Raw genomic sequence first — 70731 nt, 5'->3', positions numbered from 1 at the left:
GATTTCTACATGTGTTTCAAGAAAGCCATTTTGAGGGCTCTGACTTGAGGGGTTTCAAAAGGGTGTGATAGGTTTTGCCCCGGCAACCAATCTGTAATTCCTGTGACAGATGATTAGCTGCTGGCCAGCTTTACAAATGGTTTCAAACACAACAGCAGCTTTTTTTAAAAGATTTCAACAGTTCAGAACATGTACGTAGGTAGTCCTGAGGATTCCATTGGTGCCATCTGCTTCTTGTATTTCAGAGGGATGGGGGGTCATCTGGGGGTTTTTATGGTTTTTCCAGCCATTTGGCTGGTACTGCTCATGCAAGAACCTCGACATTGCATGCAAGTCCCTCCAGGACCCAGGAAACCCCCTGTAAATGACTGTAACGAAAATGTATGAATTTTTTGGCAAAACCCAAAATGGTAGGCACAAAAATGGTATGAATGGGCTTTTTTGGCCTCAATGGTAAGCACTTCAAGTGTATGAAATTTTTCCTGGGTACAAGAGGGTAGTAAATAAGATGTATGAAATTCTTGAGAGTGCACCAGAAAAACCCGTAGCCCTCCCCCCCTCAGCAGCACAGCTTGGCTTATTTTTGGTACCCCAGTGCCCCACCTTGGCAGCGCACCCCAGGTTTTTTTTTTTGCACCCCCCCCCCCCCCCCCCTCGGCAGGAATGGTAGGCATGGAAAATGTATGAAAATTTGGGAAATCCTCAAAGCATACGCACAAAACGTGTATGAATGAGGTCAAAAAATGTATGAATTTTGTCGAAATTCTGGATTTTAGGTTACGGTCATTTATAAGGGGTTTCCTGGGTCCTGTCCCTCCCTGGTGGGAGGCTAGCTTAACACAATCCCCTCGCTCCAGGGGCCGGGGGACCGGCGCGCCGGGGGCGCCTTGCAAAGCGAGCCTCTGGAAGAGGGGCTTGCAACTTAGGTGCCCGTCCTGGGGTGAGAGATTTCCCATTTTTGCTGTATTTTGGGTAATATTCACTTCAACGGTGGATAGTGTCTTCATATGGGCTCCCCCTTGGATGAGATGCACATTGCCCAGTAGGCGAGCATCTTGCCTTCCTGCTGGTATTTTTTTTTTTATTAAACATTCTTCATAAAAACCTCACTTTCCTGAGACTTGAAAGCTGGAGCTGAGCAAGCAGGAAGGAATGGGAATCCACATGGAGCTGAAAGAAGATGCAGCCCGTCAGGTTTTTTTTTAGATCATTGACGGCCGCAATTCATTGCAGCCGACTGGCGGGCTTGATACAGTGCAAGCCCTGAACAATCTGCCGGTCACTCGTCTCAAAAATGTAAAACTTCAAAGGGCCATGGCCACCGGATGGTTTGCTGAGTTTTATCCATGCTTGGGCATGGGAAGGGCCGGATGTAGGCCTTTCAATTGGTGTAACAGGCCTCCGAAAATTCCCTCTGCAAGATAGGGAAAAAGTGGAAGCAAATTCCTCCCACCTAAATTTCAAAACCGCTCACGCCAAGTCAGGGATACCCCACAAGCCCCTCTTTCAGAGGCTCGCTCCGCGAGAGGCGCCCGGCGGTGTTTCACCTAGGGATGACAATCGGGCTGCCCGGCTTCACCCTGGCAAGGCTATTGAGACATAATTTGAGCGGGCCCCTTGGTGAGGCCAATCCTCTGACCACCCGGGGCTTTACTTAACTGGTCTCTGTCCTGAAATCTTAATTGGCGCAAAAGTGGCCCGTAGGTGGCCCATGGTCAAACCCGCCCAATTAGCATCCCTAACTTTCACCCGCCGCCCTCTGAAACGAGGGGCTTGTGTTAAGCTAGGGCGGGAGGGTGCTCGCACCCCGCGAGCAAGGGAGGGACTTGTGTTAAGTTCGTGGTGTACCATTTCACTAGACAGGATCCTGCGATTGTGTGGCTCATCATCTGTTGGAGTCTGTTGGAGTGAAACTGATCTTGATTTCCGTACTGCACGGAGACACCAGGCGTGTGTTCCCCGACCCAACCCTGGTCCCTACAACAACCACAAAGTTCAATAACCGAAGCGCGGCGCGGTGGCCCTGTGCCGAGCAGACCTCCCCCTGCTTCGAACATGTAGTGGACGTGACAAGTCGGCGCTTTCATGTTTGTTTGGTACAAATGTTATTTATAGCTTGAAACTAGTGGATACTAGGACTCACTGCCTAAGGCTTGAGGAAGTAATATACACCCAGTCAGCTTGCTCCGAAAGAAAACACGGCCTTCGGCATGAGCAGGAAAGCCTCTTCACCTAACATCAGCCACCATTAAACCTCATTCAACCAATTCATCGCTTCTCCTCACCATTTAACCCTACACAATGCAATTCCCCACATTTAGTGCCCTGTTTCTCTCGATTTTCAGCTGCCAACTAGTATTAGATGTCACTCAAGCGATGGAGATTTTCAAGGATGGCGATGCTGCCATTGCGGCGGGAAGCTCCTCGGAATACGGAATGGCTTCCCCCACAGTCGCTACAGCGCATCAACTTCGGCATTGGATGCCCCTTGCACAAGCTCCCTATGTCAGGCAAGCTGTCGAAGAGTTCCAGGAACATTTTGACCGTCTTTTTCAAGGTGTGTATAATACCCCTACTCTCATTCCATAGTTAACTCCCCCATATTCTTCTCTCTTGTTTCTCTTTGCATCATGTCCAGCACAACAACACAACAAGAACTGAGAATCATTTTCTTCATTTGAATCTCTAGGACGTTCTCCAGGTAGGCCTCGGGATTATTCAGCACCGCACTCTAATCCAGCAATTGAATCATGGTTTGCCAAGAAATTTACTGATTGCCATTGTATCCCGCTATGCCTCTCTGCCTAGCATTACAAACTCCAGAGGACGCAGACGAGGCGACGCGTGAGTACTGATCCATAGCTTTATGGGGCAACTGCGAGCAGGAAAAAAAATTGCTAAGATTTTTCTGCTGCGCTGGTGTTGGCCGTTTGGCTCGTGTTCCCGGCAGTTGCTAAGCGCTACGCCACCAGTAAGTGAAATTTTCCACCAAACATATCTCAGAACTACCAAATTTAATCCTACATAGTTCCAATCATTCCTGAAAGTGATGCTAATAATCAAAAATTGGTTCAGTCAACATCAAGTGGGAAACGTTGGATGAAGATGACCCACTCAGGCTGTTCTTTATACAAACACAAGATAAAGATTATCCACGTGAATATCCATCTTGCTTAATACAACTTGGGTTCAAAAAAATTCTGGACACCCAGGATACCCCAGATGTACTAGTCAAGGAATGGCTTGCAGTTCTTGCTCATACTGTAAATCGAGGTGTAGTTGCGACATTAAATGTGCGCTGCTCTGCCTTGTATGGCCTCTACAGCCTATGGTTGAGGTATACAAAACTTGACAGGCTTCTCCCTCACATCAATGGAATGATTAGCTATGTTGTTGGCATTCACAAACAATATGCTTTTGATAGCAGACTATATTTAATATGGGACGAGGGTTTGTTGTCTCATCAATTATCTCTCCCTGGTATATTGTCACACTAACGATACCACTGAAACCTCTTTACCAAATCAGCAATCACGAATCCATTCTTTGGATTTGGAAAAGATCTAAGTTAGTAGAATGAGCTATCTAAAACGCTATCTCACACCTAAATCTATTGATCTTAACTTCCTGCCAAAATTGAAATCTTACTGCTCAGTGAACCAATCTGTATTTGTGGGAATCATCGAGGGCGATCCCCAGCTTGAACGTGCAATGTATTCATCCGCGCGCAATGGTTGGACGTCTCTCAACACTCTCTATGATCGATTTGACTCTTCATCGGCTCATAAAAGAGTGGCGACCCTGGCCATATTGTATCATCTGATCAATGCAGATCGGACGGAACCAGTGCTCATGGATATGCTCAAGAAGTTTGATGGCCGCAGCGATCTTTTAAGGCATGAGCCGCTTCTCATTCAGTTCATTATACAAGAATTCAATCTTGCAGATCTTCTAAAGCATCGGCCAGTGCTCGTTTAGTACATTGTAGACAAATTTTTTGGAATTTCACATCTCTTTCTCCTTTCTTTCCCTTTCCCTCACCTGTCACTCACTTCATTACCTCAAGATGAATATTCATTTCAACTTCTGTCCCACATATTGTCCCTCAGTTTTAAGAGATTAAATATCTTGATAGATTAGAATTGAAAATCATCTGTTCTCTGGAACCAATCCCTGAGACCATCTTCCAGTCTCTTGTAGTGAGTTGCCTTTTTCCTTCTCAAAAGCTAGCAGTCTTAGCCCTCTTTGAAGGGCTTCTTTGTTCTGTTCTCAGCCTTGATCTTTTTTTGTCAAGGCTTGTTCATCCCTCCTCCCTCCAACTCGGGGCCATTTATAATCAAGATTAGTGCAACCTTTGTGAACTAGCCAAGATCCTTGAAGATAATCCTTGGATGAAGATGGCTGAGGTCAAGGACCAGCTCGCGACCTCAATCTCAGCATGCACCACTCGCCGCCAAGCTCATGAATTAGGTTTCAAGAACCAATTTGCAGCAAAAAACGCTTCCTTCGTGAACTCCACTGTTGACGCCGGCTCCAATTTTCCAAACGCCACAAAGATTGGACCCCGAGCGACTGGAGAAAGATCCTGTGGACGGACAAATCATCATTTGAGGTTGGAAAGAACTCCAAACAAGTCGTGGTTCGGATGAAAAAGGATGCTAAATATGATCAACAGAACCTAGCCCCAACCTTCAATAACGGCAGAACCTCAACTGTGGTCTGGGGAGGATTTTTCAGCAAAACCAGGGCTCCTCTCACAGTTTTTCCCCCTGGAAGCACCAGTGCAACAAATACTATACATGTATTTGTATATGGCATGTATTGTATTGTTTTGTGTAGCATATACATTGTATTTGTATTTTATTTTTTATCCAATACAATACAATGTATTTTTTGCATAATGTATTGCCCTCCCCAAACATAATTGTGTGGATTGGCACGGTTAATACATTTTTTTTTTGAAATGTATTGTATTGTATTGGGTGACCAATGCAATACAAATACGCCAAGACATTTTGTATTCAAAAATTAATACAATACAATGTATATGCCTATACAATACAAGTATTGCATTTGTTGCACCGTTGCTGGAAGACGCAACGCTGAAGAATCCATCAAAAACATCTATGAAAAAGCTCTTCTGCCTTTCTTTGAGGATGCTGACCCAAACCATGAACTCAGCTTGATGGAAGACAACACTCCGGTTCATAAGGCCCTTGCCAGTCAAGAATTTTGTGACAACTACTCCATCAGCAAGATTGACTGGCCAGCTCAATCTCCAGACCTTAATCCAATTGAGAATGTTTGGTTTGTCCTCAAGAGTCCAGGAACTCTACCAGCCCCAATCAGTCCCGGAGATGCATGAAGCACTCAAACAGGCTTGGGACGCATTTCACACCAATACCCTCAACAAACTCAGTGATTCAACGCCCAAAAGGATGTCAGAATTTATTAAGGCCAACAGTGGGTCAGTCCCCTGGTGATTTATTCTTAGGTTTTTCAAAAACAAAAAAAAGCTAGGATCACTATATAAATATTTCAAGTATTAAAGTTAAAAAAAAAAAAAAAAAAAGAGACTTGGAAAAACAACTCCCAAAAATTGAGAACCCAACACCCATATGTTGTTGCAACCAGTGTTGGGAGTTGTTTTCCCAAATCCATTTTTTTTGGGGAGTTGTCAAAGACATTTTTTTTTCCCTTGACAAATGGGAGTCGTCTGCCCAAAAGGCCCTGCGCAGAGGGTCTCTTTGGGAGTTGTCCATGTGCGCGCACCGCAACCCCCCTATATTACACAGCATGTAACCCAGGCACCGCGACACCCATATAACATTGTTATGTGACATGTAACCTGGGCACCGCAACCCCCATATAAAATTGTTACACAACATGTAATATTTCTGCAACATATAAACACCATGTAGATATTTCAGCAACAAGTAACCCTATGAAAAATTTAAACCAAGTAACCCATGTATCAAGCTTGTGCAACAGGTAACATGTTCCTGCAGCACACAATCCCCATGTAACATGTTTCTGCAACACACAACCCCCACGTAAGATGTTCCCACAACATGTGACCCCCAAGTATAAATGTCCCGCACCATGTAACCCCCATTCAAGAATTTTACAAACAGTGTAAAACAGGTATAACATGTAAAATGTACACACAACCCGTTATATGCACAAACACCCACCAGGGAAGCTTGGGGGGCACTCCCCAGGGAGTGCCTTACCCTGAATTTTCTTAATAACTTGGCGCAATGTCTACTAAATCATATGTATAATCAAACATGATATGATATACAACTACACCACGGGGCGCCTTTTTGGAAAAGGCTGACATCCTGCGGATGCTTTGGGCTGAAAAGCGTCTGCATGATGTCCGGGGAGCATCCAGCAGATGCCAGGTGCACTGAGCATCACTTGGACGCTTTTGGATGCGTCCAAGTGATGTTCAGCCCTCAAAGACATCATTTGGACATCCTGAGGGTCAACATCCATCGGACACTCTGGCTGGAGTGTCCTCTGGACATCCTGAGAGTCAACATCCATCGGACACTCTGGCTGGAGTGTCCAATGGATGTCAACCCAGTGTGCACTCGATATAAACCGCGTGCGCTGCTGTCAATCACACATGCCCCCTGCCGTAGTGGGGAAGGGCTGCCTCTGCCCGGGACCTCTGATGCTGCAGGTTGGGTGTTCAACACCCAGTCTTGTCAACCACTGCAGCACCCGGGCCCGATCGCCCCCAACACCCAATTGCATTGCCTCTGCCCCCTGCTTGTTAGCGCACGCAACCCAGGGCCTGGTGCTCATTGTAGGAGTTTGCAGGCCAGTGCACCTGGACAATTATTTTTCCCATCTGCGGATGGTTTGTGATATCCGGCGGATGATTGGGTTACATCCAGCAGATGCTCCAAGACCATCCGGTGGATATTCAGCTGGGATACATCTGTATCCATCATGAAGAGTAACATCCCGCGGATGCTTCCTGCCCTGCAAGAGCCGGATGTCCAGGGACATCTCCAAAAGGGTTTCCCATGGACATCCGGCACGACCCGTGGTGTACTCACACACTGTTTGTACCAGAGAGTGATGTCAATCTGAATGGTGTTGGGACCATTTCACCCTCATTTACCTGTTGCTGTGGCCTAAACAGAATGTGATTGGTGTGGGATTTGTCACCCTATTGTACGCGCAAGCAGTAGGGTGACAAATCATAGTCCATCAGGGAAGTTACAGATAAATCTTCCTCAATTTTACCCTCATTTACTCGTCACAAATTACCCTCTGGGATAAAAAGTTCCTGATTTGTCACCCTATTGTACGCGCGTACAATAGGGTGACAAATCACACAGTTTTCAGAGCAGATGTTAATTTTTCCCAAGTAAATGAGGGTGTGACAGTTTGGAAATAATTCAGCTGGAAATTACCCTCTGGTCTGGAAAGTTTGTAACTTGTGTGTGATTTTTGACTCTATTGTACTAGGGTGAAAAATCACACACTTTTCAGATCAGAGGGACATGTCCAGCTGAATTGTTTCCAAACTGTGTCACCTTGATTTACTTTGCAGAAATTCCCCTCTGGTCTGAAAAGTGTGTGATTTGTCACCCCATCCAAGTATATTAAAGTCAGTGAAACATAGAATTAAAGATCAAGGGTTCCCCCTAGAAATATACAAAATCACAAAAAAAAAGATCAAGGGTTTCCCCTTTAAAAAAGCTGAAGTAAAAAAAAACACTCTGGTATAATTACAAGACACTCAGACAAACACACACACACACACTCAGCCCGCTAGCATCAGAAAGCTGACACACCCGGGCCCACCTTCCATCCCTGTCTAGCAGGGTTAAAAAAAGGTGGGTGGATGACCCCCAGCGCGCGCAGTAAAGGCATTATGCAAAGGGGGGCCAACAAATATTGCCCCTCAGACTGCGCAAGCGCAACAGCAGAGGGGTTTGAGACTGACCGCCGGCTGGAATTACAGCACAAGAGACAGCCTGGGGATTAAAAGCTTCAAGAGTGCCGGCATTTTATAGACAACCTATACAGTGTATACACACGCCAACTTCCACCGACCCCTCCTTGCGCTTTCAACTGGGCCAGGTCAACCATTGTCCAGACATCCACTCAGCCCCGAACACAGCAAGTTTGAAAAACCGGTGCCGCCCAGTATGGAGACAGACACCAAACTGAGGTCGTTGCTACAAGCAAATACAGCCTGAGCTGGGAAAGCAACACGCCCGCCCTCAAGACCTCACCCACCGTGTCCTACTCCACCACACCCTCCCAGGGCTGCCAACGGCATCTGGGCCTGCTGTTCCAGCAGACACAACAGAGCTGGGCCGCCAACCCGTGCTGAGCAACTCACGCTCCTTGTCCACCAGTCGCTAACGCACCTTGCTGTAGGAATTGATTGTGGTGACCCGTGAGTGATTCATTCTTGGCCTAAATAGTGATTGCCTCTTGTGCTCAATTTGTTGCTTTTCTTTATCCAGAACCCAAAAAGATATCCAACGTTGGTCCAACAGAGTTAAGCCGGTTTGCTCAGGTAGGATTTAGGAGAGCGATGAGATACTTTCTCCAGGTAGGAGCTGACAAATATTCACCTGGAAAATGAAGTTCACCAGTCTCATCAAAATTTGTCGACCTCAGTCTTCCCCAGTCAAACCAGATGGATTCCGGTCAATGAAGACACTCCACCATCCTCGGCCCGCGCAAAACCGTCGGCGGCGGGCTGCGGAGGAGAGACTAGACCAAGGAGTGCTTCCAACGCAGCCTCGATTCCGTCGATGCCTTGCGTGCCCACAACAGTGGAGGTTCTCAATCGCTAGCGACCGCTCCACTCTAGACAAGCCCAAACTGCCACCCGACTTCCAAGAAGCGAGCCTCAATGTTCTCCCGGTCAATGTTGAACAAGAAACCGTTGAGGCCGCCGTCGGCCTCTTAGGGCTTGGCCACACCCGCCCCGTCAAACTCGTCAGCCAGCCCAAAGATCATCATAAACCACAACCTATCAAGCCATTAGAAGACCAGACCCGGGCATTAATCACCAAGACCCTTGGCGCCGACGCCCAGCTGAGCTCTTCCCGCTCCAACCTGCCTGCTAAGCCCCCCGCGCCGACTTTCTCGCAGTCTCTCCTTACCCATGCACTTCCAAACCCACCGGTCCAGAAGACTACTTCGCGGAGTATCTCGGCGGCGCTTGCAGCACATCTCGACCACTCTCACTCGCCAAACCATGCGGCTATCAGTGTGATCCAGCTGCCCCTGCCCACCGCATCCTCTTCCTCAGACCCCAACAGACCTGGGACGGGGCCGAGTTCATCCAGAACCCGCCCCCTTGACTGCCTGGACTCTGCCCTTCCCTCTCGCAAAAAACAGAAAGTTGGTGATCCCCCGGCTCGTGCCGCCGTCCCTCGTCCTCATCTCCTTGACCCTAACAGTGCCATTAGGACTTCCTTTGTTGGCAAAGCGTGCGTCATCACTCTGGCCCCCCTTACCCCCCCCCCCCCCCCCCCCCCCTAAAAGAAAAAACACACACACACACACATACTTTATGCTGCGGCTTGGCGGCCCGTCCGGCGTACACGCCAACCCGCCGCTCGTAAGTGCGCCCCAATGAGATGCCCGTCGTCGGCGGGATGAGTATTGCCCAATCAACCCTTGGCATTTCTGAAGACATCCGCGTTGTCCCGCTTATAACAGCCTTCCTTGTCTCCTCTCTGATGCCTCCATATCATCCTTGCTAAACACTCACATACATGCCCCCAAATCCAACCAAAAAGTACCAAAAAACACATGGGTATCTACCCTCTTACCATTCTCTTGTATCTGTTTGTGTATTTATATAGATATCTTGCCTTCACCCAATTGTTCAAACCAAAATAAATGCAGATAGTATATTTCAAGAGTGGAGGGGAGGGGTTACAAATGATCTCAGACAGATCATTACTCTCCATGAATATGTATGTCTCTGAGGAAGGCAATCCTGGAGGTGAAGAGTATTGTCTGCAATTAGGTCTCATCAGTTCAAATTGATGTAAGTTGTTTACTGATGCTAAATTGTTGACTCATGCTACATGTGGATGATATTTCCTTTTCAGCTTGATACACAACAGGTTACTTATCACAACAATGGGAGGTTACGCTACCTGTAACGGTAGCGTAACAAAAACGTAACGGAATCCTTGCCGTTATTGTTACCATGACGGCGGCAATGCTTCTGTTACGTTTTCTTTAATTTTTTTTCTCTCTTCCTAGCCTCGTTACGTTATCCCTTGCAATTATAGGAGGATAACCTGCGCAAAAAAGGGGGGTTTTCCCCCTTTTATGGCATTTTTGCCTCTGGTAACGCGGTTAACGCGTTATCTCCGTTATTTTTCCGGGTATTGAGGGTGAAAACACCCTCTGTTACGTTACCCACCGGCCCAAGGAGCCATGTTGCCAGATAACGGTAACACGTTATCTGGTAACGGTGGGAAGTTACGTTACGAAAATCCCTCTGGATATCGTAACGTATGTAACTTCCCATCGTTGCTTATCAGGTCCAGGCCATAACTATTCCCCCTTTCCTGGTCAGTGACTGTGTACTATTTTTCACATGGTCACTTGGCATCCAACTCATTTCTACAAAATCAAAGTTTCCTGGTTTTTAGTTTGTGTGATTGAAATAGGGTCAGGCTTTAGGCACGCCAAAGAAATGCCGGATGCACGCCAAAAAAGGTGAGAACTCTGGACCACTCCAAGATTTTTGGAGTGGAGGATTGTTCACTCCAAAACCAGCCCCCATTTGGAGTGCCCAACCCGGCACTCCAGGCTGGTATGGAGTGAACACCCTGCCACGCCAAAACCAGCCCCCCCTCAATGGCCGGTCATGTACACTCGATGACCGGCACAGGCCGGTCATCAAGGGCAGTACACTCAATGACGGGCACAGGCCGGTCATCAAGCGGACACACCCCTCTCAATGACCGGCAAGACCGGTCATCGAGAGACACACTCCTCTTGATGACCGGCATAGACCGGTCATCAAGAGGATTTATCCCTCTCAATGGGACACACCCCTCTCGATGACCGGTCGATGCCGGTCATCAAGAGGGGTGTGTCCTCTTGATGACCAGTACAAACCGGTCATCAAGAGGGATGGATCCTCTCGATGACCGGTTGATGCCGGTCATCAAGAGGGGTGTGTCCTCTTGATGACCGGTACAAACCGGTCATTGAGAGGGATGGATCCTCTTGATGACCGGTACAAACCAGTCATCGAGAGGGATGAATCCTCTTGATGACCGGTACAAACCGGTCATTGAGAGGGATGGATCCTCTCAATGACCGGTCTATGCCGGTCATCAAGAGGGGTGTGTCCTCTTGATGACTGGTACAAACCGGTCATTGAGAGGGGTGTGTCCTCTTGATGACCGGTACAAACCGGTCATCGAGAGGGGTGTGTCCCATCAAGAGGGATAAATCCTCTCGATGACCGGTCTATGCCGGTCATCAAGAGGAGTGTGTCTCTCAATGACCGGTCTTGCCGGTCATCAAGAGGGGTTTGTCCGCTTGATGACCGGCCTGTGCCCGTCATCGAGTGTACTGCCCTTGATGACCGGCCTGTCCCGGTCATCAAGTGTACATGACCGGCCATCGAGGGGGGGCTGGTTTTGGCGTGGCAGGGTGTTCACTCAATACCAGCCTGGAGTGCCGGGTTGCGCACTCCAAATGGGGGCTGGTTTTGGAGTGAACAATCCTCCACTCCAAAAATCTTGGAGTGGTCCGCAGTTCACGCCTTTTTTGGTGTGCATCCGGCATTTCTTTGGCGTGCCTAAAGCCTGACCCTTGAAATATCCACAGCCAGCTCAGCTGAGCAGTGCATGCTTGTTTGTAATGAAGAGCTTTGCTTTGTACTTGGGATTACTGAAATTGAGATTGATGCAATTTACAAACTGACTCAATCTGAGACTGTGTTATCCATTTTCAAGGTGTCACTGTTAGTCAAAGAATAAAAAAATGCAACTTCTCTGCTTGACAACCCATTAAAAAGCCACATATTTATTAGGGCCTGCACCATAGGGCATGAAAATTCAATTTTTCCAATTTCATATCCCAATACTTCCTCAAACTAAACCTGAACATCACCAGAAGACCGTATTGGGACCAAAAGTGAAGAATTTTAGCAATTAAAACCTCTTCTTATTCCTGATTTTTGTGTAGAGGACAAGATAAGTGGCAATTTTGAAAAATTGAAGCCTATGGTACAGGCTGGCCTGCTGTTGTCTTTTTGAGGAAACATTTTTTTGAATGCTGGAGATTGAACCCCTGATGCTCTGCAGCGGCGCAGCCGCCTTGGCCTCTAGTTGTATTAAATTTTTCTTAAATTTTACCCTCATTTACTTGGCAGAAATTCCCCTCTGGTCTGAAAAGTGTGTGATTTGTCACCCCATTGTACGCGCGTACAATAGGGTGACAAATCACCGCGCGTACAATAGGGTGACAAATCACGCACTTTTCAGACCAGAGGGGAATTTCTGCCAAGTAAATGAGGGTAAAATTTAAGAAAAATTTAGCTGTAACTGCCCTGAATGGACTAAGATTTGTCACCCTATTGTACGCGCGTACAATAGGGTGACAAATCAGACACATATCACACATTCTTCAGACCAGAGGAGTATTTGCGTCTGAGTGATTTATGAACTGTGTCACCCTCATGTACCCAGACGGCATAAATTTCTCCTGCACTTGTGCAAATAATTTAGAAAATTTTGCACTTCTGATATTTTCTTTATCCAAATCTAGGCAATTGTGTTTCAGGCATGATATATATTTGATGAAGGCAGTTTGCCCCAATGTAAAAAAATGGAGGTGCAAGAGCTACCTGGTTTTCAAATGTAGAACTCAAGTTGTGATTGACATGAACTTTACTTCAAGATAAATTCAACATATTTGAATGATAGTGCATGTTGAACAGTTACATATCACTCCAAATTAGATTGGTCTATAGTTCTTACCCATTAATTAAACAATTTAACATCACATTGTAAGCAATTCCGCCCCAGTTCAGACAAAAACTAACACCAAATTAAGCTGTGGCACTCCCTGGGGAGTGCCCCCAAAGCTTCCCTGGTGACCATGTAAACTGTAAGCAACATGCACACATACACATTCACTATTCAACATGTAAAATGTACACACCATGTAACATGTACATGAGATGTAAAATGTACACACCATGTTCCAATTTGTTATGGGCAGGTTTAGCCGGGGGTGCGTGCACTGCCATTGGAGCAACAGGCTGGACAGGAAGTGTGAAGACCCCCGCAACATTGGGTCTGCACACGAGGGGTTACGGGATCACCTAACCCTAAACCCCCTGCGAGACTCATACTTAGACTCAACCCCACTCTTCCCTAGTCGAGCAGAGATCTGATCTCTCTCGACTAGGTGAGCACCCTTTTCTTTCTTCTCTGTTTTTCCTTCTGTTTTGTCTGTGTATCTAGCCAGAGAGATCTGATCTCTCTCGACTAGCCTTTTGAAATACTAGCTACACCGTTTGGAACTAGAACTCAAACGGCTCTTGTCTCGTCTTCTGCGCCCGTACTTCGTCGTCTTCAGTGAGGGTTCACAGAACCCTTACAGGAAGCGCTGTGAAAATGTGAACGCCAGCGGAAACATGTAAAAGGTGCTTTGTTGGAAAGGGGAGATTGAGGTGGCTGTTTTGAGCTCATAAAACTGATATAAAGCTCCGCGGAACCGGGTCTACATGGGGTTCAAAGTTGGTAATGCATGGTGGCTAACGTGCAGCCCTCATGCAATGTTCTGATGACACAATATTTCCACAATTTTCATACCACAGAGGATATAAAACATATAAATATCAATGAACTTTTCAGACTGTTTGGTTGTGTAAAAAAACAGTTATACAGTTAACATTAATTTCCTACTGAGCCAATCACGCCCCCCTTATTTCTCATGTTATGATGACACACTCTTGCTAATAATTTAATAGCACAGATAATATGTATCATTAGAATATTACTGGAAGGTTCAGACTGTTTGGGTCTGTAAAAAAAAAATTGTACAGTTAGCAGTCATTTTCTTACGCTGTCTACGCACCCCTCATATCTCATGTTCTGATGGCACAATCACCAGGGGAGACTTTGGCGCACTCTCTGGAGAGTGCCAGAGTCTAATTTTATGTTTTTCTGGGTCTGATGTGAGTCAGATGTGGATTAGTAAATGATTGATCAATTCTTCAGAAGTCAATGGGAAGTGTGTCAGAAGTGATGCGGAATTATCACACGACCTTGTGCAATGTTGTATAGAACCATCCAATTTTCTAAGGATAAATTAATTACCATCTGTCATGAAATAGTCACCAGGGGAGATATGTTCCCACTCCCCAGGGAGTGCCTTACCGTAACTTTTTTCCATAACTTTGCTGGAGGCCTTTGGTAAAGAAATATTGAATAGGTATGAACAAGTCTGGAATTCAGCTTGAAATCAGTTGGAAATCATCCTGAAATAAACCATAACTTGCCAAGGAATAATCCAGAAATCATCTGGAATTCATCCAGAACTCATCCAAAATATAGGCCTTTCTTGGCTCCATGACCAGTGTGTCCTTTTCATGGGGATATGAAAGGCGCAGTATGTCATATTTTCCCCCTCATGTACTCACGTACATCAGGGGGATAATTGGTGTCTCGACACAAAGTTTTGACTTTTCATGTGGCTGTGAAAGGCCCATCCTGTGATATTTCCACCTCAATGTACGCGCGTACATTAGGGTGACTGTAAGGAGTTGGAATCTCCTTCACTGTTGAGTGGCTCAAGAGGAGCACAAAGGCACAGATTCTAGAACCAGGGACTGTGATTTCAATGATGAGCGGGAACTAGCTCAGAGAGATGTGTCAGTCTACAGGGATCTCTGAGTATCTACAACTGGTGATAAGAAGGAAAGAGAGTAAGGAGGATATAAAGTGAAAGGGTGAGTGGCTTACCTAGCTCAGAGAGATGTGTCAGTCTACAGGGATCTCTGCTGAACTAGGGAAGGAACGGGATGAGACTAAGTACCAGGTGGATTATGTAATCTAGTGATGGCTATGTAACATCCTTGTGAGACCCCAAAGGAGGGGGCTTACAGTGACTATTAGCAAAGTGCAAAAAAGTTCACTTGCATGTGCACATGTGGGTTTTGAAAAGCAAAAAAAAAAAAAAAAAAAAAAATCACAAAATCATTTTTGTGAAGAGGCCAGTATATGTGGCCAAACTGGTGTGGCACTGCAATCCAATCTTGACTTACCTCAGACTTTCACCCCAATAAAATAGTTTATCACCATTTTTTTAGCCAAATTCAAATTAATTACAGCATTTCCAAGAAAATGGGTTTCACTAATTTTACTGTAACATTACCACATTTCAAAATTCTAAACCCAATAATACCAAGTTGACTTTTACTTTAATTTTGTACATGAGGGCATATAATGTGAATTACAAGAAACTCATTTTTTTTACAGGAATTACATTCAAGAATGGCAATTTTGCTTTCCTATCCTTTGACATCATAAAACAGGAGCAATTGATGAGTTGGACTTGGATGAAATATCATTTCATCTTATTTTTTACTCTAGTTGTACCTAGAAAACAAAAAAATTCTACACAACATTGTGTTGACTCCCAAATCAATTCTGACTGACTTTTGACTCACTTCTGCATCCACTTCAATTCATTTAGGGATGAGTTACTGATGCACATCAGGCTCACATCCGACCAAAACTCACATCAAATTCAGCTCTGGCACTCCCTGGGGAGTGGGAACATATCTCCCCTGGTGAGTAGTTAATCAATGCCCAATTATTACTTATTTATGGTGAATTTCTGTTGATCAATTTTCTATGTCAAAGGGGTTCCAAACAAAGTAAATGTGACTTGTGGGGGCTTTCATGGCTTTCTGACCAGTTTTTACTTGTAATGGAGCTGTGAAAGGCGCCTCCAGTGATCTGTCAGCCTAATGTACGCGCACACACAAAGGTGACATTGGCAAAGTGGAGAAAAGCTCACATGGATGTGCATGGAGACATTGGAAAACAAACAAACACAAAAACAACTTGCAAGCTTATGTATGTTAAGAAGCCAGGATTTCTATCTGAAATCTGGGACCACACACCTCCAAGCTTGACTTGACTCATATTCTCACCCTACTTTCATCCTTTGTTGGCTCAATTCTAGATGATACCGGCCTTCTTTAGGGAAATATGTAGGAATGGCACTTTGTACCTGGGTACCCGCTGCGGGTGTGGGTAGTAGGTACTACCCTAAAATTCCACTCAAATCGGATACCCGCACCCGCTAAAGCAGGTAAAAGCAGGTACCCGGGTGCATGTAGCGGGTATCCGTGGGTGTCCACACAAAAAGTTTGATCCCCGGACCTGGCTCTGCTAGATCATGATACACGCCGCCCGGTCTATGCTGGACATCAAGGGGAACACACCCTCCCCTTGATGGCTGGCACACACCGGTCATCAAGAGGTTCAAGGGTCTCTTGATGAATGGCACAACAGGCGGGTAATCGAGAGGGTCTCTTGATGAGCGGCACAATACACCGGTCATGGAGAGGACATCTCCTCTCAATGACCAGCACAATCTCTTCTCGATGACCCGCACAACACACCAGTCATCGAGAGGACATCTCGTCTTGGTGACCGGCACAACCACTCAGCCATCAAGAGGACATCTCCTCTGAATGACCGGCAGAGACCAAAACTTGAGGGGAATACCACCTCCCCTCAATGACCGGTGTTGGACGGAGTGGCTTGAAACTGCCCTTAACGAACGGCAGACCGGCTGATGAGGGGAGTTGTCAATCCCCTCAAACACTGGCAGGCGGGTTGTTGAGGAGAGTGTTTACTCCCCTCGATGTCCGGCACACACCGGTCACCCAGGGGAAGTAGTATTCCGCGATGAGCTGTCTGCGCCGGCCATTGAGAGGTGGCCGGTCATTGAGGGGAGTTGGTATCCCCCCCAATGCCCAGTCTGCAGCCATTGAGGGGAGGGGGTATTCCCCCGCGGTGACCAGCCTGCGCCGGCCATCAAGAGGTCTCCTCTCCTCTCAATGCCCGGTGTATGCCGGTTGTCCAGGGGGGGTGGTGTTATCCTTGATGACCGGTGGGTGATCAAGAGGCGATTCCCTCCCAACAACCGGCACCGGTCATTGAAGGAATTGAGGGAGGGGACCCTGGGTGGGTACCCGCCCTTTTTTTTTTCTGCACATCCAGACACCCCCACCCGCACCCGGCACCCGCCAAAGGGTACTAGGAAACAACCACAGGTGTTGGGTACCAGAGGCCGTCCCCAGAAACATGCCAATCCAGATTGGCCTATCACATTGTCCTAACAGGGATGTACATGTTGCTGATCTGCGGGAGGCCCAACCTGCAATTTTTAACAAACTTACACACGTGCACATGCCAGTGACATTAGCAAAGTGAAAACAATGACCATCTCCATGTGCACGTAAATAATATGAATTGAGCCCCAATAATCCATCTCAATTACCACACAGTCCAAAGTGAATTATGCTTTGATTGCGGCTATTGTGTCTTAGTGGTTCCGACGGCTTTCCAGTTTACTTCCAGCTGACTTCTGCATGACTTCTGGATGGTTCATGGATGAATCCAGGATCAGTTTCAGATCATTTGTGTATTAGTTCCAGATTTTTTCATCAATTCTTGCACTACCTTCATCAAAGGCATCCAGAACAGTTACAGAAAAAGGGTACAGTATCACACTCTCTGGACAGTGCACCAATACCTCCCCTGGTGAATATCGCTCAAACTTCCAGGGGTTCCATCACATACATATTTATCTGTGATCTGCAATTTCTGTACATGGTGGTGCAAAAGGTATGAACACGGCAGCTCAGAAAATGTGCACCGCTCATGTTGTGACAGCACACAATTGCCAAAACGTGACGGGGTCCAATGGAGGACTTCCCGTCGGTTTTAGAAGACCGGCAAAATGTGATTTTCCATTTCTATTTTCTATTCTCAAGCAGTTTCTCTGCTGAAAAATAGAAAATAGAAATAGAAAAAACTGAAAAGCCAGCTTTCTAAATCGGCGGGAAGTCCTTCAATACTTGTGCACAGTTCTCTGTGGTACCGAAGTTCCCCGCATGTCGTGCATGGCAAAAAAAGGTATTGGTGGATACCGAAAAATAGCTGCAGGTCCCTGCGGCCGGCGCACTGGGAGGAGGGTATTAGGACAGCAGGGGCACCAGCTTAGCCAAGTGCCTCTCTATGTGGACAGGGGCCGGCGTCCCGCAGGGACTCTGCAAAGGAGGACGAGCGTGGCTCGGCCGAGAAGGGCGTGAGCGAAGTGAGCCCCGAGGGAGGGAGCTGGGCCAGGGCGGGAAGCCTGCGCGCGCGCCAGGCACACCGGCGACGCACCCTCTGCGTCGGCCCCCGCACCCATCCCATAAGACCCACACGGCCGTCCACCCGCTCACTCAAAGCAGGAAGCCCAAAGCCGGGCGGGCCGGGGCAGTCCCCGCGCGCGCGGTTCCATGCCCGCCTGAGACCCGCGGGCCCGGCGTGACAGAGGGCTTAGCAGAGCGCGCGCTTCGCACGCACGCATACATTCGACCCAACGAAAAGAGAGAAAAACAAGCGAGGGCAGTTCCGGCAGCCGGAGCGCGAGGGGGGGGGGGGGGGGGGGGGATCTAGAACCCGCCGACGCGTTTCTTCTTGCGCGGGTGGCCGGGCGTAGTGGCGGGGCCTCTAGCGGCATGAGGCCCGGGGACGATCTGAGATGCGGAGCCGGACGTCCCTGGGCCCCCAAGCGAGGGGGAGGGCGATCTGCGGGGGAGGGGCTGGCTTGCGACGGGGCGGTTTCCGGAAGCCCGGGGCACGGAAGCCCGGGGCACGGAAGCCCGGGGCACGGAGCCGGGCTGAAGGATAGGAGGGGGGCGCGGGGTGGGCGTGGTGGGCTGGGAGAGGAGCGGGCCGGGGTCGCCGGGGAACGACGGGGCGGGGGGCGGGGGGGCGCAGAGGTCGGGCCAAGGGTATCGGGCGACGGCGGCGCCGAGGGGCCATTCCTGGAGGACCCTTGCGACGGCCGGCCGGGCTTCCGCGCTCCATGCCTGCTCTTCCTCGACAGGGTCGGGGCCGGGGTGGGGAGATCGGAGCGCGGCGGCGTGGGCGGCGGACAGCTGGGCCTGGAGTCGGCGCGCAAGCCCCTGCTGCGGGTCTTCATCGGCCGCGGGGGCTTCCGGAGGGACCGGCTCGGGAAGGCCGGCCGGCGCGGGGAGGACGCGGGCCAGGACGGCGGCGAGCGCCGGCCCGCCGGGGTCTTCGGCCGGGGCGAGCGGGGACGCGGGCTGGCCGAGGCCGGTTTGGGAGAGCTCTGGACACGGTAGGAGAGCGTCAGATGAAGGTTCTGTGTGCAAGGAAAGAGGGGCGCGACTGACGGAGGCAGATCTGGGCCAGCGAGAGCGCGGCGGCGGGGGCGGGCCCGGCGTCATCAGGGTCGGAGTCGGAGCCGTCGAGGGCGGGGGCGGGCTCGGGATGGGCGTCGCCGGGTGGGTCCCGAAGCCGACTCCAGTCGATGTTAGTGTCGGCGGGGAAGATGCCGAGCTGGTGGTGGGAGAGCTGGCCGTCGGGTGTGGCCTCGACGACGGACAGTCTCTCGGGGAGGTCGTCCGTGCCGGGGCGTCTGAAGAAGACGAGCCCGGCGCGGGGGTTGTGGCGGGGCGCAGAGGGTGCGAGACGGACGGCGGCGGGGAAGCCAGCGATGCGGGGCGGGAGGGCGGGGGCGGAGATGTAGCTGTGGAGACAGGCGAGGTCGTTAGCGGGGGACCAGAGGAGGAGACGGTCGAACCTGGTAGCGGCGCGGGCGAGGTCGAAGGCGGGGCCGGGGGCCCACTCGGGCTCGGCGGCGAACGCGAGGCTGAGGGCGGGGTCGGGCGCGCGCATGTGGCGCTCGGCCAGCACGGGGCGGCCGGGCCGACGGTCGTCGATCCAGGCCAGCTGGGTGGTCGTGCTCAGCAGCCGCAGATGCGGGGTGCGGTTGCTGATGTAGCGTTGGACATCGGTGATCTGGTGGCCGGGGTCGGGGACGTAGAGGGTGCTGGAGGGCGCGTCGATCTGTGTGCTGGGGTGTCAGCGGTGGTGCTAGAGAGAGAGAGGGGGGGGGGGGGGGGGGGGCTTACGCGGGGGTCGACGATGGACAAGGCGTTTCTGAGGCCGACGACGACGCAGTCGTTCGAGGGATATATCGCGCACCGGGCCCACTCGAGTCTCCCGGGGGTGGGGAGGTGGCCGAGGGCTCTGAGGGTGGTGCCGGCGAGCCTGTGGAGATGGCCGCGGACGTCGAGGGCGATGAGCTGGTGGCGCTGGTCGTCGCGGGCGTGGCCGAGACAGCTGTCGAGGTGGGTCTCGTGGCCGGTGGCTGCGGTGGTGAGGCGGTGGAGCGTGTGGAGTGTGCCGGCGGCGTAGGTGAAGAGGGTGGTTGCGTCGTGTGTGCGAGCTAGGATGAGGGCTGTGTGTTTTTTGTTTTTTGTGTGTGTGTGGGGTGTTAGTTTGTGTTTTTGTTTTTTGTTTGTGTGTGATTGCGTACCGTTGCCGTCCTGGCTGAGTGCTGGCCCGGTGCTGAGTTGGAGGATGGGTGTGGGGAGTGTTGCGGCGGGGGCATGGCTGTGTGTGAGGGTGTGTGAGTTGTGGTGGAGGAGGGAGCAGTCTGTGTGTGTGTGTGTGTGTGTGTAAAATGTGTTAGTGTTGAGTGTGTGTGTGTGTGTTGGGTAGTGTACTGACGCAGTTCGTTGGTGAGTTTTCCGCTGCTGCTGATGATGAGGTCGTGTGTGTTTGTGAGGGTTGTTCCGGTGATGGCTTGTTGTTGTGGTGGTTGTGTGTTGTTTGTGGTGAGGATGTGTTTGAGGAGGAGTGTTTTGGGGAGGTCGATGTGTGGGTGGTGTGCTCTGAGGAATCGGTTCTGTCAGGGTTTGGTTTGATTGAGTTTTAGTTTGTTGGTTTGTTCGTTTTAGTTTGTGCGTTTGTGAGTTTTTGAGTTCGTTTGTCAGTTCGTTCGTTTTATGTAGTTTTAGTTTGAGTCAGTTTGAATTTTGAGTCTGAGTCTGAGTTTGAGGCTGAGTCACAGTGCTACATACTTACGCTGTGCTGGAGTAGCTGGTATGCCTTCCTCGGAGTCGCCGGGCGGCTGCTCGTGTGCGGGGCCAGGGGGCGTGGATGGCGGATGGGCAGGACGGACTCTGGGGTACATACGAAGTCAGGACCACCAACAGGAAGAGAAAGAAAGACAGAACACACCTCGGTCGGCCGCCCGGGCGCCCTCGAAGCCCAGCAGGCCGCTGCCCCATCCCAGCCGCACCCCGCCCACAGGCTCGTGTCCGACGCTCATCTCGCCCGGCCAGCACCCCTCGAGGACCATGTTCGACTATCTCCAGCTCGGCACCGGGCTCGTCGACGCCATCCTCGCCCAGTTAAGCACCCCCCCTCCCAACCCTGTCACACACACACACACACACACACACACACACTGACTGCCCCTCAACAGCCGCCTCGCAGCCGCCGCAGCCGACCTCCTCCAGCTCGACCCCGCCCCAGTCTACGCCCCCTGCTGGGCCTCCCCCACACACGACTATGCACGCACGCCCCGGCCCGCCCTCGTCCCCGCCAAGGGCGCCTTCGTCGCCGCCATCCTCGCCGCCAATGTCCATCCCTACCTCGCCTTCCGCCTCCTCCACCGCTTCTTCCTGCGCCTCCAGGACTCGCTCGTCGAGATGCCGGGGTCCAAGCACGACCTCTTCCGCGCCCGCTTCCTGCCGCTCAAGGACAAGCGCCTCCTCATGCGCTTCCTCGCCTCCGACCGTGTCCCCCGCCCCGGCCAGTCCCTCGCCGCCTTCCTCGCCGACCACGCCATCTCCTCGCCCGCCCTCCACGCCCTCCTCGCCGGCCTCTCCCTCGCCCCCTCCGTCGCCCCGCAAGCCGCCCCCGCCCTCCACAGACTCCGCACCCTCCTGGCCGCCCTCGGCCTCCACGCCCCCGCCGGCCTCTCCGCCCTCCCTGCCGCCCTGCTCGTCGCCGAGCACGCCGGGGCCAGCGACTGGGCCGAGGCCTTCGTCCGCGCCGCCGCTCTCACCGGCCGGGCCACCCAGGTCCTCGGCCGCCCCGTGCTCGCGCTCGCCCCCACATCCGACGGATGGGCCGTCCGGCTCGGCCCCCATCCCGCCCATCCCCACGACCCCCACGAGCTCGTCTTCGCCGCCCGCCACCTGCTCCTTGCACAGCCCCTCCTGCCCCTCCTGCTGCCCGACTACGTCCCCACTCTGGCCTACACCCTGCTCCGCGCAACCGTCATCCTCGACACCCCAAACCCCGTCCCCGCACCCCTCGCCCACGACACCCTCTTCGTCCTCCCCCACGACCCTCTCCCGCCCACACACGCCCTCGTCCGCGGCCCAGACACCAACGCCTGTCCCCCCGGTCACCGCGTCCTCTATCTCTGCACCCTCCAGGAAGGGCACTCTGAAGACCCGGAGACCCGGCTCAGGCCCGTCCTCGACGCCCTGCTCGCCCTCGTCTGCGGGCCCGGAGAAGGAGCAGGAGAAGGGAAACGAGAAGGAGAAGGAGAAAGAGAAGGAGAAGGACAACGAGAAGGAGAAGCAGCAGGAGAAGGAGAAGGAAAAACAGCAGGAGAAGGAGCCGGAGAAGGAGAAGGAGAAAGAGAAGGACAAAGAGCAGCACCAATCACCATCCACGAAGCCGTCTTCTTCGCCCAACAAGTCCACCACCCCCCCAGCCCCGGCCTCCTCCCGCCCAACGCCACCGTCGTCCCCGACTGGCCCGCCGACCCCGAGCACGCCGGGTTCGCCGCCGTCGTCGAGTGGGCCGCACGCACCGCCGCCGACGTCGCCGAGAGCCTCATTGCGGCCCGTCCCCCTTCCACGCCGGCGCCTCCGGAGTGAGCCCGCTACGCCCTCTCTCTCTCGCGAGCCCGCTTTGTGCTCAACTTCCACATCCCAACAAATCCCTGTGTTTTTTTCTCTCTCTCTATTGCAAACACGTCCCCACGTGGGTGTTCCACCGCCCCGTCGGGCCCGCGCCCAGCCGGCCAATCGCGTGCATCGACGGGAGGGGCGCGCCGCGCCGCGTGTGTCGCCGGCTCCAAAGCGCCCAGCCAGCAGCCCCAGCCCAGGCCACAAGGACGCTGTTCTGGTCTAGACCTAACTTAACACAAGTCCCACCTGGTGGGAGGCTCACTGTGCTGGCCGCGAAGCGGCCCCTCCCGCAGGGAGGGACTTGCGGATTATCTCAGATTTCATGCGGGAGCAGAAAGTCCAATCTGGCTGTAAGGTTTTTTTAGCTTTTTAATAGCTCTGTCCCCAGCCCCTCTGTAGTTCTGAGCCACAGCTTCCGGAGCCTTGAGCATCTCCTCTACAATCCTGCCAGCTCAGAATTTGTCTATCGCCATCGATGTATTTTGGACCATTTTTCAAACAATGGCCTTTCAAAAACTGGACCTGCACCAGGATTCACAAGCCTGCATTGCTTGTAGATCCTGCGGATCCACCAATTTGCAGGCTTTCCGGGTTGTAAATCTTTGACATTTAGTATCCTGAGATCACCCTGCTCTACCCTGGCCAGCGCTGGCCGGACATCGAAGCACCAGTTTGAATCGTTGCCAAGATCCAAAAGCTTCTGGTTAGGTCTGAGTCAGGGAAAGAAGCATTCCATCAACCCCTCTCTTGTCACAACTCCGTGGTAATCTGTGTACACCTTGTGGGCGGATCAAACACAGTTGGCAATGGCCAGAAAGTCCGTGTCAGCAAATGCGCATCCACAGATGGATCTTCGGAACCCAATACACGGTTTTGAATTTTGTTGTGCTACCTCAAGCTAGAGCCCAGGATACTTTTGCCACTAGGGATTGGAGTTTTCTGTTTGAGAGGTTGGCATAGACGTCAAAATGTGCGCAAACAGAAAGGCTAAACGACTGTCTACTCAGTTTTTTTTTATGCTTTTGTTTATTACACTTGATAGGATTGTTTTTTTTTTTTTTGCACCAAATATCAATTCTGCTCCCGCCAAGATTGAGGGGATAGCCAGTAAGCCTCTCCTGCGGAGAGCCCTCCGGGCGGGGTCCGCTGGACCTCCGTTCAAGAGGCTTAGTTAAGCTAGGGTCTAGACTGGTCCACGAACGGGGAGCGGGGGCTGGCGGGGTGGCCCTTGTGAGGGCGCCCCGGCGTCTGGGGCGGGAGACAGCCGCGGTGATCGCGTGGAGACTCTGTACGCGTGCCCGTGGGATGGCGCGGCCTTGAAACACGTGCGGGCGTGCAGCGTTTGGCTGGCCGGCCGGGCGGAGGGCTAACCTGACGGAGTTCCTCTCTGTGTGGAGGGGGGACACCGCGTCCCGCAGGGAGCCTCCGAAGGAGGGACTTATGCGCGCAATGTCGCCCTCGTGGCCAGAGAGAATTTCGAAAATGCAGCTTTTTGGTGTTGTGTAGCTGCTCCAATTCGCATGGGGTGATCAGCTGTTGGGGGAACAAAAGATGCTGAAGACCATGGAGAATCTTCCTGCTTGTAGGCCGTTCAAAGTTGACTTGCATAAGATCATAACACCATAAAATCACCAAATTCTGAGGTGAAAAAAATATGTACACCCAAACACTCAAGTTAGAGCAACATTTAGGGTGTTCAAAGTTGAAATCATATTTTTTTCAAATCATAAAATCATAAAATCATAACACTTTTGAGTGATCATTTTTTATGTACCATTTTAGAATTGTTGCTCTTTTTTGACTGATAAAGAATGGATGATCCCCAGAATTTGTTATTCAGTGTATCTCATTTTGTATGCATATTGTCATCACATGACTGTAAGAAATCAACACCATGTGACAACCCCAACATATCTGGGGTGCCAATGGCAACACCTCTTTCACAGGCTGTACTTTTTTTACAGAGACTGGGGTGCAGGGCATATGTACCCCAGGTTGTTGGGGTGCCGCCGCTGTGCACTCCATACATTTTGGTTGCTTTGGGGTATCCTACCCCGCACCCCAATATCAATGGGGGATTGTTGCTTTCACTCCAGGTGACTTGGGGTGCAACCGGAAGTACCCCAGCTTGTGTGGGGTGCATTTGTACTTAACCCCATTAAGTGAAGTTTTCAGGTGCATTGAGGCCAACCCTTCAGGAATGTGGGGTGTTTCCTGATTCAGGAAGGCTCTTTCTGCATCCACTCCTTGTGAAAGAAATTGGCTTTGCAGGAAGGAATTCATTGAAACCCCCCATTGTAAGGGGGAACCCTTGATCTTATTTTTTTTTAATTTTGGCAAAACTATAAGACTGAACAGAACAGTCTTTGATGGGAGTGGGCACCTTAGGACACAATCTCCTACGGCTACAAGCGGCGGACTAAGGGACACACAACAGACCTTTGATGGGAGTGGGCACGTTAGGACACAAGCTACTACAAGCGGCAGACTAAGAGCATCTCCACCCAGGGAGGTAGAACCGGGTTGCTAAAACCCCGGGATGGCAACTCAACTTTTGCGTATAGCAACCTACAAGACTCTGGCACCCACCCGTGTGTGCTATAATAAACATACGCACCAGAAGCACCCCCCAACAACCAAGTCATCAAAGGGAGCTACAGCGCTCCATGACCATACAGCCAGTCATTGATGACTCACATATCACACTAGCGTATGAATAAAGCTCTTGATGGCCGGTGTAGCCGGTCATTGATAGCTTGAAAACCTCCCTTAGACCAACATAGCCAGTCATCAAGAGCTCTCAATGATTGGTACATGACTGCAGCCAGTCATTCAGAGAGCTCTTGATGACCGGTATAGCCAGTCATTGAGAGAGCTCTTGATGACCGGTAAAGCCAGTCATTGAGAGAGCTCTTGATGACTGGTACAGCCATTCATCAAGAGAGCTCTTGATGACCGGTACAGCCAGTCATTGAGAGAGCTATTGATGACCGGTACAGCCAGTCATCAAGAGAGCTCTTGATGGCCATCTCAATGACTGGTGAGCCAGTCATTGAGAGAGCTCTTGATGACTGGTATAGCTGGTCATTGATGTTCTTGATGGTTTGTATATGTAAACAGTCATTGGTAGCTTTTGATGCTCTTGATGAACAGAAAGCCAGTCATCAATAGCTTGCATTGCTCTTGATGACTTTTTTGATGGCGGGTTGTAGCTGTTCTAGGATTGTTGTATTATTCAAGTTGGTGAGTTTGGAGGGAGGATGAGCTGGGACGAGTTGCTAGCATGTCGCCAGATTTAGCAACCCAATGTTGATTTTTACCTTGGGAGGCAAAATTGAAACTTATTTGCCACCCCGGGTGGGTGGTGTTTTGTGGGTTTGGGTTGGTAAACACGGGATAGCAAGCCGGTTTAAATCCCCGGGTGGAGATGCTCTAAGGGACACACAACAGACATAGATTAGAGAGTCGGACAAGCACAGTGAGTTGGATGAACAAAAGTTGAGGAGTTGATTACTTGTGCACACCTTTGATGGGAGTGGGCACATTAGGACACAAGCTACTACAAGCGGCGGACTAAGGGACACATGACAGACCTAAAAGATGGACAGAGATAATAGAGGAGACTACAGGACAGTGAGAAGCGAGAAACAGACCTAGATCAGAGAGTCAGACAAGCACAGTGAGTATGATGAACAAAAGGTGAGGAGTTAAAGAATTGAGACAAGTGAAACAGAAAACAATATTTAACTGGACAACTTAGGTTACAATAGAACATGTGCTTCAGAGGAAGTGTGAGTATCACTACAAGATAATCTGACTAAACTACCCATTCAATAAAAAATGTGTCTTGAATAAACTTACATATTTTTACGGACTTACTTCGCGCACTGCAGAAAACTCTTCGCGCACTGTGGGAGTCGTCGTCTCAACGTCCAGCCCCCAGTGCGCGCTTCTGCCACGGCTCTTTGCGCACTGCATTTTCCGCCAAAAAAACGGCTTGCATTTCTTGAGATATTTTTTGATGAATCAATAGAATGACTTTTTATGATCCCCCTAAAAAATAATCAAGTCATTTGGGGGTCTCCTTGAGCCTAGAGAAAATTGACATGAAAAAATCATATTTTAACGCGGCAGGGACCTGTAATATCGCTTCCTGTGCCCCAGTAGCCCCAAACATTTCACAGTATCATGGCACATGTGCAAATTTATGACCTGATAATTTTCAGAATTTTTTCCCAGAGATATAAGGGGTGCGCGGCAGGCTTAGTAGGAAAATTACTGCTAACTGTATAGCTTTTTTGTTAGACACCCAAACAGTCCCAAAATTTCAGAAATGTTTTCATTGTGGATATCCTCCGCGCCATAAATTTCTTGGCAATAGTGTGTCATGATAACATGAGATGTAGTGCGGCGGGCTTAGTTGGAAAATGACTGCTAACTTATCTCATGTTTTAATGACACACTATTGCTAAGAGCTTTATGGCGGGGATAATATGCAAAATTGAAACATTCCTGAAAATTTCAGACTGTTTCAGCGTGTAACAAAAAATCTATACATGTAGCCGCCATTTTCCTACTAAGCCCGCCGCGCACCCCTGATATCTCATGTTATCATGACACAATATTGCCAAGAAATTTATGGCGCGGAGAATATCCACAATGAAAACATTTCTGAAATTTTGGGACTGTTTGGGTGTGTAACAAAAAAGCTATACATTTAGCAGTAATTTTCCTACTAAGCCTGCTGCGCACCCCTTATATCTCATTTTATAATGACACACTATTGCTAGGAATTTCAAGGAAGTAATTTGAAGCATATTTCTCTGTGCACTCAAAATTTTGTACCTTTGTTGTGTGTAACAAAAAAGTTATACATATACGCAAAATAATAAACGCAATACCTATTTGGGCTAAAGGAAAGCTGGTGAAAAATCTGAAAATTATCAGGTCATGAATTTGCACATGTACCATGATACTGTGAAATTTTTGGGGCTACTGGGGCACAGGAAGCGGTATTACAGGTCCCTGCCGCGTTAAAATATGATTTTTTCATGTCAATTTTCTCTAGGCTCAAGGAGACCCCTAAATGACTTGATTATTTTTTAGGGGGATCATAAAAAGTCATTCTATTGATTCATCAAAAAATATCTCAAGAAATGCAAGCCGTTTTTTGGGGGGAATGCACAGTGCGCGAAGAGCCGTGGCGAAAGCGCGCACTGGGAGCGGGACGTCGAGACGACGACCCCCACAGTGCGCGAAGAGTTTCTCGCAGTGCGCGAAGTAAGTCCGTATTTTTATATCTACTGGGGATGCTTGTTTTCTAAATGCTTTGGGTTAGCTGAGGAACATGTCTTTCATACAGATTGCCTCTTGCACACGGGTACCTGCCTGAAAATTTGCAAATTCTTGACACCTGCACCCGTGCCCACACCTGCAGTGACAAGTACCCAGGTGCCAAGAGGCAGGTACCCGCTCTGATTGAGAAATCCATCCCTGTCAGCAATACATACAATTGCTGACCAGGAGGGATTCCCAAAGTCAGCAAGCTCATCAATGAGCAGGGGATCCTCCCAGTAGATCAATGACCGGGAGGGGATCCTTGCAGCCACCAAGTATATTGATGACTGGGAGGTAATCCTCCCAGCAACACCGTAAGAGCTACGCTTTGCTACAAAAAGCGGCACTTTTGTGTAGCGAAGCGGGGGTACCGCTTTTTCAAATGACAATTAGCAATAGCGCGAGCGGAAGGCCGCTACTTAAAGCGGTAGCGAAGCGCCAGTACCACCACTTTAAATATGATTAGCGCGTAGCGCAGCAAATCTTTTTCCGCTTTTGCTAAAGCTGAGCGTAGCGGCGAAATTGGCGCTTTTTGGCGCTATTAGCGCCTTGTAGCGCCAAAAGTGTAGCAAATGGGGCAGCTTTTCTTGAAAAAGCGTAGCGGGCCAGTCCGCCTTTCTGTGGAAACTGCCTTAGATGAAAATTAATCATCAATCCTCCATCAATTATGATGCTGGGGATTGATATTGGAATGTTGCTACAGTAGCGCAGCAAAATTGCTAGAGCAGCGTTTTTTCCGCTACTATAGCAATAAGCGTAGCGGAATTCTGCTATTCACCGCTGAAAATAGCTCGCTATTTTTGCGGATCTCTTCTGCTTGAAAAAAAAAGCGAAAAGCGTAGCGCTCAGCCCGCTACTAAAAGTGCAGCGAAGTGGGACCCAAATCACTACGCTTTTGCTACGCTTACCGCTTTGCGTAGCGTAGCTCTTGCGATGTTGCTCCCAGCCACCAAGTATATTGATGACTGGGAGGTAATCCTCCCAGCCACCAAGTATATTGATGACTGGGAGGTAATCCTCCCAGCCACCAAGTATATTGATGACTGGGAGGTAATCCTCCCAGCCACCAAGTATATTGATGACTGGGAGGTAATCCTCCCAGCCACCAAGTATATTGATGACTGGGAGGTAATCCTCCCAGCCACCAAGTATATTGATGACTGGGAGGTAATCCTCCCAGCCATTGAGTAGAGGAATCCTCCCATTCATAAATATACTTTCTGGCCCGGGGATTCCTCCCAGCCCTCCAATCAAAGAGGTGCACATACCTCTTCAACTGGAGAAATTCCTCTAAGGAGGGGTGTACACCTCTCTGACCGGAGGAATCTTTCCAGCCAAGGAGATCCCTCCAAGGCTCCAATCCATCTGGTCCACCAGGATGGGTACCCGGTTTTTTCCTGCCCTAAAATTGAACACCTGCACCTGCCGGCGGGTGCTGAGTGGTTTTTCCAGGTACCTGCAAACTGGTACATAAGTGCCATCTCTAGTCTTTCAGACAGAAAGTGAATGCAAGATGACCATTCCACCAAATCTAGATTTTGACAACATAGAACTCATCTCAACCCCATTCAGCAATTTTAAATTAAATTTTCTGAAAATTTGGACCGCAAGTGGAACTCCCTTATTAGAAGCATGTGTCAGAAAAATATACGGTGAGGCTCTTGTACCATATTATTCAGTTAGGGTTTGGTGTAAGCCCACATCCCTGGAGTCTTACAAGAACCTTTCACAAGAGTTGTCACAGTAGTACATAAGCTAAAAGAGTACTTAGTCTTTTCCTGCTCCTTTCCTACTCCCAACTAGGTAAGCTACTTTCCGCTCTTCTCATTCTCTTAGTTGTTCTAGTTATACTTACTAGAGAGATACTCACTCTCTCCCAACTAGTTACCAGAAATACAGCCCCCGTGTTGGTACTAAATTTTGAGGGACACCAGGGACTGAAACTGAGAGGGCTACCAATACTCACAAAGGGGGCTTGGCAGTAAAGATATGGATTAGATTCAGTGAGGAAGAAGAAACTGAGTGAGGAGCCGGTAGGCAGTAGTGATGAGCTACTTGGTAGAAGCATATCTAAATACAAGCATACAAGGACTACTAAACAGGATTCACCATCTCAACACTAGAAGGTGCTTGGGCTTTTGCCTTGTCTCTAGTGCCCCCTCAACAACGCTCAGTGAAGGACTCAAATGGAGTCCTTAAATTAGGTGTTTTTATCAGCTCTAATTTATAATTCTCTCTTCTCTTACTGGCTGTAGAATAAGGGGTATAAATCCCTATTGAGATACCAAACCCCTGGCGGAAGAAAGCAGTCGGAAAAATCATCTGCAACATGCCTTTAATGCTATATGCCAGCAACACATCTGGAAACTTGTCAAAGCATTTCAATAAGCACATTGGATGTTATTTCACACTCTTGGGGATACCACCAAAAATTTCAAATCAAGAATATAAAAAGAGGCCATTTTGCTCAGTGATACAGAATCCTTTATAGTGAGACTGATTATTCTGTTCAGCTCAAGCTCAAGCATTCCAGGAGACCCACTTGCCGCCAAATTACAGAGACCTGGATCTTGACTAGAGATGTCCCCGGCAAACCCGTTGCGGGTACCGGCTATCCACTGGTGGTGGCTACCTGCCAGCTGGTGCGGGTGTGGATGTGGATGCCTAGCTCATGGAGCAGCTCTGTAGAATACTTGGAGCAGCACTGGAGCTCAGGATGTAAACGGGCTGGGTTCGGGTCGGAAAACAGTGCCCAAACCCAACCCAAGGTAAATGTTGGGTCGGGGCGGGTTGGGTCAAAATCTCAAACAGGCTGCCCAAACCCGAACCCAATTAAGGATGCAGCGGGTTGGGTCGGGTCAGGGTCGGGTCAGGGGTGACCTGAGCGTTTTGAGCCGTTGAATGAGAAAGGAAATAAAATTGTGCCAATTTCTAGCTATCTGGTCCTGGTGCATTCGTGTATATACAACAGGGGAGCCTATGAAGATAAAATCAAAGAAAAGATACTCAGATGAGCCAGAAACAATGAGAGATACATTATCAAAGTCATCATCTTTGTTCATTATGATCCCCTCTTCAGCGCGGATCCAGTTTTGCGCGCATGCAAGTGCTTCAAGAGTGTTTGGTTGCATTCGGGTTTGATTACTGTCAAGGACTCTTCCACCTGTGGAGAATGCTGATTCTGATGCAATCGAAGTCATTGGAGTCATTAGAATAGATTTTGCAAGTATGGCGAGTGTTGGGAATTGATTGGCATGGGCACTCCACCAGGTGAGGACCGAAAAATTAGCCGATTCAATGAGAATGGGTGGCTCTTGGAGATACAAGTCAAGCTCAGCCGTAGTAGATACCGATTGGGCCACCTTCTTCCTCTTGAGGTATTGCTCAAAGCACTGATCATCTTCATCAGCAGTAGCGTGGTTTTGAATGGTTAAGTTGTTTTCATTGCAATTGAGGCTCAAGTGACTTTTGGAGAAAGACTTGTTTTTGTTGCCAATCACGTCATTGAACCAGCGGGCAAGGGTTTTTCTGATTCTGTTGATGGTGAGTGTAGCTTGATCTTCGCCAACCTCTTCAGATAGAATAAATTCTATGCGCTGGAACTTGCAACGGGGATTGAAAACCTGGTTGATTGCCGTGAAGTCTTCCATTGGAAGCCAGTACTTGTCAAATTTTTCTTGCATTGGCTGGATCATTTTGATTATTTTGGGCAAGCCATTTTCTTGGGATTCTTTGAGCTGTTTGTCAATCTTCTTCATTGTTTTATAGGCAAGATGTGCAGTAGGGTATTGTGTCATTCCAAGTTTTAAAGTAGCTAAATCAAACAAGCAGTGAATGAAATGTCAGCTAATTGATCTGTGGGAATTCAATGATCACAAAGAAGAAATGACGTACCCGAGTGGAAAACAGACAAGAAATCCTTCATAGTTGAAATCTCCTCCCACTTGGTTGAGGTAGGACAATGAGTGTAGTTAGCGTCTTGAATGGCGAGCTGATCAAACGCTTCCTTATACGGGAGGGCCAAATTGATCATGAGGAAAGTGGAGTTCCAGCGGGTGGGAACATCGACCGATGGGAGAGCTTGCTGGTCCATTCCAACGAGATCGATTGCCTCCTTGAAGGACTGTTTACGCAAAGGGGTGCTCTTGGTGTAACAAACGCTGTCCCAAATCTTGTTGATAGCTTCCGAGAAGATCTTCAGGCCATCCTTCACAACCAAGTTAATAACATGCGCAAGACATCGGACATGGAAATAAATTCCTTTCATTTCAAGGGGAAGAATTCTCCGGGCTGAAATAGACGAGATTACGTGAGTGATTGCAGAGTCGTTGCTTGCGGCATTATCAATGGTGATAGATGCCACCTTATCCAATATTTTCCATTTGTTCATCACGTTGACGAGTTTTTCAGCAATAGCAAAACCAGTGTGAGGAGTGAGAAGCTCCTTAAAGGAGATGATGTGAGTCTTCAGCGTCCAGTCCAACAAAATAAAATGAGCCAAAATTACCATATAAGGTGACTGGTTAGACGAGGTCCAGAGATCAGTTGTTAAGGCAACTTGATCTACACCGGAAACCTCAACAGCTAGCTTTTCTTTCATAGAGTTGTATAAAGCCATGACTTCGGTCTTGAGGGTCGTTTGAGTAAAGAATTTGAACTTTGGTTGTAGTGATGCGACAACGGCGCGGAATAGCGGCTGTTTGACAAAGACAAATGGCTGTTTGTGAGCAATAACCATCTTGACAAGATGCTTGCGCGAGGTCGTCTGAGAGAATATCCAGTTGGTTGGTTTTGATCCATCCGTGGGTGCCAAGAGTTTCAACATGGTTTGCTTGCTGGAGGTGAGGTAGGAGCTGCAACGTTCAAGGTGACGCCATAGGTGCTTGGTGCCGTTGGAGCTCTTACCCTCGAGTTGGTCTCGGCAGTAATGACAGTGTGCCTTGGTACCCTGACCTGTTAAAAAAAGAAAATTATCAGAAAGCTTCAAAAGTGGCCCCCACAGACACAAAAACAAGGAGACTTACCGGATTCTTTTTTGGTGAAGTGCTCCCAAATGTCGCTTGTTGTCTTTTGTTTTTTCAAATTTCGACTGGTAGATTGAGATTCTTGCGCACTCAATGGTTCAGGATCCTTTTTGGTGGTTTTTGCAACCTCTTGAGTGCTTGGCGGCTGTGACTGACCCTTGGTGGTGACTTGGGATTGGGAAACCTTGATTGGAGACTCTTCATCAGACGAACTGGAATTCACCGCGGCCGGTTGTTTCCTCTTGGACCGTCGCATGGTTGGGACTTGGGGCAGGATGGGTGATTGTGTGACTGTGGGTCGAGGGGATATCAGATATCTTGGAATTAAGTCACCAATCAGCAATTACAGATGACTTAATCAGGTCATAGTTGGGTCATCGGGCCAACCCGAAATGGAATTGGCCTGCCCAGACCCGAACCCGATTGACAATCAGGTCTCGCCGGGTCGGGTCGGAAATTGGTTTTTCAGCTGTCAGGCTACCCAAACCCAACCCAAGACCCGCCGGGTCTTGGGTCGCCTCCGGGTCAACCCGACCCATTTGCATCCTGAACCGGAGCACAAACCAGAGCTGCATCATGTCACTTGCCATCAAGTGACTATATTTTTTCCTGGTGCACTTGTTGGCGGTCAGGGTGTAAATGGTTTGGGCCGACCCAAAACCAACCCGAGACCTGTCAGGTTTTGGGTTGGGTTCAGGCACAATCTCAAAGAAAATGACAGGACCCAAAACCAACCCAACCCAACTTGTAAAATTGCTGGGTTGGTTTTGGGCAGCCTCTTTTCTAATTGGGTCAGCCTTCAACCCAACTAGATTTGGGAGAAAGCCAGCGGGTACCCGGGTAATTCAATCCACACCCACCCACCACTTCAACTGGAAGGCCTGATCCCTTCCGGTTGTCAAGGTTTTACAGCCTTGGCAGCCAGAAAAACCCACCTGGTTGCCAAGTACACACAACCTCATTGACCAAGAGGGATTTCTTCTGGTCTTGGGGGCTTTATCTTGGCAACCAAAAGGAAAAAAATGCTCCAGTTTGCAGAGGTTGAAAATCCTTGTCAACCAGGAGGAGATTATCCTGGTCACAAAGGTAATAAAACCTTGGAGACCAAGATGAAATCATCCTGGTTGAAGAGGTAAATAACCTCAGCACGCAAACAGCTGGTAACCTCCAGGTTGCAGAGGTTACCTTGGTGTGTTACCTTGGCAACCAGAATTAAACCTTCTGGTCGCCAAAGGAACCTTGGCAACCAGGAGACAACCTTCTGTTCGCCAAAGGAACCTTGGCAACCAGAAGAAAATCTCCTAGTTGCCGAAGTTACCTCAGCGACCAGAAGGAAACCTCCTGGTTGCCAAAGTTACCTCAGCGACCAGAAGGAAACCTCCTGGTTGCCAAAGTTACCTCAGCGACCAGAAGGAAAACTCCTGGTCGCAGATGTCCTATTGCAACCAGAAGGGCTTCCTTCTGGTCGCCAATTCGCCAAGGTGAGTTTCAAGGAGTGGGATCCGCGGGTACCCGCTCAGGCCAGCAGGTACCCGCCAACTCAGGGTGTAAACGGGTTGTGTTTGGGTTGCAAATCAGCGCCCAAACCCAACCCTACATCTAGCATGGGTTGGGGCAGACTTTAAAATATGCTGCCTGAACCCAACCGAAAGTCATATTATTTTGGTTTGGGTCTTGGGTTGACCCAACCTACTAGGCGCCAAAAACCCCCAGCTTGAATGTTGGAGGCATCTTGGTTGGGTTTCAGGCTGACCCAATTGGAAATAGGCTGCCTGAACCCAACCCAATGATTTTACAAGTTGAGTTGGGTTGGGTTTGGGTCTTGTCATTTTCTTTGAGAACATGCCCGAACCCAACCCAAAAGCCCAAACTATTTACACCTGAACCGCCAACAAGTTCACCAGGAAAAAAATATAGTCACTTGGTGGAAAGTTACATGATGCAGCTCTGGTTTCTGCTCCAGAGCTGCTCCATGAGCTTGCAGGACTGCACCAGAGCACTCAATGTGGCAAAGTCAGCTGATCCTAAATTTTTCCCAGGAAGAGCTGATGCTCATAAAAAGCTGAGCAGTAGGCATTTACTGAGCCTGGGCCAAAGGTGAGCATTGGCTGAGCCTGGGCCACAACTGAGCATTGGCTATTCCAAGCCTGATAAAAATCCAAGTGTCAGCTGGACCAAAAATATTCCAAATCTGAGCATCAGCTCAGCCAACAATGGTCCAAAGCTGAGATCAGCTGGTACAATACTTTCCAAAAGATTAAAACCAGCTGGGCCAAGAATATTCAAAAGCTGAGGCCCCGTTTGGCACTGATATAAATATAGGTGATATCACTGCAAGAAAAACTCTAGAAACTGCTTGCAGTTGAGATGCAGCAAGCTTGAATCAAGCCTCAGCTCATGCTGGAGTCAAGCACCCCAATTCCATTCTGGTACACCTTCATTGTGTACCTTGTTCAGCATCCCAATGCTTAACATGCTGGAGTGCTCATGCAGCAGGCTGAGACAAATTTTCAAACTTGCACATGCGCATCCCCCTGAGCACCTTTTTATTTTCTTTCATAAAACACTCCATGTGCCATTGAATCCAGCCAGAATAACATAAAAAGGGCATGTACACATGAAAGGGATATGTACATATGAGAGGAATATGTACGCATGAAAGGGGAATTTGAGAAGGTGTATTAACACATAGAAGGGCTATGTACACATGATGAAAGGGGTATGCATGCATGAAAGGGGTATGTATTCATGAAAGGGGTGTGTATGTATGAAAGGGGTATGTATGAATGAAAGGGGTATGTGCAGTCAGGGGTATTTGCACATGAAAGGGATATGTAAACATCAAAGGGGTATGTAAACCTGAATGATGAAAGGGTTGAAAAGGATGTAAAAAAGTCAAAGGGGACATGTAAACATGAAAGGGTCATGAAAGCCTGATGAAAGGGGTATGTACATATTTTGAAAGGGATACATGCACATGAAAGGGATACACGCACATGAAAGGGATACACGCACATGAAAGGGATACACGCACATGAAAGGGGTATGTGCATATAAAGGGGTATGTACACATTATGAAAGGGCTGAATATATACAAAAGGAATATGTGCATATGAAAGCGGTATGTGCACATGAAAGGGGTATGTGCAAATGAAAGGGGTATGTGCACATGAAAGGGGAATTTTCACATGAAAGGGGAATTTGCACAGGTATCAACTCAGTATTTTGGAGCCTCTACTCAGTTTTTTGTACCTTAGAATCACTCTTGCATAAATTATGCAATGTGCATGGAAATTGAATCAACCAGTGCTTGATTCTTGCATGAGGCACAGCTTGCCTTGAGCTCTTGCATCTCAACTGCAAGCAGTTTCTAGAGTTTTTCTTACAGTGTATAATCACCGGTTAATTCAATAAAAAATAAAAAAAATTCAACATAAAGCCTCCAAATTATTTTGTAGGCAACCTACAGTGCTGGTCTCTTCAACTGTGAACCCAGAATCAACTTATCCAGCCATATTCAGCACCATACTACCATTATATCACTTCATATTGGTCAAAGGTGATATAATGGTATTATGGTGCTGAAGATGGCTGAATCAGTTGAATCTGATTTCAAAGTTGAAGATACCAGCACTGTAGGTTGCCTACAAAAAAAGATTTGGAGGCTTTATGTTGAATTTTCTATTTTTTATTGAATTAATCAGTGATTATATCACCTATAATCATATTGGTGCCAAACAGGGCCTGAGTATCAGCTGAGCCAATGCTGGTCCAAAGCTGAGCATTGGCTGAGCCAAGGCTTTTCCAAATCTGAGAATCAGGTGTTTTAAAACTATTCAAAATATGAGTATCACCGGAGCCAAGGCTGTTCTGCAGCTGAGCATCAGCTGAGCCAAGACTGGTCCGCAGCTGAGAATTTTCTGAGCCAAGGATGGTCCACAGCAAGAATCAGATGAGCCTAGGTTGGTCCACAGCTGAGCCAAGGCTGGTCAACAGATGAGAATCAGCTTTTACAGGAGTGATCAGAAGCTGAGCGTTGGCTGGGCCAAGATTGATCCAAAGCTGAAAATCAGGTGAGCAAATACTGGTCCATAGCTGAGCATTGGTGTTGAGGGAAACCAGGGACTGAACTCAAACTAGGCTGTTGAGACTCAAGGGATTGCCTTGAGGAGTGAATACTGAGTAGTATTTCAGTGAGGAACAGGGAAAGGAAGAGAACCGGTAGAGTCGTGGATATGATAGGCTTAGTATAAGCATCACTACATACAAGCATATGGTACCCAAAATAAGGGTAATCTAACAATTGGCTGGGCCAATGATAGTCCTAATCTGAGTCTAAGCTGAGCCATGACTGTACTAAAGCTGAGAATCAGCTGGGCCAGGATTGGTTCAAAGCTGAGCATGAGCTGGACAGCAAAGCTGAGCATGAGCTGGGTACCAAAGCTGAGCATGAGCTGGGAGCCAAAGCTGAGTATCAGCTGACCAGACATGAGGATTAGTGGTGCCCAGCCAAAATTGAGGACCTCCTGTGCAAATTCCAAAAGGTAAGTAGATGGCGGGGGAAGATGTGGTTAGATGTTGGGTAGATGGTGGGTAGCCCTTTGGAGATGGAATGATGTCACTTTTCATCAAGTGACTATTTTTTTTTTCCTGGTGGTGCGGATGTCAGGATTCAGTCAGAACAGGCTGCGGGTACCAGGGTGCAACGGAGCCATCTCTTATTTCTGTGTATGTAAACCACGGCAGTCCACCAATTTCACGTTAACAATTGTTTTTGCAGGCAGTCTGACCCTTCCCAACCCCGCCAAACTTTGTTGTTTGCCACTGTTGTGCTGCCAAGGTTTGCAGCCACCCTGTCAGCCAGTTGACAAACACTGTTGCATGTCTGACCCCCAGCAGGGGCAGGCCGTCGTCGTCCTGACCCTTGTGAGATACCTCTTACCTATTCCTGAGACATCGCAAGACAGCGTCCTGCGGTCGGGCTGCCGTGGTGTGGCAATTTATATAGGCTAGCAGTGTAGAATTTCTGCTCACTGCAGCACAAGCAGGAATGCAGTGGGGCAGCTGAGCAAATTCTCAGTCTACATATCCAAACAAGAGGATAAGCATGCATGCTTATGTGTCTCATATGTAGGCTGGGTGGAACCTTGAATGTACTGCTTAGAAAGCACACGGAAATTCAGCAAATGGGGAAGCTGGGGGACCAAGGACAAGGGAACTAGGGTTCAAGACACACTTCAAACACACAGAATTAGCCAAACGGTTGGAGTAGGACTTTGGCGGGGCTCACAAACGGATTGGCAGCAGAAGTGGATGACATTGGGGCGGATGCGCCAGGTAGAGACTGGGGTCAGTGGCAAACTAATGACTGTGGCAGGGGGACTAATAACTGTGACAAAGGGACTAATAACTGTGTTGGAGGCACTATTCAATTTGGCGGAGGGACTAATAACTGTGGCATAGGGACAAATTACTGTGGCAGAGGGACCAATAACTGTGGCAGAGGGACTAATAACTATGGCGGAGGCAATTAGCAGTAGATATGACCAAAAGCCCCAGCTGACTCAAAATTATTTCTGTTGGTGGGCTACTGCCTTGCAGCTAAATTATTTAGTACAGATTATTTAACTTGATGATCCAAAATTTGTTGCACTTTGCAGCACAGTAGCTGGTTCTGGCGGATATCCTTAGTAGGAAATCTGCCAAATTAGACCCCCAGTGGCACGTGACTTTCCTAGGGTGTGCTACTGCCAAGAAGCTCAAGAGGTGCTTTTCAGCGGTATTTCTGCCCACTGTAAAGCTTTGGGAGGCTTTGGGGCACCATAGCTAATGCTTTGGCGGATTTCCTTAGTAGGAAATCCCCAAAATTAGACCCACAGTAGCACACCCATTTCATGGGATGTGATACTGCTGTGCAGCTTACCATGTGCTCTTAAGAGCACTTTCTGACTGCTGTAAAAGTTTGGGGGGCTTTGGGCCCCCCAGTGAGGAGGTATAAATTTTTCTTTATTTTTTGGCATTTTTTGTGAAATTAAAATTCCGACTCCCATTCTGGATAGCGGAATTAATTTTACGACTACCAAAATCCGCGCGGGTCAAACTTTGGTCCCGCGGACCCGGGGTGGACGTCGTGAGACGGTCCCCGCGACGTAAACACGTTTTGGGAGTCAATAAATTAATTTATGGGAGTCAATTTTTCAACTCCCTTTTTTTATTAAACATTCTTCATAAAAACCTCACTTTCCTGAGAATTGAAAGCTGGAGCTGAGCTTGGAGCAGGAAGGAATGGGAATCCACATGGAGCTGTAAGAAGATACAGCCCGTCAGGTTTTTTTTTAGATCATTGACGGCCGCAATTCATTGCATCCGACTGGCGGGCTTGATACAGTGTAAGCCCTGAACAATCTGCCGGTCACTCGTCTCAAAAATGTAAAAATTCAAAGGGCCATGGCCACCGGATGGACTGCTGAGTTTTATCCATGTTTGGGCATGGGAAGGGCTGGTTGTAGGCCTTTCAATTGGTGTAACAGGCCTCCGAAAATTCCCTCTGCAAGATAGGGAACAAGTGGAAGCAAATTCCTCCCACCTAAATTTCAAAACCGCTCACGCCAAGTCAGGGATTGATGGGGATCGAGCGGGAACCGGCGAGTTCCCTCCGGTCCATGCAGGCTGAGAGTGGGGACTCAGGGATCAGGACAAAGAGCCGAGTCATGCGCAAGTCAGAAGCTGCGCATGACGGACGCCTGGTATATAATCACCAGCGTCACGAAGCGAGACAGCGCAGTGTGTGCTCCATCTCTTCCTCCTGATCGCAAAAGACAGTCCCCATCTCGGGCGTTCTTCTTTTTTAGACACCTCCCACCCGCCCCTTTTTCTCTTCTAGATGAGAGGGTTTTCGCCTGAAACCCAACTCCTCCATTGAGAGCACACATTCCTACTCTTCCCTCTGGTCAGGGCGTCGTGGGTAAGACAAGTCACTCTTCCCTCACGCGCCTCTCCTCCCGCACTCGTCGCGGGAAACTGACTGCGGCGCTACCCGCAATCCAGTAGCCCGCGGCGAGTACCAGAGAGAACGCAAGCCGGAATGGATACCCCACAAGCCCCTCTTTCAGAGGCTCGCTCCGCGAGAGGCGCCCAGCGGTGTTTCACCCGCCGCCCTCTGAAACGAGGGGCTTGTGTTAAGCTAGGGCGGGAGGGACTTGTGTTAAGTTCGTGGTGTACATACAACAACCACAAAGTTCAATAACCGAAGCGCGGCGCGGTGGCCCTGTGCCGAGCAGACCTCCCCCTGCTTCGAACATGTAGTGGACGTGACAAGTCGGCGCTTTCATGTTTGTTTGGTACAAATGTTATTTATAGCTTGAAACTAGTGGATACTAGGACTCACTGCCTAAGGCTTGAGGAAGTAATATACACCCAGTCAGCTTGCTCCGAAAGAAAACACGGCCTTCGGCATGAGCAGGAAAGCCTCTTCACCTAACATCAGCCACCATTAAACCTCATTCAACCAATTCATCGCTTCTCCTCACCATTTAACCCTACACAATGCAATTCCCCACATTTAGTGCCCTGTTTCTCTCGATTTTCAGCTGCCAACTAGTATTAGATGTCACTCAAGCGATGGAGATTTTCAAGGATGGCGATGCTGCCATTGCGGCGGGAAGCTCCTCGGAATACGGAATGGCTTCCCCCACAGTCGCTACAGCGCATCAACTTCGGCATTGGATGCCCCTTGCACAAGCTCCCTATGTCAGGCAAGCTGTCGAAGAGTTCCAGGAACATTTTGACCGTCTTTTTCAAGGTGTGTATAATACCCCTACTCTCATTCCATAGTTAACTCCCCCATATTCTTCTCTCTTGTTTCTCTTTGCATCATGTCCTGCACAACAACACAACAAGAACTGAGAATCATTTTCTTCATTTGAATCTCTAGGACGTTCTCCAGGTAGGCCTCGGGATTATTCAGCACCGCACTCTAATCCAGCAATTGAATCATGGTTTGCCAAGAAATTTACTGATTGCCATTGTATCCCGCTATGCCTCTCTGCCTAGCATTACAAACTCCAGAGGACGCAGACGAGGCGACGCGTGAGTACTGATCCATAGCTTTATGGGGCAACTGCGAGCAGGAAAAAAAATTGCTAAGATTTTTCTGCTGCGCTGGTGTTGGCCGTTTGGCTCGTGTTCCCGGCAGTTGCTAAGCGCTACGCCACCAGTAAGTGAAATTTTCCACCAAACATATCTCAGAACTACCAAATTTAATCCTACATAGTTCCAATCATTCCTGAAAGTGATGCTAATAATCAAAAATTGGTTCAGTCAACATCAAGTGGGAAACGTTGGATGAAGATGACCCACTCAGGCTGTTCTTTATACAAACACAAGATAAAGATTATCCACGTGAATATCCATCTTGCTTAATACAACTTGGGTTCAAAAAAATTCTGGACACCCAGGATACCCCAGATGTACTAGTCAAGGAATGGCTTGCAGTTCTTGCCCATACTGTAAATCGAGGTGTAGTTGCGACATTGAATGTGCGCTGCTCTGCCTTGTATGGCCTCTACAGCCTATGGTTGAGGTATACAAAACTTAACAGGCTTCTCCCTCACATCAATGGAATGATTAGCTATGTTGTTGGCATTCACAAACAATGTGCTTTTGATAGCGTACTATATTTAATATGGGACGAGGGTTTGTTGTCTCATCAATTATCTCTCCCTGGTATATTGTCACACTAACGATACCACTGAAACCTCTTTACCAAATCAGCAATCACGAATCCATTCTTTGGATTTGGAAAAGATCTAAGTTACTAGAATGAGCTATCTAAAACGCTATCTCACACCTAAATCTATTGATCTTAACTTTCCGCCAAAATTGAAATCTTACTGCTCAGTGAACCGATCTATATTTGTGGGAATCATCGAGGGCGATCCCCAGCTTAAACGTGCAATGTATTCATCCGCGCGCAATGGTTGGACGTCTCTCAACACCCTCTATGATCGATTTGACTCTTCATCGGCTCATAAAAGAGTGGCGACCCTGGCTATATTGTATCATCTGATCAATGTAGATCAGACGGAACCAGTGCTCATGGATATGCTCAAGAAGTTTGGTGGCCGCAGCGATCTTTTAAGGCATGAGCCACTTCTCATTCAGTTCATTATAAAAGAATTCAATCTTGCAGATCTTCTAAAGCATCGGCCAGTGCTCGTTTAGTACATTGTAGACCAATGTTTTGGAATTTCACATTTCTTTCTCCTTTCTTTCCCTTTCCCTCACCTGTCACTCACTTCATTACCTCGAGATGAATATTCATTTCAACTTCTGTCCCACATATTGTCCCTCAGTTTTAAGAGATTAAATATCTTGATTGATTAGAATTGAAAATCATCTGTTCTCTTGAACCGATCCCTGAGACCATCTTCCAGTCTCTTGTAGTGAGTTGCCTTTTTCCTTCTCACAAGCTAGCAGTCTTAGCCCTCTTTGAAGGGCTTCTTTGTTCTGTTCTCAGCCTTGAGCTTTTTTCATCAAGGCTTGTTCATCCCTCCTCCCTCCAACTCGGAGCCATTTATAATCAAGATTAGTGCAACCTTTGTGAACTAGCAAAGATCCTTGAAGATAATCCTTGGATGAAGATGGCTGAGGTCAAGGACCAGCTTGCGACCTCAATCTCAGCATGCACCACTCGCCGCCGAGCTCATGAATTAGGTTTCAAGAACCAATTTGCCACAAAAAATGCTTGCTTTGTGAACTCCACTGTCGACGCTGGCTCCAATTTTCCAAACGCCACAAAGATTGGACCCCAAGCGACTGGAGGAAGATCTTGAGGACAGATAATTAATCATCATTTGAGGTTGGAAAGAACTCCAAACAAGTCGGGGTCTGGATGAAAAAGGATGCTAAATATGATCAACAGAACCTAGTCCCAACCTTCAAATAATGCCTCCGCCACAGTTAATAGTGCCTCTGCCACTGTTAATAGTGCCTCCGCCACAGTTATGTTGCAGAAGCATTATTAACTGTGGCAGACGCACTATTGATTGTGCCGGGCACAAACTTTGAAAGAGGCACTATTAACTGTGGCAGATGCACTATTAACTATGGAGGAGGCACTATTAACTGTGGCGGAGGCACTATGGCAGAGGCACTATTAACTGTGGCGGAGGCACTATTAAATGTGGCGAGGCACTATTAACTCTTGCAGAGGGGCTATCAACTGTTGCGGAGACACTATTATCTGTTGTGGAGGCAATTAGTAGCAGATATAACCAAAAGCCCCTGCTGCCTCAAAATTATTTTATGCTGGTGTGTTACTGTCTTGCAGCTAACCATTTGGTTACAGAGTATTTTATTTCATGATCCAAAAGTTTGGTGCGCTTTGGGGCACTGTGGCAAAGGCTTTGGCAGATTTCCTTAGTAGGAAATCCGCCAAATTAGACCCGCAGTAGCACACCCCTTTCCTGGGGTTTGATACTGCCAAGAATTTCACCATGTGCCATTCAGAGGCTATTATGCCCACTGTAAAATTTTGGGGGGCTTTGGGGCACTGTAGCTAAGGCTTTGGCGGATTTCCTACTAAGGAAATCTGCCAAATTAGACCCACAGTAGCATACCCCTTTCCTGGGGTGCGCAAATGCCGTGAGGCTCATCAGGTGTTATTCAGAGTGCTTTATGGCCGCTGTAAATTTTTTGGGGGATTTAGATGCCCCAGTGCGGAGGTATGAGTTTTTCTTTATTTTTTGTCATTTTTTGTGAAATTAAAATTCCGACTCCCATTCTGGAGAGTAGAATTAATTTTCCAACTCCCAAAATGCGCGCGGGTCGAAATTTAGTCCCGCGGACCGGGGACAGACGTCCAGAGGCGGTCCGCGCGACATAAACAACTTTTGGAAGTCAATTAATTAATTCATGGGAGTTGATTTTTCAACTCCCAATTTATATCTCCCATGTAAACAATAATAACACTCTTATCAGCTGATTGTCGGTCAATAATTACTATTCAGCTGGGCTCAATCTTCATCCACACCAACAATTTTTCTTTTTGACTTCTTGGAAGTCTTGCTGGAATCAATCATTTCTTCTTTCCATGAGGCCAGGATCCCTTCTTTGATCATATTATTCTTAGAGTAGAATCATTCCTCTACTGATTGAGCGGGCTCCTAGTCAATGCTGCTTTGAATAAACGTAATTGCACCCAAAGCTGAATGCTCTCCCAACACCGACGGATGTTGCTAAAAACAAAAGAGAATTCAGAAGGAAGATCTGCAAAGAAAACAGAACATCTTGAACTCACATGGACAGTTTAATACGTCCAGCGCCATATCAATAAGGCCACCATGCATGTTCCCAGATCTCTTCTGGTGAAGCCACCACCTGATTGGGTTCACCGGTTTGATTCTGTCAAGGATAAGTCCTCCTGCTAGCCAGACATCTAATGCATTGGTTGGGAAGTTTCCTCCTTGGGTGGAAGCAGCATTGCCCAGGCCTGCAAGCATACTTGTCCTGGGCTGTGATGAGATACAAAAAAAACTCCAAAAAAGCAAGCAGGTCGTTCATGGAGATCTCAGATGATTGTGACCTACCTTGGAAGCCCGAGCTGGGACAGTCTTGGGATTGGTTGGTTGTTTGGGCTTGTAAATGGAAACCCACATTTCCCGCGCTAGCCGTATGGCTTCAGCAATCCATGTGGGTTCCCATTTTGCCAATTTGAAGTACTCATCCTTGAAAGACGGGTACATCAATTAAAGAGAATATTAAATGTTAGAATTCAAATGACAAGGGAAAAAGAGAATTTTACTTACAAATAGAAATTTTGTGCAGAGGGGATGAGTTGGTTGAGCTGTAGTACTTGTTTGTAATTTTCAATCCATGTTGACAGGCATTTCTCAGCACTGGAGGATAATTTTTATGTGCGCAAAGCACCAAATCCAGTTTGGCTCACCCCTAAACCTTGGCATTTGAGCTTCTTGAGCTGCTTCACCAAAACCTTGTTGTTTTTTTGTGTTGTTGCTCACAAGACCTCAAATCTAAACAATAACGTTTTTTTGTATCAGCATTGATCATTAGAAATGGAAAGTGTAAATATAGAATAAATCTTGGCTCACCCAATCCTGAATGCCAAACTTATCTGAAACTAAAGCTACTGCCTTGGCCAAGTACTCACCCATTTCAAGATGGGCATCAGGTACCCACGGCGGGTACCTGGCACCCGTCAGGCGGGTACCCGCCAGGCACCCGCCAGGCAGTGTCAAGTACGGGTCTGGGTGCCTGATTTTCTAGAAAAAAGGGGTTGGACCCGGGTACCTGCCTTCTGTACCCGCGGCCTTGGGTGGCCCCTGGCCCAAGAATGCCCCAGTGGACCCGGGTACCTGAACTTAACGCAAGTCCCTCCAAAGGAGGAACTTGTGCCCAATGTCCCAGATTTGGCTTGAGGCTTCCCAGCCAATTTTCCAAATTTCTTTTTGAACCCATGTATCACCTGGTACAACTCTGATTTCCTCACAGCCTCTAGTACCATTAGAATCAGAATTTGTTTCTACATATTATTGTGTTTTACAAATGACAGCTACCCATATCCCTTGGAAAAGAATTGGATGTGAAAAATACACCTGAGAGCCTATATCCGGCCCAATGTTCCCCGGATAGCCTGCCCGGCCTATACACATGAAAATACAATTTGACATCATATGTCATTAACTTTCTTGGGAATTCTGTATTCAACAAGACCTGTCACTGTTAAGTCCATACTGAACAAACCCGTGTCTGACGTTGACCTTTGGATGATCCAATGGCTTCATTGCATTCCTCAAGACAGCCCCTCACAGGAATGGCCGCTGAGAAGCGAGCTTGTGACAAATTTACTTGAACAAAATGTGTATAAGAAAGCTGAGAACCAGGGCTACAATATGGTATGGAAGGCTTTGGATTTTAAGCTGAGGAAAATCTGTAAAAGAGATGTAAACACAAAAATCCTGATTTTCTGTGGAAATGTCTCTCAGCCTCAGGCAGAGATTGGAACTTGGGTCCTAAGCCTCTCCTGCGGAGACGCTTCGCGCCTCCTTGGAGAGGCTTATTTAGTTAAGCTCGCCCACTTTCCTTTTCTGATCATTCCAAGCGGAATGATCTACTCAGAAAAATCCATTGAACTTCCTGGATGTCCAGGAAGCTCATTGGATATGTAGCTTCATCTGCAGGGCTGTTTCAGCCCTGTCAAAACGTGTATCCGTCTCCGTTTGAATTTTGTGCAAAAATAGAACGGAGTGGATGCCTTTCTTGCCTGTCCTTGAAAGGACGGGCAGATACAGCCTTGTTGATTGTTCCATGCGGAACAATCTGCTTATGATAATCCATTGAGCTTCCTGGACATCCAGGAAGCTCATTGGATATGTAGCTTTGTTGGCATGGCTGTTCCAGCCCTGCCAAAACGTGTATCCGTCTCCGTTTGGATTTCATGCGAAATTTGGGGAGGAGGAAAGGGGCCCTGGTTGGAGCTGGGAATCCACTGACAACACTGCCAGGGGACACCCAGCTCCACAACACCGCCTTGACCTACATACCGGGGTGAGGCACCAGGTACCAATGCAGGAAGAAAAGGGTCAGTGGGAAAACAGTGGATATTGGGAAGGAGTTGCTTGGCTTGGGAGGGCTCCAAGTACCCGCCCGCGGGTTGTGAGCCCGCCTCCCACGAACTCACAAGGACAATCACGGGAATGTCACAGATCCTGTCCCGGCAGGACTCTTAGACCTCGACCACCCGCACCCTCCTAGCTCAGCAGGGAAGAACTAACCACTTCCCCTGAGCTACGTAAGCCTTGGCCATTTCCCTTCCATATCATCCTTGTTTCCTCATTTTCTTCTTCAGTTGTACATAGGAGGGAAGAACTAACCACTTCCCCTGAGCTAGCTCCCCTTTGCAAATTCAGAGATACTGTGGTTCTAGAATCCCTCCAAGGCATAGTTGCCTTGTCCCTGCCCAGCCCCAAACCAGCCCTTGCCCCGGATCCAGAAAGATTCACCCCAGACCCAGACCAGTGAAGAGGACCATCACGGCCTCTTACATGGGTGCTGGGTACCTTTATTATTTATATATATTTATGCTAGCAATCAACTCTAAGGCCCCGTTTGGCACCAATATAAACATAGGTGATATAATTGCCGATTAATTGAATAAAAAATACAAAATTCAACATAAAGCCTCCAAATTCTTTTTGTAGGACTCCACTGCTGTTTGGCCAAGCATCATTGTACATACAGCGGACCATAAATACATATTTCCACCCTACTGTTTGGCCAAACATTACGGTGGACTTGTCACGCAAGTGACAGGGAAGTGATGCCTCTTCACCAAGCAAACCCAGGCACCCCCAGAACTTCTCCCCAGTGACAAGTGGACTGAGACTAGTGCCCAATGAGCCCAGGGATGACCTGGATCATCAGTCAAGATTTGGGATCAGATATAGCACCCGTGTGAGCCTGTCACAAAGGGGCTGGTCAGAGAGCAAGGACAAGAGATGGCCATTTGGCACCCATTGGCAGCTAGTCTACCCACAACCCTTCAGAAGGTTCCTGTGAGCCCTTGCAGGTACCCATGGCCAGTGCAGAGCTACTTACTTGAATTTTGACTAAATTGGAACAAACTGAACCCCCCATATGTACCTGCAAGGGCACACAGGTACCTGCTGAAGGGTTACAGGTACTTGCCAATGAGAGCCAAATGGCCATCTCTAGCAAGCACTGAATAGAGAATATTACTTAAACATGCTCCACAACTGCAATCTTCCACCATCATACTTCCCATGCATAGATCAACCTTGATCCAGGCAAGATTCACCATTGAGCCCAACCCAACCACCAATCAACCTTGCTGAAATTCTAATCTATGTATTTGCTGGCACATGTTGGTTTTATGATTCCGTCTACTGCTGCACTTATGCGGCTAGAATTTGGGGTCTTACCTCATGGGATCTCTCAAAATCATCACCATTTTCCCATCCAGAGTTTGTGACTGTAGCCCATGACATGAGCCCAGAGCCTAGTAAGCCTTCAGATACAATTCAAGTTGATTTACACTGGAGTCACAAATTGGCCAAGGTGGAATTTTTCTTTTCCACCATATTAAGTTAGAGATAAGATCAGCCTTAGTTGGACATAACATCAAAAAAATTTTGAAGCTTGAATTACACATGCTACCGCAATTGACGTACTAAAGGGTTGCAGAAGAAAGTCACAGTTTGGCACTCTCTAGAGAGTGCCACACTTTCTTCCCTGGTGAAACATGTATGACTGAGCTCAAAAAATGTATGAATGTTTCAAAAATCCAGGAATTTTGGATAGTTTTATGGTGTTCAAAGTTGGTTTGCATAATTTTATGCATGCATAAATCATAAAATCATAAAAATATTTTGGTTAGGAAATTTTGCATTACACAATCAGACAGTCATATCCCCTGCAAAAAGGACTTTATGATTTTATGATTTATGCATGCATAAAATTATGCAAACCAACTTTGAACACCATAGTTGTTGTTGGGTGTACATATCCATAAACTGCAGGACACTTGCTAATGAAACTATGTATGTTTATTTATCTCCAGCCTGTCATTTTCTTTGGCCAGTGTGCTGGTCTAGCACACACAACAACCTCATGCTGCCATCTTCCCCTCCTGCAACACAAAATGGCCTTGAGGAGGCCCTGCATAAGCTCATGCCAAAACCAGCTGGGGAGGTGGATTGGGAGGCTAATACTGGTGGATCTGCGCCATCAAAACACCCCTGGAAGTTCCCTCAGGGAGGCCCATATTGTTGTAGTCTGAGCAGAGGATATATTAGTGCCCAGTCAGAGGGGTAGTACCTTCTCCTCTGGGCTGAGCTGCAGCTGACTATGGGACATAGGTCCTGTTGCAGCTGAGACCAAATGTGGTGAGGATGTGAGAAAAATGCCTTGAGGAAAAAAGATCAGAGGCGGAGAACAAGGACAGGGAAGCCCTCAAAGAGGGCTAAAGCTGCAAGCTTGTGAGGAGGAAAAAGGCTTCTCACTACAAGAGACTCACAGGGTCTCAGCAAAAAGGCACAGAAGACTGATGATCTAATTTCTATCAAAGCATTGGATCTATATGCTTTTAAAACAGCAGCCAGGTTGTGGGAAAGAAGGTGTGACAATGAATATTCTACTGGAGGGAAGGAATGAGTGACAGGTGAGAGAGAAAAGACTGCGAAATTTCAACAGGTCCACCACCCACTTCCCCCTTGGAAAAGCTCTAAGAAGTCTGGCAGGGGGCTCTGACTGCATACAAAAATGAGTGACAAAAGTGGTAGAAGCAGATTTGAGAAAAAAAGCTAACTTTTGATTGGGGTTTTTTAAATCAACAAGTGTGAGGGATGCAAATCCAACAGTGGCAGGGGAGTTGGGAAAATAGCAGACGGGAAGTACTTCATTGGGGACCAGGTGAGGCTCCTTGTGCACATTCAAAAGAGACCACCAAACCTTCAAGAAAACCCAAGCGTAAAAACTGCTAGAAGACAGCCAATGAGATTCTAATCAGAGAAAGGATTAAGAACTCGGGTATGCCGGTTGACGAGGAAGAAGTGATGAAATGTTGAGTGAGAATTGGCGGTTTCTTTTATTTTTTGTTGCAGAGGTTAGAAGCCCCGCGAGAGTTGCCCTCCTCGCAATCCCGGATTACAGGAGATTTTGGGTGTTCTGGGGAGGCTTGGGTTGGGTGTTCTGGGGAGGCTTGGGTTGGGTGTTCTGGGGAGGCTTGGGTTGGGTGTTCTGGGGAGGCTTGGGTGTTTTTAAGTCTGGATGAATCAACTCCCTCAGATTGGAACACAATTTCTCGATTGCCACTTCAACGTCCTCAGGGTATCCCGCTTCCGCGCGGTCCGGGTCTTCTCCTTTGAACATGGCCGCCCGTATATGGGGAGTCGAGGACCATGCTATGTCACGGAGGTCTCGATACGTGATCCAGCCTTGCGCAATCTCTACTTTATTGGAAATTCGGACCAGCTCTTCAACGTGGGCGGCACCTGGAATTGTGTTGAAGTTTGATGACTTATAGTGCTCCTGGAGTTCATGAAGAATCCTGTTATGTGTGCTATCGGGATTGCCTTCGATCGGCTTCACGGGTCCTGCTTGATAACGTTTGTCCTGTCTTACCAGGGTGCTACTATCACCTGCTCGCGACAAAGGGGGTTAATCGGTGGGATTGTTGAGTTTGAAACAGAACGTAGATATTATAATTTACCTCCGCGCTTCGAGCTTCCACGCTCGATGCCCTGCTGCGCCTCATCTTGGCTATTAAACCGAACGACTCCGTCATGACTTGCCTCCGCCATATCACTTGCCTCCGCCATATCACTTGCCTCCGTCATATCACTTGCCTCCGCCATATCATGATCGATGATCAAGTTGCCGGCTGAGTGCTCACGATCCATAAGATCTGGTCGGGGAATGCGCCGAAATTTGCCAGGAGTGCGAGCCGTTGCTTGTGCGAGAACGTGCCGAAATTTACGCGGAGAGCAAGTCAGCCAAAATGGAGAGTGAAGAAAGGATAATAGAGCAGGAGACGCAAGTTACTGAAGGCAACATCCATAGGAGCAGAATCCATTGGAGCAGATAGTACCAGATCACTGGCCCCCAGCACGTGGAGAGCAATGTACAATGATGATGTCTTGAACATCATCATGATTTCTTCCCAGTAAAGAACAAGGTAAATTAGTGGTAAAGAGTGAAAAGCTTGCTCAGTAATTTTTAATGAGTCGGCCGAAGTCGTTGTGGGGCAGATATTTACGTTATGTACCCAGTCCCCCAAGGCTGATGTCTCCTAGCTTGAAACCAGAGTTGACCATTTCGGTTATGAGACGGCTGGGGGAAATGTTGCAAGTCTGTATGCAGAGAAACATACATACATACAAATTCAATGGAGGAACATGAAAGAGTTTTTGGATACATATAGAAATGCATGCATGGTATACAAGTGGTTTTTGGACGTGGAAATGGACAATGAAAGTGGGGCACTTTGATGTGGCCCCTTCGTTGTTGTGGGCTGACATCGTCGACGGATGGACATTGATTTCAGGCGAGGCCACACAGCACTCGGATTGCTGCCCAGTTTCTTGGTTGTTTCTTGTAGTGGTAAATAGGTCTTGGACCTGAGCTTGACGGATCTGATGGTGAGATCCCTTGACCAGCAATCGGGTGGCTTTTGTGAGCACAGGACGGTGGTTCTGTGGGGGAGGGGGGTGAGTGTGGATTGGAGGGTTTAGAGGACGGGATGAGCGGCCCTGGCTGGCTCTGGGACCTCACTCGTCTTTACGAAAGGGGAAACCTCCAACACCAGTCTCCTTCGGCGACGCTTCGCGCCTCCTCTGAGAGGCTTAGTTAAGCTCGCACCATCAGTGGATGTGGTGTTGCACTCACATACAGGTTGGAAGGGGCGCCGCTAGAGCATATGGCTGGCTTGTGATGCAGCGTTGGATTTCGGGGCAAGGGCTCAAACGACGAATTGGAAAAGGGGGGAGTACATATACGCAAATGAAGGCAGCAGATGGGAAAGAGGGAAAGCCGAGGGGACCTCGTGGTCATACAATTGGGGAGAAGCAAACGCGGGCATCTATGGAGCGACTGCGATGACCCTGTTTATGACGAGGCAAGACTCTTGGGCGGCTCGGACGCAGGCTCGCCGGTCGGAGTCTAAAATAGCAGTCAGTCAGGGGTGAGTGGATGGGCAGACGGGATTGAGTGGGGTGGTGGAGAGACTGACGACATAACAGGCATGCGCGCCGCCGTCGACCATGAAGTCCGTCCCGGTCACATAGCTGCTGTCCTCGCAGGCGAGGAACAGTGCACCACGGGCCTGCTCGACCGCCTCGCCGAAGCGGCCCATGGGCAGATGGACCACCCGGCGCTCGCGTTTCTCCGGCGTGTTCAGGAAGTCCATCAGCAACGCTGTCCCCACCCAGCCGGATTGTGGTGTCAGCTTCCTCTCGAAAAAAAAAACCACATCATCTGGGCTCGAGCAACTCACGCGTGCGAAGAGGACCTCTACATGGCATAGAAAGAAGAGCCGGTCAGCTTGGGTGTGTCTTAATCCTTGCTGTGGACTCCAGCGGTACTCACGGACATAGCGCATTCACTCGGATCCCGTCTCGGGCGTGGACCATGGCCAGTTCCCTAGTCATCGCCAACACGGCGCCTTTGCTTGCGGTATCTGTGTTTTTCGAAGAAATCAGTCGGCCATGCTAGTGTGATGAAGGACAGAGGAGGGTACGGACAGGCGAGTTGGGGAGTCGCGGCGCCGAGCTTGGCCACAAAGCTGGCCGTGTTGATGATGCTTCCGCCCCGCTTCAAGCCCTTGCCCTCATCCACCGGGTTGGCCAGCATCGCTTGGATGCCGTACTTGCAGCCCCACCAGACCCCTTTGCAGTTCACACGCATCGTGAGGTCCCAGATCTTCTCCTCCGTCTGGACGGCATCCGAGTCGTCGGGGTGCATGATCCCTGCACTGATGCCACAGACCATTCAGCTTGTTGCGGGGTGGGAGAGGAACAGGGGACGGACGTACTTGTTGAAAATGACGTCCAAGCGGCCGCCGACCTCGACGGCTTTATCCACCAACGCCTTCACGTCCTCCTCCTTGCCCACATCGCATTGGAAGGCCATAGGCGCCGGACACTTGTCCGCGGAGGCGACCAGGATCCTAGCGACGGTTCGGGCGGCCGCGAGAACGTCGATGTCGGCAACGATCACCTGACAGCCTTCCGAGGCGAACAAAAGTGACGACTCCATCCCGATCCCGCTTCCTCCGCCCGTGATCACCGCCACTCGGTGCTCTAGTCTTCCTGGCATCTTCGAAGCTGGTTTTTTTGCAGTGGTGAGGTGTTCCAGTGGCTGGATAGTGATACGATGTTGGTTGCAGGTTTCGAAACTGGCCCCGTGGGGCTACCTCGTCCGACTCCGCGGCGTGGGTGCAATTCATTACGGCATGCTTCCCACCCCCACTGCGTTCTACTACTTATTACTTCTGATCAACAAGTTAGGGTGTTCAAAATTGCTTTTTAAATATCATTTTACATAAAATCATAAGATTTATCAAAGTTTTGAGAGGCGCTTGAAATGAAGGGAACCCTCAACTTTCACCCCATCAAAAGTTTGGACATGTAGATCTTTTGATTTTATGTAGAAAGTGGTTTGCAAATCAATTTTGAACACCAAGTAAACCACTACATAAACCAATCAAACTGATAGCCGAGAAAAACGCCGTAAATTCAGCCAACAAAACCAACGAAGGGTAGTTACGTTACGTTGCGTTATCCGCGCAATTTTGGTAACGTAACTACCCCCGTTATCCGGGGCCCCCCGTTACTTTACTAGTAATGGGGTCATTTCAGGCCCCGCGCGTAACGCATTTTTGAGGCCCGTTATCGCGTTATCCCCCGGATAACGCAATAACGGACCATTTAAGGCTTTTTAGCCTCATTTTTTGCCCATTCTCAAGGGCTCCGCGCGCCCGGATAACGCAACAAGCATAAAAAAAACCGCTCAACATGTTGCAATAACGTAATTGCACTGCCGTTACGCGTAACGCGTAGATAACAACAAAAATTTTGTTACGTTACCGTTATCTACGCGTTACGCGTAGCGTAACTACCCTTTGTTGACAAAACTGAATCCCAGCGTCAGGCGGTCACCAATCATACACACAAAGGAAGCTGCAGTATAGCTCAAAATGTACACGGAGAGATAAGAGTACTGGTGGGACATTTCCATACAGCATATGCATTGTGTGGCAGGCTCAACTATTTGCTTGGTCATTAAGAAAGACAGGATCCAGCTCAACGTTGCCAAATGTTCCACATGGTTATGTGTGATTTTTGGGCAAAGAGAGGTCACTGATGCAGGGTGATGAAGGAATAAACTGGAAGACATAATCTTTCCTCAAAAAAGGGTTTTTACTTCCTGTTGATAGGCTATCCCAAAAAAAAAAATCTAGCTACAGAATTCCTTTTTCAGTATCTTAATCAGAAAAGAGTCCAATAGGATAAAAAATAAAGAAACAGATGTGTGAAGGGAGAATCATCATTGGAGGAAACATAGTATTTGGAAATTTAACAAAGGTATCAACTCTTGAGCAAATCCCATAAACATATTCACTTTTTCAAACTGGAGAAATTTTCCATCATGATTTCCAGGTGAAAATGTACTAGTCTTTTGGTTGTACTTGAATGCAATGATTTGGATATAGGTTGAAAGCAATTCTAACTCTTCAAGAGCCCCCTTCTGACTGCCTCTTTTCCTCATCTGGATATATCTGTACCCCTTAAATTTAGGATCAATCATATTGTGTAAAAAATTCAAGTACTTCTTTATGTTGACTAACTCATGTATGATGTGAAAAGATGAATTCATCAAATCCAACTTGACTCCCAAGAGATTATCATTTTCCTTGGCCATTGCTAGGAAAAAATCCTTGTAATTTTCTTCAATAAAATTTAGTATGAAGAATTGAATAGTGATGTTGATATCATCAAAGATTTCAGGACCTGGATTGAGGAAAATTGCTTTGACCTCTTGAATTGTTGCTCTTATTTTCCAAATTTTGATCTCCTCATCTTTGTACTGTATCAAATCTGATTCTGGAAGTGATTTGGTTGAGATATGATCCTCTAAAAATCTAAATAACTGATCATTTTCAAGAAACAAATCCATAGTCTTACTCATTCTTCTCCAATCTATGTCTTCAAGATTTTTTAAACTAGTCTCAACTATATGATGCTGATAAATCAATTTGAGACACACGTAAGAAATGTGCCTCTTTTGGTTTTCAGCAAGAACTGTTCCAATGGTTCAAGATAGTGCAAATGATTCAAGAGGTTCAAAAATCAGTAACAAATAACCCCTATTTTAATTGGTTAAACAAACCCCCAAATATTTGGATCAGCAACCCCCATAGCTGTTTGATATTATCTGTTACATTTTCCAAGCTGAAGGAGGCACTACAAGCTGCACCAGTTTGGCTAGTTCATACCTCCTGGTCAAAGTAGCAAACTTTTTATTAGCTTGCTGGCCAGAAATAGCCATATTTTTGACATCTGGAAAGGCGAGGTAATTTTGCAACAGCCCCTGCCCTCATGACTGGTTTTTTTTTTGGCAGAAACACTCAAAATTATTTTTTCCTAGAATTTGGTCTAATGACCAACCAAGGATGTCCAAATTGATGATCTGGAAATCACCCAAGTTTGGAAGCTACTCTTCCATTTTGGGGCTATTTAACCAACAAACAATCCAATTATTATTGAAATTTTTTCCTTACCTTCAAAAAAACTCCTAAAATGTGATGAATAATGACTTCTTAAAATGTGCTTGCCACTAAAGTAAGTTGGAATGTACTTTTCAAACCCGCCATTGATTTTGAAAACTAAAACCATATTTATTGCAGCAAGATCCAGTATGTTGTTGGATTCAAATAAACCTTTGACATCTTGATTGTTTATAAAATGATGTTTGTGCAAGTAACCAATTGCTTGGAATACCAGGCTCTGTAGCCTTAAAGCTATCAAGGATTTGAATTCAATTGTATTGATTTTATTCTCCAGTTTGAATGAAGCAATATTTTTCAATAAATAAATTAGTTCCTTAGCCAAGATTTTTGGAACACACCTTTCAATCAATTCAATTTCATCTCTTCCTATCTTACTTGATTTGGAAAGAGTGGGTGGATTGGCCTCTTTCTTAGTGCTTGATGGAATTGCAGAATCTGGTTTCAACATCTTTTTTTCCCCTTGGGAATGTTTTGGATGAAGGTTATATAAAATTTCTCTTTTGTCCAGCTTACTCCGAAAAATCCCTCTCTGTATGGCTAGTAGGATTTTTCTATGAATGGACTTCAATGCATGAAACTGGTATTGAAAATTCACAATTTCTTGCTTCAACATTGTGTTGTTTTTGCAAGGAGTACCATCTACCATTCTGCCCTCTAAAAGCTTTTCCAAGTCCTCTTTCATGTACAAAAAATCATCCTTCATTGCTTTCATTTGAGCTGCCATTGGACAAATCAGCCAAAATTGACACTGTCAATATCAAATGAGAAGAAAAATATATACCCTTTTCCAAATCACCAAAACACACATTGAATGGTACCAAATCTTTAGGTTGTTTCTTCAAGCAGGATTGCTGCCTATGTAGTTGGGGAGCAGTAGCCATGTATTCAAAAATTTCACTTTCCTTTTCTAATAAATTGAAGCCTTCATCCAGCTCTATGCCGGGAAGGAATATTCTTCTGTTCACAATCTTGCCAGATATCAATATTTCTAAAATGTGTCGACTCAGGATTAGTTTTGTTTTGTATCTTGAAGACCCGAGTCATGGGGGTCGACTCACCTGGAGAATTTACGGGCACACATTCATTTGCTTGCAAGCAGCAAAAGACGAGCAGCTCGATTGCTAGAAGTGATAGAAGCAACATGCCAAGGTTTGTGTGGAGGCGGATTGATTAATCCCGCAACACTAGGGAATTTTTTGATTGAAGAAATAATGTTGCAGAGCGCGTTACAATACAACCAGTCAGTGGTTATGAAGAATTACCAAGTCTCTGAGTCTACTAACACACCGTGACCAAGCACGCTCCTTCTGGTCTCGGATTTTTCTTGCCCCTATCGCGTACATGCGGTGCTACTCCCTTCGTCCTTCGCAGGGTCCCTGAAGGATGTACTCCTATTTTGCTGTCCCCTTCAAAAGGAGACTGACGTGCCCGAAGGAGGCCCGCCACCGCCAAACTGCTCTCGCACCGCCGAGACCCAGTGGGTGAAACTGAAGACCCTTCGGCATTCGGAGGAAATGGAGGGAACAGCCTTGAACAGCCGAAAGAGAAAACCTCTGCCGCGAGATGTAAATACTGCAAGCGGAACGTTTTCCCTCTTCGCAGTTAATCTTCAAAAAGTATACACAGCGGGTCAACCTGGACGTCAGATTGGCATTGGTCAGGGCGTCCCCGCGGCCCCGCAAGTTGTGGACGCCCTCGCAATGCTTCTTGAAGGGCGACGCGGGCAGGTGCCCTGACGACACCTCAGATTTTGTTATTTATAAAAAATCCAATTCTGAATTTACAATGTGAAAATTCTTTTGATTTGAAAGTCTCAGCTCCTCTGATCTCAAGATTGTGTCAACATTTTCCAAAGGAACATATTGCCAATGTGATTATGAGTTTATCACTTTCAGACCACTGACTCAGAAGTTCTAAGGGAGAAAACCATAAATCACAAAACTGATGATGCGAAAAACGCTGATATATCAAGAATGAAGTGAATAATCGAATCCAACAACGAGGAGAGAGAGAGAAAAGGCAGAAGATGTTTTTACAAAGAGGAAGCATTGTTATGGTATATATAAGTAAAGCAGGATGGCCTAAGCTCTTGAAATTTGAGAGGGGAACTAGTCCGAAGTAGAGGAAGGAGGCCGCCGCTATAGACCGAGTGAAGAAAACAATTTCAGCCAATCCTGGCGAGATTTTTGCGTGCGGAGTCGATGAGCATCGAGTTATGATCTCCAGTCATGTCCCAAAAGCCTACGCCACCAATGCCTGCGGCAAGTGCATAGGAAGCCTTGATGCCAATGGAAATCGGATCATCATATGTGATAACAATGTTACGGGATTTGGAGAAGGCGTATGGCTAAAAACAAGAAAAAACAAAACCCCCACCTCTTCCAAGATCAGCATTGGAATATGGATATTCATCTAATCTGAATGATTCCACTTACAGTCGAACTACAGCGGTCCCATGCGACTTGGTAGTCGTTAATCCCATTTAGTCTTCCCTCACTATCCGCAAGGTTTTGTTGTACGATTCCCCATTTGAACAGGTCCGTGAACTGGATCTGGCTCCCGGAATGGCCGTCGAGATTGCCGGACCCTATACCCGAGGAAGCCGTACGGAGCAGGCCCGCCGGATCGTTCGAGCCCACGTCCATGAGCACCGGGTTGGTTGTCGTCGTCGCATGAAGTGTCGTCGTTGCATTAGGATCTAGCGTCTGTGTGAGATTAATGCTCATACTCGAGGTCTGATTGGTACCTGAGAGGAAGGTTTGATCGACACTCGGGGGGAGGGTTTGATTCACGCTCACTGCGGGTACCTGGACGACACTTGGTGGGATTGTGTTCGTGGATGGTGTCTGAACAACACTCTGAGGGGGCAAGTTCGTGATGGGTGCAGTAAGACTTGGTGGGGCTGCTGAGACATTGGGGGTTAAGCATGTTACTCCAGAAGGATCCCAGCACGGGTTTTGACGTTTGTTCAACTGCCGATTGACCTGGGCAAGATAGTGATCAAACCTACGGCTCATCTGCGGGATTTCAGAGCGCTTTCGATGGACTAGAGTGGTGACGGATGCATGGTTAATGTATCCATAAGCGGCCAGACCCATCAGGATTTTCTGGCGGGGGAAGCCGGCAGAGGTCCAGGTCTTGATCGAGCTGACCATGTTGGCCCCCGGCTGACTGCTGTCTTCGCATCCGTTCGAGAAGGGTGCATTGGGCCCGGGATTAGCCGTGGCGCCCCAAACATCGTAGTTCCTGTTAAAAAAAAGATATGCGCGTGGAAGTAAGTATGCTTCGCCTTCGAAACCTCCGATAAGACTGTTGACTGATAGGACCAAAGGTAAATTCACATGATCAATATGTAATCGAGCACCTTGCCGAACTCTTCCACATTCGTCATTCTACCTCCCTGAGCGTTAAGGAAAGTGTAATCGGTAACTGCAGCCGAGATAATCTTATGGGGTCCCAGCTTAGCCCTCAAAAGTTGAAAGAAGGAGAGCAACGCTGCCGAGTCCTCGCTCGAGACTATATTATCTTGTATCTGGGCCTGCCCTGGGTATTCCCAGTCGATGTCGATTCCTGGAATAATAATTGGCACCAAAAATAAAATCAGTGTTTGTATTATTCGCAAATGAAATAACTCTGAGCAGCTCTTTGAACCACAAGAATACATGATATGTCGGTTGGTAACTCTGAAGAAAACAAATAAACTGAAAGCTAACCATCTAAGTTATGAGTGAGCACGAGTTGATAGAGATTGTTGGCGAAGACCTGTCTAGTACTGTCACTCTTGACGGCGACTGAGAAGAACTTTGAGCCGCCCCAGCCGCCGACGGAGAGTACGACTCTGGTTCCATTCCCGTGTGCATAACCAACCAACTTGTCCAGCGTTTGCTTGGAGTCCGACTGGGTGAAGTCTACGCCATAGTTCTCGTTCGGGATCCCAAAGGCTGGCACATGAAGAGAAAGAAAAAAAAAATCCAAGCATCAAAATACCGTCCATTTAATCATGCTATATAACCTCTTTTTCTCAAACTTCTAATTTCCATCATTAAGCCAATAAGGCTAGGAAACACTGACCGAAATAGATGATATCAAACTTGTGATATTGGATGTGCTCAGGGGTCAAGATATCCAGACTCCAATCAGGAAAATAAGAGGCTGTAATAGGACCACGGACAGCGGAAGGAGGAGGGAGGAGGAGGGCAGGAGTTTGGATAGAAAGTGCTGGTAAAGGGAGCACGGATTGGGGAAGTAACTGGGGCAGAGATTGGGGGAGGGACTGGGGCAAGAGTTCGCTGAGTCTGTTGGTAGGCTTTTGGGGGCTGAGGGGGTGGACTTTTGGAGGCGGTTCGGTGTACGGCAAAGGGTTGACGATGAGCTGGCCGAGCCGGGCCCGAGGCGAAACGACGTCTGAGAAGGTGAACGGGTAAGAGAACGCCGGGAGGTCGCGTCTTTGGTGTCCGTTCACATCCTCCATCACGTCCGCCGGCTTCATGCACGTCCGATGAGGATACTCCTGCGTAAGATCAACACTCCGGGTGACGAAGCTTTTCAGCGTATTATGTTGGCTCTTAGGTGCTCGTCGATCTGGCGTTCCCGTCGACGATGACTGGTTAGCTTGAGAGCCACCCAGATAGCCGCTCCCGTAGATCATAAGGCCTGATGATATTAGGCGTACAATACGCATTTCGGAGAAGGTTTGTTTTCTGAATATGGATTTATGCTGAGTTTTGAGGGATAGATTGATAAGCTTGAGAAGTGGGAGCGCCGGGAGGGCTCTGGTGATTCGGGAGGGGTGTGTTCGGCTGTGGAGGAGAGCCGTACATCTTTCCCCCAAGGTTGAGTCTTATACAAACTCGGAGAGTGCCTGGCCTCAGGCTGTCGAGTCCGCGCATGACGCATGACTTTCTTTGCCAGTCAAGCGTTCAGATCCTTTATACACTTCAACCCTTAAGAGCATCTCCAACGGTCCCTGGATCGCGCAGACCCTGGGTCGCGGCCCTGGACCACATGTAACGGGGTATCCCATGTTATGGCCTGGTGTATACCTCTCCGGGGGAGAGTTGATGCCCGCTACGATTGTGTAGTCGGGTGGTACCTTTTCTTCCTTCCCCGGGGTTTTTACATCCCAGGCTTGGTCCACAGCGGACTTCCCAGAAATAGAGACCCGACAAGAGGCTGGACCAACTTGTCGTCGGCAATACCACAACTTGCCCGTTGAGCCACACAGACAGATGACCACCTTCTGGTCATCCTTCTGATTCTCGAACACCCGCCGGTCGTCCTTTCAATGACCGGCCATGTGCATCATGCCCGGTCATCGATAGGATATCCAGTCATGGTCATCATTCTCGCTGCCCGGTCATCGGTCATCAGTCTCGATGCCCGGTCTCCGGTCTTGATGACCGGCCATCAGTCTTGATGCCCGGGCATCGGTTTTGATGACCGGTCATCAGTCTTGATGCTCGGTCATCGGTCTTGATGACCGGTCATCAGTCTTGATGCCCGGGCATCGGCTTCGATGACCGGTCATCAGTGTCGATGCCCGGTAATCGGTCTCAATGACCTGTAATCAGTCTTGATTCCCGGTGATCGGTCTCAATGACCGGTCATCCTATTGATGACCGGTCATGGGCATCGATGCCCGGTCATCCTATTGATGATCGGTCATCGGCAGCGAGATCCAATTGAATGAAAAGAGAATCGGCCGGTAGGTGAGGTAGCGTGCGGTATAGTGTGCGTGGGGTGCGAGCTGGTGCGAGGTGTGGTCCAAGAGGCAACTGTTGGGTTGGAGCAGACTCGCCACAAGTGGAGGGCTGTGGCGAGTTGAGAGCATCTCTAACGGAGCCGCGACTGGGTGTTCGGGGGCGAACTTTGGCCGCCCGGGTTCCTTTCTTGCGCGCTAACGGAGCCGCAGAACGACCCTGGGAACATTGCCGGGGGCAGTCAAACCCGCAATCACCTGCTGACTTCTGCGGGTCGCCTCCCAGCCGCAATTGACCAGACACACCTCCATCCACTCGACTTCATTGGCAAAGACGCACACGCACCAACTCCTACTCGAAGCTTGCCAAGAAAGAACAAAATATGTATGCAATGATAACCGGGTCCGGTCACTGAGAGGAGCAAATACTACTCTCAATTACCGGCTCTCTCAACCAGTCATTGAGAGCAGCAAACAATCACCTCGTTGACCAGTTCTCTCCGGTCATCGAGAGGCGTAAACACTTTCCTCTGACTGGGCCCGTTCTGGTCATCAAGATACGTGCGTGGTCCTCTCCAGTCATCAAGAGGAGTAAACAACTCCGCTCAATGACTGAACGGTTCTCTCCGGCCATCAAGAGGTGTATAATATAAGATAACTCCTCTCAATGACTGGTCCGCTTGGGTCATCGAGAGGAGTATTGCCTTTGTTTGCTCCTTTCATCGAGATACATGCGTCCCGATGACCAGAACGTTCTGGTCATCAAGATACATGCGTCCCGGTGACCAGATCATTCTGGTCATTGATGGACATGCATCCTGATGACCAGAAAGTTCCAGTCATTGAGGGGAGTATGTTACAGCAGTTTCGGAAAAGGATGTTGCTGCCTCCCAAAAACCAAAAACCAAAAACCAGAGCCTGCAGGTTGTGCATGCGCCTGCATATGAACTGTGGGGCTGCAGATATCGGACGCTATTTGCAATCCTGAAAATCCAGCCCCGGCCGGCTCCCATACGCAAATGAGCCATTGACTCTGGCGGGGTACTGGCTTTGCTTTCTGCCAGGTACCCCCCCCTTCCCCCCAACCGCTGCCACCAACCAACCAAAGATTCATTCTTGACCACTTCCCGCCACCAAATCAAATCCCAAAATCTTGAATACCAATTCACCCAAACCTCAACATGTCTAACTCAAAAAATTTTGCCCAGTACTTCGATGCGCCCGCGCCAATCACCATGCCCCATTGGTACCCTCCCCCATCTGAAGCCAAAGGTAATTCGGGATTTCCTAACCCAGGCGGCTGCGGCCATCATCCGAGCTTTGCCGGCCACCCCAACTTGGACGCTGACCACCGTAATTTGGGCCCTGCTGGTGCAGCTACTGGAGGCGGCGCCCCATGCCATGTCTTGAACGGCCCAGGCCCCAGTCACACAGGCTACATTGATTATGGTACCGCCAGCCCATCTGGTCACATGCCCACCAACCTTGCAGGCCCCATCGACACCGGCCACGTAGATTTTCGCTATGCCGGTGGTCACCCGACCGGCTACCCGGACGGACTTGTTCGCAGCTACCCGGCCGGCCATGCAAATTTGGCCGCTGCCACCCCCGGCGCTGAACGGGCCCTTGTTGCTTTGGGTTCTTTGCCCACCGGCCCCGGAGGGCACCTTGCCATTGCACCCGCCACCCCAAGCTACCCCGGCCGTGATTTTGGCGTACCCCTGGCGCAATTGGGAACTGGGTCCCATTATGAATCTGAAGATGGATTCTACAATCCTGCCAATGAAGAGGAAAAACGAGTCATCACGCCAGTTCACATATTGTACTTGGTTTATGTTGAGAAGAAATTTTCCGACCCCCAGGTCCCATTGAAATTCATCAGGACAACGACTCACGCAACCCTGACTCCCTGGAAAACGGACATCACCGGATGGGACTTGTACAACTTCAAACGGGGCCTTTCGGCCTACCTGAACTCACAAAACAACATGCTAGAGTTCATGATTGAGGCGGAGGCTGAAGGATTGCTCAAGTGGGTTGGATACATCATGAACGACACTGTGTATCCGAAGTCTTGCCTGATCACCCTTGATACCAAGGACACCTTTGCCTTATTTGCCGCGCAGTCCAAAAAGGTTCACAAGTCTCCCTGTCATGTATCGGTCTCCATGGCCAATCCAGAGAAGGGCAAGAAGGACGAGGCCAGTGTAAGTTGCTTGTTTGAATTATATTTGCATTACTCTTGCAAACAGTTGCTGATGGGGTTTCTTGCATTTAGAATACCGAGTGCAACAATATTCTACGAATGCAGTATGGGAATGCTGAAGAGCGGAAACAAGCGGAGCATTTAATGCGGCGCAAAGAAGTCAATGTGAGTTTTTATGATTTCATTGCTTTGGGGGCCATTTCTGATACGGTTTGACCTGCAGCCCAAGGCGGTCTCGGCGTCCAACAGGCAGATGATCTGCATGCAGATCCGGGAGTCGTGCCTGCAGCATCCGAATGCGGCAGCCAAGGGCCTCACGTTAACCTTCCAAGATGATCCATTGTTGTACATGGTCATTGGGAACAATCGGATCTGGAACTGGACGGACGCGATCAAACGAGGGGATGCCGGAGTCGACCTGACCCATCCGCCGAAGCAGGAGGTCGACCCAATCTTTGTCTGGCTGGAGAAGAAAACTAATTCCCCACGACCTACCAGACAAATTATGCGCAATGTCTCAACTCCGACCCGTCGAGGTCGAGGTGGGGGCATGATTGGTACTCTGCCATCAGGTCGATCTCACAACACCTTCCGAACCCCTTCTGTGTCATCGGTCCCACCATCCTCATCCCCGCTATTGTCTCTATCTTTGATTCCACCTTTGATTCCTCCATCCTCCTCAATGGGAGGTTGGATATCTCATACTAGTCCCGGTCGCCATAAAAACCCGTGGTTGGAGTCGGTATCCCCCTCGCGATGTGACAATGCATGCGAGTGGTGTCAGGAGGCTCTCCCTGATCTTCCACTACTCGGAGTCGAACATTTGGGTACCTTGGAGCAGTACATCGGTATATGCAATATTGGCTTAAAGGACGTTCATACTCGGATCCTCTTGGAGCACAACAAGATAACTCACTGGACTTATTTTCGCCGCGTGCATCCGGACAACCCACTCATGATGAAGTTTGCCGAAGGGCCGGCTCAGCAATTGTGTGACGGAATTGCCCTATGGGTGGCCACCCTCCAGAAGAACAGGCAAGAGATTGAAAACGAGGTCAAATACGCATCCAATAGATAGATAGATAGACCGAGACATCAAAACAAGTCTGAATTTAAGCTTATGCAAATGCTTATCCATGAATGTTTTCCTCTCCTGCATGCTCATTTAACGGTTGTTTTCCAATATGTCTCCATAAATTTTCACTCTTTTTGTTCTTAGCATCTAGTCATCACATAACAGATAAAGAATGAAAATTGGATTAAGTTAAGGAAATCATAAATTTAACTGAGGTTTGTACGACATTCGCGGTCCTCAACCATTGTCCAAGATGGATTGCGGTGATCAACCATTCTCCAAAAAGGGTTGGTCATCTGGGTGCTATAAGGATCAAACGGTCGTAGCATTTGAATCTTGAGTTCAAGTGACCAGGTTCCTACGGTTATTGCGGTCGTCAACCAGTAGTTAAAATGGTTGCAGTAGGACAATTGGAAGTTATAATTGTAGTCCATCTCTTTGCAGCCGGGGATGATGGCATTCCAGAATACCTGCTGTCCTACCCGGCCCATCGAGTCCAATGTTGTAACAGCTGCGCTGCTTTTAGCGCAGCGAAGCGGTTTTTTGTGCCGCTGCGCGTAGCGGCCAGACCGCTGCGTTAACCGCTTTTTGTTTTCCTGGGAAAAAAAAGATAATTTTAGCGCGCTAAAAGAAGCAGTCACATAGCGCTGAACCGCTGCGCTTCAGCAGTAGCGCAGCGGTTTGAAAAAGAAGAAAGAAAATGGTCTAAATCATGTTAAAAGAGGTTTAACATGCAGTTAAATTCCGCTATCCGCTAAATTAGCGGATAGCGCAGCGGATTTCCACTTCCGCTGCGCTATTGCTAATTGCCCTGGGTGGGTAGCGGTCAACCGCTGCGCGTAGCGAGTAGCGCAGCGGTTTTTTCAACAGCTTCCGCTACTTGCCTCTGGGACGTAGCCATGTGACCGCTGCGCTGCGCTAAATGACCGCTTTTTTTAGCGCAGCGCAGCGTTTACAACGTTGTCAAGTCAAAGGATTCCATGATAACCTCCCCAGCCCCACCTGATGATTCCTCACATGCGGCCGCCACGTCCGCCACGAAGTCCTCAAAAAGGGTTTCTTTCACTACAACTTCCATGGTCACGGCATGTGGCTTGAATACTCGGGTCCACCATGGGCCGCGTCCGGTTGAATTAGGGATGTAAATGTCAATTGAGGTGTTGATCGTGCATGTGTGTCCCTATGGTATGAAATAATATGAGCAAGGCAATCTGCGCAATCAAACGCGCAGACAATCCCTAACTTACCGCTATGATGGTCATACCATCCTCATCATCCAAAATAGGAGAAAGGCTGCGGAATCGAGACATTGCTCTGGAGGGCTTGTGACAATGGGTGGTAAGTGCCCCGAAGCGATGAGGGTTTATATTTCATATCTCCTCAATATTATCAACAGCTGCTATCATCTCAAGGCATGTCTGTCTTGAGGCGTGTTTGCCCAAAATGATCAACAGCTGCTCTTGTCTCGAGGCTACCAAGGAGATGAGTGTCTCATCATCTTGATTGAATAAGTGATCAATCAATATGATCACCACTCGCGGCTACCAAGCGGATGAAACTCATCATTCAAGATGTTGTCTCGAGGCTACCAAGGAGTTGAATGTCTCATCCAACAGCTGAATAACTGATCAATCAAGATGATCACCACTCGCGGCTACCAAGCAGATTAAACTCATTAATGCAGACAATCTTCACTCATAAAAAATGGCCCAGTAAAAGAAATCTAGTTGGATGAATTAGAAGTTAAGAGTTCCTAGGATAAACTAGGAAAAATAAAGCGGCAGCATTGGAGATATGACAAGTTCAATTCTGTTGATAAATTATAGTAGGAGGACATGTGTCCGCAATCAAGGTACAAAGATCACATTAATTGGGGGGTCCCCAAGCGGCGCAGGTAATTGGTGATAATGTCAGCGTCGCGGGCCTTTCCAGTTAGAACACAATCCCGTTTGAGATGCATCTTGAGGACGGCAAACAGCTTCTCAATGGGGTTAAGATCTGGTGAGTAAGGAGGTAGGTAAATTAATACCACTCGTTGTTTGTTGCAAATCTTCTGGATAGTTCCGTGGTGTATTTTTGTGTTATCAAGAATGAGGACGCTGTTTTTCGCAGGAAACGGAGACATCGTCGGTATCTTTCCATTTTTTTAGTCGTAATCAAAGCCATGTACCACATAAGTATCAATACATATTCCAAGTAGATAAACAAAATACATACATACCAATACATTAATCAGAAAAAACTCAAAGTCCAGGCGGGTGATTGATCCCTCCTGTATAATGCTGCCTAATACACCGAAATCTAGAGATATCGCCGGCAGGACACTGTATTGTGTTGAATTGCGGACCTTGCGAATCCGTTTTGAGCAAAAACCCTTCTTTGTCCAGCAAAATCGACGCTGCTGTACCTCCAAGCAAACCGCACTTTCATCTGGAGAGAGAAGAAGGGAAGAAATGAAATTCTGATTGATCAGTGTTGGAAAAGAGGGCCATCAAAAACAATAAACGACTCACCAGTAAAGACGAGGTAGTCGGCGGGTAGTCTGCCTACATCCAAGCAAAACTGAGCTTGCTTGACTGGGCATTGAGCTGGGTTGATGGTGCGTGCAACAACACGCGCAAGACCCAACCTGGTGGTTAACTCCCGGTGAATAGTCGTCATACAGACTTCAATTCCTTCTTGAGCCAAACCGGATTGAATTTCATCGAGATACATTGTTGGATCGCCCTGTATCATCTCCCAGACAAACTCGCTTTGCTCTGGTGAGAGCCGGAGAGGTCAACCGCGCGCTAGGTATTCAGAAGGATCCCGCACCACCGCTCGAGTCGAGATGAAGAGCGCCTTCCACCGCACAAATGATCAAGTTGATATTTCATAGCCAATTGTATGGTTGATTTGCACGGGGGTGTAACCTTTCATCAGCAAGCGGACGCAAACGGCCTTGATTTCTGGTGCATACAAAACAAATCCCATGACAACGGCGACGATTGGATGATTCAAGATTTTGGGATTCGATTTGGTGGCGGGAAGTGGTCAAGAATGAATCTTTGGTCGGTTGGTGGCAGCGGTTGGGGGGAAGGGGGGGGTACCTGGCAGAAAGCAAAGCCAGTACCCCGCCAGAGTCAATGGCTCATTTGCGTATGGGAGCCGGCCGGGGCTGGATTTTCAGGATTGCAAATAGCGTCCGATATCTGCAGCCCCACAGTTCATATGCAGGCGCATGCACGACCTGCAGGCTCTGGTTTTTGGTTTTTGGGAGGCAGCGACATCCTTTTCCGAAACTGCTGTATACTCCTATTGATGACTGGAACGAGGGTGGTGGGTGGCGCTGGAGGAGTGATCTGCCTGTTGGATTGCGGGTTGAACAGCCAGTCCATAATTGGAGCTGAGCCGCGACTGCTGTGACATGTGCTCGTGGGCCGGGGAACGCAGGCCAACTGCCCCCCGGACCGTTGGAGATGCTCTGAGGCGACTCGGGAGGCGTTTGGCGAGTCGGATAGCAAGTCCGTTGGACCCTGGCAACTCACCCGACTCGCTAAATTGGGGTCGCAAGTCCCGCTTTAGCAAGTCCGTTGGAGATGCTCTAAGCCAGTATCCCGTGCGGGATATCCGGGAGACAATCCGGGATATCTGGTGCAGGACCTCAAATCACAGCATATATTGGAGATCCGAGGTTCCGTAACCTGCGGATATGGACAGATATCACGATATCCGTGATATTTCCAAATCCCACATTCTTATCAGATTGGCACACTCCTATACATTTTCACTAGTGACGGCAATTGGGCAGGCCCTCCATTGGGCCACCCAAACCAGCCAGGTTCAGGCCAGGTTTGGTGTGAGCCTGGCCCTGGCCCGGAGAAGATTTTGGGGGGACTTGTTACTATAATTCAAGATAAGAGATTTGATAAGAAGAAGAGGATAGGAAGATCTGAGAGTAGATCCTCAAAGTTTTGATGATGACTGGTGGGCACTAACTTCCACTGGCTATGCAACAAACTTAAGGGTTGGCAGTCAAGTTGTGCTAGAGATGCAACAGCCTCTTTTCACAATATTGTGAAAAGTGGAAGAAATATGAAGTAGACAAGTCTAATCAGCCACAATTTTTTATACTATATCAAAGATAGTCAAGGTTCTTTGAAGGGAAAACTATGTGGTTTGTTTCTGACAAAAACCACAGAAAAAGGATGTCAGCTGGCTACTATAGCAGAGCCACCGTAACATGAAAATAAAAAATAGTATTACATATGAAAGAGATATTATTACACTCTTACACACGTAATACCATAAAATAAAACATAAAAATAATTACCTATGAAAGAGACATTATTACTGTCTCTTACATAACTATAAATCTGAATATTATGTTATATTCTTAATCTACGCCCAAATTAACCTAGGGTACCCCACTTACAGGTACCCTTAATTCTCACTGCTTTATTGTGTAATCACCCAATTAGAATTCACAATGTACCCTCGAGTTGAGCAACCTGTATGCTTGTATACATATGTACATATTCTTATAACACTTCAATAGCCACAAAACTGAAGTGTTATGTTTAGTTTAGAAGATAGCCCAACTCAGGTTGAGTTAACTCTAAACCCGCAGGCTGCACGCTACGTCTAAAGACGGCGCAGAGCCCTAAAAATGAATGAAACCCTAAGAGAGGCTACCTGTACATTACAGCACGCCCACCAGGGAAGTAATGACATCAATTCTGCCCCTCCACGTGAAACACTACACACATTACATAAGCTGTACATATGTAATGATGTCACATGGATGCAAAAAGAATACTCCTGACGCATTAAAACAATTCAATACCTAATGCATACACAGTACAGACCAATTGGGAAGCACTGTGGCCCATTTGAATAAATATGAGACACGTAACAGCTCATCTGCCTGGATGAGGGAATCCTGAACTGTAGGCGCCCACAAATGGCCAGTACATATTCCCAAAAGAAGACTAGCTTCTATGGCGCCATCAGCCAGGCTGGAAATCCGCCTAAAGGCGCCCCAAATAGGCTAGTACATCTTCCCAAAGAAGAATTAGCCCTTGTAGCGTCAACAGCCTGGCCAAAAAGCGCCCACAAGTTGGCCAGTGGCCCTGTAGCTCCCCCAGGCGCCCCAGAGAGCTGCCACGGGTATTTAAAGGGCCCTCTGGCCGCCCCAAAGGGCCTTTCCTCACGCTTTTACATACCTACTTGAATTTACCCGCCTTCAACACGTGCTCAATAGCCTGTTTCTAGCCTGGTAAGTCCCTTAGTAGTTGTTTTTAGCCTCATTTTGTCGCCAGAAACTGCCCAGTGTCCACCAAGCCTTCAGAATCAACCTCTTCAAGCGCTTTCAACTTCCCAGTTTCTACCCTGAAGAACCTCAAGACTTTAAGGGCTTTTTACTAGTAAGTTCAAACCCCTTTCTCTTGAGATTCTTCGCCATTCCTTGCTGGGATTTAAACCACACCTGTTTACAGGCCCCAGTGTTTGCTTTTGAGGGATTAAACACCCCTGATTTTATCAGGCCCCTCTTTATTTAATTATATTAATTTTGTTAATATAATTACGCCATTTTTCATATATTTTACGCCATAATTACCAATATATCATTGGAATTATCCCTTGGACTTTTGTCCCAGAGTTTTATACTCTTTTATACTAGTTTTGCACCACGTGTAGCTAGAAGGAGTAGTCCTTGGCATCACGGAGGCTGACAAAGGAGGATATGCAATTGGATTGATCCTTGGAATAAGAGGTCTAAAATTATATGGACCTGTGATTGAAATAGAGAGAGCAATACAAGAGGGGAGAGGAAACATTCAAAAGAATAAGAGGTGTACCTCTGAGATAGTCAAGGCTCAGTGAAAAAGGGTACTGACTCCCAATATTCCTGGTGGTGATACTGGGAATGTAGTGGCCTTTTGGTTGGTGATCCTGGGGTGTCTCTGGGTGGGGTTCTGGTTGTCTGAAGTCTGTGTATTCTCCAGCAGCATGGGGGATCCTGAATTCAAAAAGTTTCAAGGTTGGCTGACATAATCAAATATGTACATGTGGTTGGAGCA

The 70731-nt window shown here is 48.1% G+C and overlaps 8 protein-coding genes across 8 annotated transcripts; 5 read left to right on the top strand and 3 right to left on the bottom strand.

Moving 5' to 3' along the window:
• Positions 1-2301: 2301 nt before the first annotated feature.
• PtA15_15A261 (uncharacterized protein) lies at positions 2302-3978 on the top strand (the record flags this gene model as incomplete). Its single annotated transcript, XM_053163450.1, has 7 exons — positions 2302-2557; positions 2690-2701; positions 2809-2844; positions 2951-2971; positions 3076-3156; positions 3529-3567; positions 3656-3978. The coding sequence occupies 7 exons, from the start codon at positions 2302-2304 to the stop codon at positions 3976-3978; spliced, it is 768 nt and encodes a 255-aa protein (XP_053027424.1).
• A 4638-nt stretch (positions 3979-8616) lies between these two features.
• PtA15_15A260 (uncharacterized protein) lies at positions 8617-9110 on the top strand (the record flags this gene model as incomplete). The annotated part of the gene is made up of 2 exons (XM_053163449.1): positions 8617-8979; positions 9084-9110. 2 exons carry the CDS (start codon positions 8617-8619, stop codon positions 9108-9110), a joined length of 390 nt encoding a protein of 129 aa, XP_053027423.1.
• Positions 9111-18712: 9602 nt separating this feature from the next.
• PtA15_15A259 (uncharacterized protein) lies at positions 18713-21405 on the bottom strand (the record flags this gene model as incomplete). Its single annotated transcript, XM_053163447.1, has 9 exons — positions 18713-18862; positions 19271-19395; positions 19589-19815; positions 19972-20135; positions 20201-20529; positions 20608-20727; positions 20802-20979; positions 21159-21256; positions 21315-21405. The coding sequence occupies 9 exons, from the start codon at positions 21403-21405 to the stop codon at positions 18713-18715; spliced, it is 1482 nt and encodes a 493-aa protein (XP_053027422.1).
• A 28-nt stretch (positions 21406-21433) lies between these two features.
• PtA15_15A258 (uncharacterized protein) lies at positions 21434-22972 on the top strand (the record flags this gene model as incomplete). The annotated part of the gene is made up of 2 exons (XM_053163446.1): positions 21434-21486; positions 21562-22972. The coding sequence occupies 2 exons, from the start codon at positions 21434-21436 to the stop codon at positions 22970-22972; spliced, it is 1464 nt and encodes a 487-aa protein (XP_053027421.1).
• A 17939-nt stretch (positions 22973-40911) lies between these two features.
• PtA15_15A257 (uncharacterized protein) lies at positions 40912-41589 on the top strand (the record flags this gene model as incomplete). The annotated part of the gene is made up of 4 exons (XM_053163445.1): positions 40912-41167; positions 41300-41311; positions 41419-41454; positions 41561-41589. The coding sequence occupies 4 exons, from the start codon at positions 40912-40914 to the stop codon at positions 41587-41589; spliced, it is 333 nt and encodes a 110-aa protein (XP_053027420.1).
• An 8460-nt stretch (positions 41590-50049) lies between these two features.
• PtA15_15A256 (uncharacterized protein) lies at positions 50050-53217 on the bottom strand (the record flags this gene model as incomplete). Its single annotated transcript, XM_053163444.1, has 4 exons — positions 50050-50396; positions 52493-52579; positions 52644-52873; positions 52934-53217. The coding sequence occupies 4 exons, from the start codon at positions 53215-53217 to the stop codon at positions 50050-50052; spliced, it is 948 nt and encodes a 315-aa protein (XP_053027419.1).
• A 4637-nt stretch (positions 53218-57854) lies between these two features.
• Positions 57855-60371, bottom strand: PtA15_15A255 (uncharacterized protein; the record flags this gene model as incomplete). The annotated part of the gene is made up of 6 exons (XM_053163443.1): positions 57855-58037; positions 58126-58936; positions 59032-59260; positions 59404-59631; positions 59762-59798; positions 59925-60371. The coding sequence occupies 6 exons, from the start codon at positions 60369-60371 to the stop codon at positions 57855-57857; spliced, it is 1935 nt and encodes a 644-aa protein (XP_053027418.1).
• A 3728-nt stretch (positions 60372-64099) lies between these two features.
• On the top strand, positions 64100-64672 carry PtA15_15A254 (uncharacterized protein; the record flags this gene model as incomplete). Its single annotated transcript, XM_053163442.1, has 1 exon — positions 64100-64672. One exon carries the CDS (start codon positions 64100-64102, stop codon positions 64670-64672), a length of 573 nt encoding a protein of 190 aa, XP_053027417.1.
• Positions 64673-70731: the final 6059 nt, after the last annotated feature.

The sequence above is a fragment of the Puccinia triticina genome, chromosome 15A, assembly GCF_026914185.1.
Source record: "Puccinia triticina chromosome 15A, complete sequence".
NCBI classification, from domain to species: Eukaryota; Fungi; Basidiomycota; class Pucciniomycetes; order Pucciniales; family Pucciniaceae; genus Puccinia; species Puccinia triticina.
Note: the sequence above shows the minus strand (reverse complement) of the source record. Positions and strands in the feature narration are given on the sequence as shown.